Genomic DNA, 72,089 nt, shown 5'->3' with positions numbered 1-72,089 from the left:
AGAAACGAGGATAACTCTTTTTTTTTCAAATTTTAAAAAAACATGGGCTATAACCCATCGTTTTTTTCATTTTTTCATTTTTTTCAAATCCTCAAAAATTATGAAAAACGGCGTGCTATAGTATGCCGTACGATATGGGCTATAGCCCATGGTCCAAAAAGATGAGAAACGAGGATAACTTTTTTTTTCAAATTTTCAAAAAACATGGGCTATAACCCATCGTTTTTTTAATTTTTAAATTTTTTTCAAATCCTCAAAAATGATGAAAAACGGCGTGCTATAGTATGCCGTACGATATGGGCTATAGCCCATGGTCCAAAATCATGAGAAACGAGGATAACTTTTTTTTTCAAAATTTCAAAAACATGGGCTATAACCCATCGTTTTTTTTTCATTTTTTCACTTTTTTTCAAATCCTCAAAAATGATGAAAAACGGCGTGCTATAGTATGCCGTACGGTATGGGCTATAGCCCATGGTCCAAAAAGATGAGAAACAAGGATAACTTTTTTTTTCAGAATTTCAAAAAACATGGGCTATAACCCATCGTTTTTTTCATTTTTTCATTTTTTTCAAATCCTCAAAAATGATGAAAAACGGCGTGCTATAGTATGCCATACGATATGGGCTATAGCCCCTTGTCCAAAAAGATGAGAAACGAGGATAACTTTTTTTTCAATATTTCAAAAAACATGGGCTATAACCCATCGTTTTTTTAATTTTTTCATTTTTTTCAAATCCTCAAAAATGATGAAAAACGGCGTGCTATAGTATGTCGTACGATATGGGCTAAAGCCCATGGTCCAAAATGATGAGAAACGAGGATAACTTTTTTTTTCAAAATTTAAAAAAACATGGGCTATAACCCATCGTTTTTTTTTTCATTTTTTCATTTTTTTTAAATCCTCAAAAATTATGAAAAACGGCGTGCTATAGTATGCCGTACGATATGGGCTATAGCCCCTTGTCCAAAAAGATGAGAAACGAGGATAACTTTTTTTTTCAAAATGTCAAAAAACATGGGCTATAACCCATCGTTTTATTTATTTTTTATTTATTTTCAAATCCTCAAAAATGATGAAAAACGGCGTGCTATAGTATGCCATACGATATGGGCTATAGCCCATGGTCCAAAATGATGAGAAACGAGGATAACTTTTTTTTCAAAATTTCAAAAAACATGGGCTATAACCCATCGTTTTTTTCATTTTTTCATTTTTTTCAAATCCTCAAAAATGATGAAAAACGGCGTGCTATAGTATGCCGTACGGTATGGGCTATAGCCCCTGGTCCAAAAAGATGAGAAGCAAGGATAACTTTTTTTTTCAAAATTTCAAAAAACATGGGCTATAACCCATCGTTTTTTTCATTTTTTCATTTTTTTCAAATCCTCAAAAATGATGAAAAACGGCGTGCTATAGTATGCCGTACGATATGGGCTATAGCCCCTTGTCCAAAAAGATGAGAAACTAGGATAACTTTTTTTTTCAAAATTTCAAAAAACATGGGCTATAACCCATCGTTTTTTTCATTTTTTCATTTTTTTCAAATCCTCAAAAATGATGAAAAACGGCGTGCTATAGTATGCCGTACGATATGGGCTATAGCCCATGGTCCAAAATGATGAGAAACGAGGATAACTTTTTTTTCAAAATTTCAAAAAACATGGGCTATAACCCATCGTTTTTTTTTTTTTTTTTTTCAAATCCTCAAAAATGATGAAAAACGGCGTGCTATAGTATGCCATGATACGATATGGGCTATAGCACATGGTCCAAAAAGATGAGAAACGAGGATAACTTTTTTTTTCAAAATTTAAAAAAACATGGGCTATAACCCATCGTTTTTTTCATTTTTTCATTTTTATCAAATCCTCGAAAATGATGAAAAACGGCGTGCTATAGTATCCCGTACGATATGGGCTATAGCCCATGGTGCAAAATCATGAGAAACGAGGATAACTGTTTTTTTTGAAAATTTCAAAAACATGGGCTATAACCCATCGTTTTTTTCATTTTTTCCCTTTTTTCAAATCCTCAAAAATGATGAAAAACGGCGTGCTATAGTATGCCGTACGGTATGGGCTATAGCCCCTGGTCCAAAAAGATGAGAAACAAGGATAACTTTTTTTTTCAGAATTTCAAAAAACATGGGCTATAACCCATCGTTTTTTTCATTTTTTTCAAATCCTCAAAAATGATGAAAAACGGCGTGCTATAGTATGTCGTACGATATGGGCTAAAGCCCATGGTCCAAAATGATGAGAAACGAGGATAACTTTTTTTTTCAAAATTTAAAAAAACATGGGCTATAACCCATCGTTTTTTTCATTTTTTCATTCTTTTCAAATCCTCAAAAATTATGAAAAACGGCGTGCTATAGTATGCCGTACGATATGGGCTATAGCCCCTTGTCCAAAAAGATGAGAAACGAGGATAACTTTTTTTTTCAAAATTTCAAAAAACATGGGCTATAACCCATCGTTTTTTTTAATTTTTTTAATTTTTTCAAATCCTCAAAAATGATGAAAAACGGCGTGCTATAGTATGCCATACCATATGGGCTATAGCCCATGGTCCAAAATGATGAGAAACGAGGATAACTTTTTTTTCAAAATTTCAAAAAACATGGGCTATAACCCATCGTTTTTTTCATTTTTTCATTTTTTTCAAATCCTCAAAAATGATGAAAAACGGCGTGCTATAGTATGCCGTACAGTATGGGCTATAGCCCCTGGTCCAAAAAGATGAGAAACAAGGATAACTTTTTTTTTCAAAATTTCAAAAAACATGGGCTATAACCCATCGTTTTTTTCATTTTTTCATTTTTTTCAAATCCTCAAAAATGATGAAAAACGGCGTGCTATAGTATGCCATACGATATGGGCTATAGCCCCTTGTCCAAAAAGATGAGAAACTAGGATAACTTTTTTTTTCAAAATTTCAAAAAACATGGGCTATAACCCATCGTTTTTTTCATTTTTTCATTTTTTTCAAATCCTCAAAAATGATGAAAAACAGCGTGCTATAGTATTCCGTACGATATGGGCTATAGCCCATGGTCCAAAATGATGAGAAACGAGGATAACTTTTTTTTCAAAATTTCAAAAAACATGGGCTATAACCAATCGTTTTTTTCATTTTTTCATTTTTTTCAAATCCTCAGAAATTATGAAAAACGACGTGCTATAGTATGCCGTACGATATGGGCTATAGCCCATGGTCCAAAATGATGAGAAACGAGGATAACTTTTTTTTCAAAATTTCAAAAAACATGGGCTATAACCCATCGTTTTTTTTTTTTTTTTTTTTTTTTTTTCAAATCTTTAAAAATGATGAAAAACGGCGTGCTATAGTATGCCATGATACGATATGGGCTATAGCCCATGGTCCAAAAAGATGAGAAACGAGGATAACTTTTTTTTTCAAAATTTAAAAAAACATGGGCTATAACCCATCATTTTTTTCATTTTTTCATTTTTTTCAAATCCTCAAAAATGATGAAAAACGGCGTGCTATAGTATGCCATACCATATGGGCTATAGCCCCTGGTCCAAAAAGATGAGAAACAAGGATAACTTTTTTTTTCAAAATTTCAAAAAACATGGGCTATAACCCATCGTTTTTTTCATTTTTTCATTTTTTTCAAATCCTCAAAAATGATGAAAAACGGCGTGCTATAGTATGCCATACGATATGGGCTATAGCCCCTTGTCCAAAAAGATGAGAAACGAGGATAACTTTTTTTTCAAAATTTCAAAAAACATGGGCTATAACCCATCGTTTTTTTCATTTTTTCATTTTTTTCAAATCCTCAAAAATGATGAAAAACAGCGTGCTATAGTATTCCGTACGATATGGGCTATAGCCCATGGTCCAAAATGATGAGAAACGAGGATAACTTTTTTTTCAAAATTTCAAAAAACATGGGCTATAACCAATCGTTTTTTTCATTTTTTAATTTTTTTCAAATCCTCAGAAATTATGAAAAACGACGTGCTATAGTATGCCGTACGATATGGGCTATAGCCCATGGTCCAAAATGATGAGAAACGAGGATAACTTTTTTTTCAAAATTTCAAAAAACATGGGCTATAACCCATCGTTTTTTTTTTTTTTTTTTTTTTTTTTTTTCAAATCTTTAAAAATGATGAAAAACGGCGTGCTATAGTATGCCATGATACGATATGGGCTATAGCCCATGGTCCAAAAAGATGAGAAACGAGGATAACTTTTTTTTTCAAAATTTAAAAAAACATGGGCTATAACCCATCATTTTTTGAATTTTTTCATTTTGTTCAAATCCTCAAAAATGATGAAAAACGGCGTGCTATAGTATGCCATACCATATGGGCTATAGCCCCTGGTCCAAAAAGATGAGAAACAAGGATAACTTTTTTTTTCAAAATTTCAAAAAACATGGGCTATAACCCATCGTTTTTTTCATTTTTTCATTTTTTTCAAATCCTCAAAAATGATGAAAAACGGCGTGCTATAGTATGCCATACGATATGGGCTATAGCCCCTTGTCCAAAAAGATGAGAAACGAGGATAACTTTTTTTTCAAAATTTCAAAAAACATGGGCTATAACCCATCGTTTTTTTTATTTTTTTATTTTTTTCAAATCCTCAGAAATTATGAAAAACGGCGTGCTATAGTATGCCGTACGATATGGGCTATAGCCCATGGTCCAAAAAGATGAGAAACGAGGATAACCTTTTTTTTCAAAATTTAAAAAAACATGGGCTATAACCCATCATTTTTTCATTTTTCCTTATTCCTCAAAAATGATGAAAAACGGCGTGCTATAGTATGCCGTACGATATGGGCTATAGCCCATGATCCAAAATGATGAGAAACGAGGATAACTTTTTTTTCAAAATTTCAAAAAACATGGGCTATAACCCATCGTTCTTTTCATTTTTTCATTTTTTTCAAATCCTCAAAAATGATGAAAAACGGCGTGCTATAGTATGCCGTACGGTATGGGCTATAGCCCATGGTCCAAAATGATGAGAAACGATGATAACGTTTTTTTTCAAAATTTCAAAAAACATGGGCTATAACCAGTGTTGGGGAGTATTAAGCTACATGTAGCTGAGCTACGTAGCTGAGCTACATTTTGCTGTAGCTTGTGGTATTTTAGCTACATTCATATTTGTGTACCTCGTCAAGTAGCTCAGCTACCTTTTGGGTCATTTTTTGTAGCTTAGCTACTGAAGTTACAAGCTACAATTTTGGGCAATAACATGAAAGAAATATATAAATTTTGACCATTGGTTGCTGTGTTAATTCTTGTACTAGAACCCCCTTTGAAAAATCAAGGACTGTTCCTTTTTCTGATTGCTTTGAGGGCATATCAGCACTTGACAGCTGCCTCTAATTGGCCTCTGATTGGCCCTGGTATCACAGGGTGGGAGGGGTCTCCCAGGGGGGAGCAGGGGTCTCCTAGAGGGGAGGAGGGGTCTCCCAGAGGGGAGCAGGGGGAGGAGGGGTCTCCCAGAGGGGAGCAGGGTGAGGAGGGGTCTCCCAGAGGGGAGCAGGGTGGGGGGGTCTCCCAGAGGGGAGCAGGGTGAGGAGGGGTCTCCCAGAGGGGAGCAGGGTGAGGAGGGGTCTCCCAGAGGGGAGCAGGGTGAGGAGGGGTCTCCCAGAGGGGAGCAGGGTGAGGAGGGGTCTCCCAGAGGGGAGCAGGGTGGGGGGGTCTCCCAGAGGGAGCAGGGTGGGGGGGTCTCCCAGAGGGGAGCAGGGGGAGGAGGGGTCTCCCAGAGGGGAGCAGGGTGGGAGGAGTGGTCTCCCAGAGGGGAGCAGGGGGAGGAGGGGTCTCCCAGAGGGGAGCAGGGTGGGGGGGTCTCCCAGAGGGGAGCAGGGTGAGGAGGGGTCTCCCAGAGGGGAGCAGGGTGGGAGGAGGGGTCTCCCAGAGGGGAGCAGGGGGAGGAGGGGTCTCCCAGAGGGGAGCAGGGTGAGGAGGGGTCTCCCCCTGAAAAATAAAAAGTAGCTGAGCTACTTTGAGCTACTTTTTCCATGTAGCTGTAGCTTTACAAGCTACATCTCTCCGGTGGTAACTATGTAGCTTGATCAAGCTACTGCCATGGTGAGCTACTTGTAGCTTTACAAGCTACGCTTTCAAAGTAACTTGCCCAACACTGGCTATAACCCATCGTTTTTTTCATTTTTTCATTCTTTTTCAAATCCTCAAAAATGATGAAAAACAGCGTGCTATAGTATTCCGTACGATATGGGCTATAGCCCATTGTCCAAAATGATGAGAAACGAGGATAACTTTTTTTTCAAAATTTCAAAAAACATGGGCTATAACCCATCGTTTTTTTTTTGTTTTTTTCAAATCCTCAAAAATGATGAAAAACGGCGTGCTATAGTATGCCATGATACGATATGGGCTATAGCCCATGGTCCAAAAAGATGAGAAACGAGGATAACTTTTTTTTTCAAAATTAAAAAAAACATGGGCTATAACCCATCATTTTTTGAATTTTTTCATTTTTTTCAAATCCTCAAAAATGATGAAAAACGGCGTGCTATAGTATGCCATACGATATGGGCTATAGCCCCTGGTCCAAAAAGATGAGAAACAAGGATAACCTTTTTTTTCAAAATTTCAAAAAACATGGGCTATAACCCATCGTTTTTTACATTTTTTCATTTTTTTCAAATCCTCAAAAATGATGAAAAACGGCGTGCTATAGTATGCCATACGATATGGGCTATAGCCCCTTGTCCAAAAAGATGAGAAACGAGGATAACTTTTTTTTCAAAATTTCAAAAAACATGGGCTATAACCCATCGTTTTTTTCATTTTTTCATTTTTTTCAAATCCTCAGAAATTATGAAAAACGGCGTGCTATAGTATGCCGTACGATATGGGCTATAGCCCATGGTCCAAAAAGATGAGAAACGAGGATAACTTTTTTTTTCAAAATTTAAAAAAACATGGGCTATAACCCATCATTTTTTCATTTTTTCATTTTTTTTAATTCCTCAAAAATGATGAAAAACGGCGTGCTATAGTATGCCGTACGATATGGGCTATAGCCCATGATCCAAAATGATGAGAAACGAGGATAACTTTTTTTTCAAAATTTCAAAAAACATGGAATATAACCCATCGTTTTTTTCATTTTTTCATTTTTTTCAAATCCTCAAAAATGATGAAAAACGGCGTGCTATAGTATGGCGTACGGTATGGGCTATAGCCCATGGTCCAAAATGATGAGAAACGATGATAACGTTTTTTTTCAAAATTTCAAAAAACATGGGCTATAACCCATCGTTTTTTTCATTTTTTATTTTTTTTCAAATCCTCAAAAATGATGAAAAACGGCGTGCTATAGTATGCCATGATACGATATGGGCTATAGCCCATGGTCCAAAAAGATGAGAAACGAGGATAACTTTTTTTTTCAAAATTTCAAAAAACATGGGCTATAACCCATCGTTTTTTCATTTTTTCATTTTTTTCAAATCCTCAAAAATGATGAAAAACGGCGTGCTATAGTTAGTATGCCATACGATATGGGCTATAGCCCCTGGTCCAAAAAGATGAGAAACGAGGATAACTTTTTTTTCAAAATTTCAAAAAACATGGGCTATAACCCATCGTTTTTTTCATTTTTTCATTTTTTTCAAATCCTCAAAAATGATGAAAAACGGCGTGCTATAGTATGCCGTACGGTATGGGCTATAGCCCATGGTCCAAAATGATGAGAAACGATGATAACGTTTTTTTTCAAAATTTCAAAAAACATGGGCTATAACCCATCGTTTTTTTCATTTTTTCATTTTTTTCAAATCCTCAAAAATGATGAAAAACGGCGTGCTATAGTATGCCATGATACGATATGGGCTATAGCCCATGGTCCAAAAAGATGAGAAACGAGGATAACCTTTTTTTTCAAAATTTCAAAAAACATGGGCTATAACCCATCGTTTTTTTCATTTTTTTAAAATCCTCAAAAATGATGAAAAACGGCGTGCTATAGTTAGTATGCCATACGATATGGGCTATAGCCCCTGGTCCAAAAAGATGAGAAACGAGGATAACTTTTTGGGCTATGGGCTATTAGACGAGCGTCTAACAATGGGATAAAAATGTCTAAAAATAGACGTCTAAAAGACGTCTAAAAATAGACGCGTTTTAGACGTCTATTTTTAGACGTTTTTTTATCCCATTTTTGACCATGGGCTATAGCCCATACTGTACGGCATACTATAGCAAACCGTTTTTCATAATTTTTGAGGATTTGAAAAAAAAAAAAAAAAAAAAAACGATGGGCTATAACCCATCGTTTTTTTTTTCTCATTTTTTTCAAATCCTCAAAAATGATGAAAAACGGCGTGCTATAGTATGCCGTACAGTATGGGCTATTAGACGAGCGTCTTCAAATGGGATAAAAATGTCTAAAAATAGACATCTAAAACACGTCTAAAAATAGACGTGTTTTAGACGTCTATTTTTAGACGTTTTTTATCCCATTTTTGACCATGGGCTATAGCCCATACTGTACGGCAGGATCCGGAACCATTGGTTCTGGTGACTGACAAAGTAATTTTTAATACACAAAGGGGCTGTGTTTTTTTCAATTACGTTTTAATTTATTTTATTCTTTTCATTTTCCAAACAAATTAAAAAATATATATATAATAATAATAATAATAATAATAATCTTCCCTTTTGGGGGTCCCCGACAGTGTTTTCAGGAGGGAGTCCGTGGCCAAATACAATTGAGAACCACTGCCTTGACCCACCCAGCATGAACGAACACCAATCACCACTGCACAAGTGAACCCCAAACCCCAGCATGCGTTGCAAACCAGTCGCCACAGTACCAATGGAAGCCGATGGTCTGCCAGGGGCGTTGCCAACAATCCCTGTAGTATAGCCAAAAACAAACATTTTGAACCCGCTGAATCAGTCTGCAGGATATACCACTATACAACAATGTAAAGCCTGATTTAAACCCAATGACGCAGGATCAGAATACCATTTTATTGTCACTGTGTGCATGCAAGCATTCACAGGCGTAATTTCAGAAAGGGGCTGGCAAGAAATAGCTTACCACTTAAGCCCCATTTCTAAAAACAGCGAAAATAGTTGGATCTACAGTACCAGCGGCGCATTGAGAGACCATTTTTGTCATTGTTTGGGGCGAAAAGAGACAACGTTTCAAAATGTTCGCCTAATGACATTCCTAAAGTCGGGATGCTACATTGAAAGTAGTTAAAATGTTGCATACAATAAAACGCTTACCAAGTATCTAAATAAAGAATATGTTCAGTATGGGGCTCTATGGTCGGAATATTGGGTAGTCGGATGAATCCAACACAACGCTACAATGATAGACAAGTCTGGGGGTCCCTGCTTCATCTATCTCAGCTAAGTCTGGGGGTCCCTGCTTCATCTATCTCAGCTAAGAGGTCCAAGTCTGGGGGTCCCTGCTTCATCTATCTCAGCTAAGTCTGGGGGTCCCTGCTTCATCTATCTCAGCTAAGAGGTCCAAGTCTGGGGGTCCCTGCTTCATCTATCTCAGCTAAGTCTGGGGGTCCCTGCTTCATCTATCTCAGCTAAGAGGTCCTTGGCCTGAAAACTATTTGAAGTCCCTCTTGCCATAAATGATAACTTGGTAAAAACTAAAAATGGGGCGACTGTGGCTCAGGAGGTAGAGCAGGTCGTCCAATGATCCATGGGTCGGCGGTTCGAATCCCGGCTCCTCCTGTCTACATGTCGAAGTGTCCTTGAGCAAAGACACTGAACCCCAAATTGCTCCCGATGTGCTGGTTGGTACCTTGCATGGCTTCCGCCGCAATGAATGGGTGAATGTAATGCACAATCTATGTAAAGCGCATTGGATAAAGGCGCTATATAAATGCACCATTTACCATTTACCATTTAAAAATGGTTCATCCTGACCTGCCGACGTGGCCTTCTGGGGAGGTTTGGCAGCGAGAGCAGCCAGTTGGACGGACGCAGCTTCTTCAGGGTTGTGCTCACGGTCCTCGTGGTCGTTGGCGTCAAAGAACTTCTTGAACCACTGGACAAACTCAAAGTTGTCCTGGAACTTCCCTTTGACCAGCTTCTCCACCGGGACACCCTGACAATGTATGAAATAGACAATGAAGTGCTTGCTGAAACAGTAAAATAATCAATTGGATGGGAATAATGTTTTAATATATATCAAATTTGAAAAGAAGACCTTCACAATACAGAGAATATCATTGCTGTCGGTGGAAACCTTGTACGTCCAAATGTAAAGTAAATGTTCAAATGGATCCAGTGTAGTTATTTAGTCAAAGGGATTTACTGCATTTAATTTCAAATTTTCCAAATTAATTAATGAAAAGAAAAGATATAATAAAAATCATGGCTCCCTCATGTATTAGTAGATGATCGATGGAGCCCGCACACCATATTAGGTACAAAACACTTCTGATAACGTTTCGATCATTTGATCTTCATCAGGTCTTTAGCCCAGCACCCAGCCTTTGGCCCGCAAGATGATATTTAATTAGTATTAGAACTGGCCCTCTGGTATATTGCACGGACCACCATAATACTACAAGTCCTGCTTTGTGAGGATCATAGAAAAGGAAACTGAGCTTAATAATAATGCATTTTCAGTTTTAAATGCATTTACTTTTTTGCTATTTGCCAGGGAGGTCCTCCTGACTGCGGTGCGTTGAAACACAGTCCGGCCCTTGACCTCTACCAATTTCTTTATTTTGGCCCACCGTGTATTTGAGTTTGACATTCCTGTATTAGGACAATACCAGTCAGACACTAGAACCAAGGACGGGTGTTTGATTAATCTATCATGGTTTGAAGTTACAATGGGCTTGTACTGTAGGAAGGGGGCGTGTCTGAAAATGAATATCAAATATCCAAATACTGAATCAAGCAACTTAAAATACCTGAAAAGTAAAATATCCCTTTAATATGTTTAATTCTAAAACAAAACCTATACAGATGGACTACTTTCACGCAAAACAAACCGTAATCCAAAATAGCAAAAACTACAAACTGTAAATGCATTGCATCTTGACATGTTGTGAGGATTGTGCTACACCAATTAAGAAATAGGGAATTATATTTTCAGACAGAAAGACATTTGAAATACAAAGTTTCTGCCCAACAGTGACGGTACACCTGTTAGCAACACACACATAATGTCTTTCAGTTATCAACATATACAGTAACTACATTTAAAAAGGATTACTGCGTAAACTAGTCGATTACTATAACCATTATAGCCATGTGATCCTTTTGAATTTCAAGGACAGTTTGATATGCATTAATAGGCCACAGACCCCCCCCCCCCCCCCCCACAGTTTGTCTGAATTTAGTGATTTTGACAGCCTGTTTGAACTTTGACTCATGCCTGAGGAAGGTCTACATGACCTAAGCGTTGCTCCTACAGTGGAGAAGCTTAGAGAGATATAAGCTAATTTTTCTAAAAGCGCCAAAATTTGCACAGATGTACCATGGGCGTCCATGCCGGCGACCTTCGAGGTTGCTGCAGAGGGCAAATCCATATGGCCACCATTAACAATCTATATAAGGCAAATTGTTCACATTTTCATTATGTACTGAGTGCCGCACTACAAGCTTGTAGATCTGCCATTTTTCAAAAGTCGTTAAAATGTGGCAAATCTTTGAATATATGTTTTCACAATGAACGTTTTAACTCATACCTTTGCTTCTGGGCGGTCCCTGAAACTACATATTTTCATATGGGGGTCTGCGGCCGAATTCAGATATATAGATCTGGGGGTCCTTGATATGAAAAAAGGTTGAGCACCACGGACATAGAAACATAGGGATTTAGAAGCCTTTTTTTTTTTTAATCGGCCTCAGGTCTAAATGGGTTAAGTAGCATGACATGACGGGCTGTATTTTGCGTGTCTTAAGTACCAGGTCTTATTCCCTAACTTGAGTAAACTAAAGACCTGGAGGCGTGATCAATGCCATTTGGCTATTCTGAGTGGCCAAAGAGCATTGATCACGCCTCCAGGTCTTTAGTTTTCTCAAGTTAGGGAATAAGACCTGGTACTTAAGACACGCAAAATACAGCCCGACGTGTCAAACGAGGGGGTTTTCATGATTCTGAATCCTTTCCATAGCCACTTGCCCAAATGTGATGCCCTCATCACATTTGTAATGCCGTTTTTTGTGCAAAACTAATGCTTGGAACGGATTCAGAATCATGAAAGTCCCCTAGTTTGACACGTCACATGCTACTTAAAGCATGATGACATTATGCTTTAAGTAGATGTTTAAGTAGGTGTTTGTGTGCAACAGAACAGTGCAGCAGTAGGCTACGGAAAGAGAAGAAGTTAACAGTTACACGACCTCCTCGAATACAAGAAGACTCGCCCCGTTTCTGTTTTCCTCCCAGAATTTTGTGGGTGGGAGAGGCTGAACAGCAGACGGCTGGACTTTGAATTTCTCTAACTATAAACTTTCATGACAGCAGAACAGCCTAAGTACAAATATAATTTATGAAAAGCTACTACAGTGAAGTCTGTTAACAGAAGTTGTTGTAGGATATGTGGGGATTATCTGACGAGGTACCATTTGAGGGGGCAAAACCTTACATATACTAAATAATACTAAATTGTTTATAGGGTCAATATAAGTAATATAATATAGCCTTTCCACAGGAGCATCTTTTTATATTTTTCCAAAAAGAATACAAACAGCCAATAGCATATTACAAAGTTATCCCCCTCACTGGGGAAAATTCCGGGAGGAAAAACGGGCACGCACCGGGGTGAGTCTTCTTGTTACCATCTGGGCACCTAGATGTAAAATTGTCAATTTTGTCTAATGTAAAAAAAAAAAAGATATAAATTGTCATAAGTCATGTAAAGTATGTATGATGTGAACATGTACGGCACATCATTATCAGACTTATGCTTTTTTCTTTTTTGGGGGGAAAAAAAAATCCAATTTAACACAGGTCACAAATGCCCACCCTTCCTTGGTTCCTATCTATCCTGTTACCTTTGCAACCAGCTGGCTTATAAAATATGCAGAGTCTTACATTTCACAATCTCGATTTATTATCAATGAATGAAGGGAAACAAACAGAATCATGTGTAGGGCAGTTAAATAATATGACATTGACAATCTGTTGATTGTACAGTATTGTTGCATGGTCTAACATGTAGAAGAATCAAATATGTTGTAAAAGTGCATTGCTTCTTTTATTCTCATGGAGACAGTATAATAAAATCAGTGAAGTCCATTCCTCAAAGAACCAGGGCTAGATGTTCGACATCATTGCATTCAATTATGTGCTTTTTCACTGAATGAAAAATAGTTTCCATTAGAAACGGCCTCAAACGTTGTAATAAACCCCTTTAAACCAGAACAATCGTTATTTTCTGCATAATTGAAACTGGTATGTCAGAGAGCAGACGGGAGCATTTCTGCTTCTTTAAGTCACTGGAAGTCATCGCAGAATCTAGAGCATTCTAGAATGGAAAAGGGAATCTGGAATATTCTAGAACAAGAAAAGACAGGTCTGTTCTGACTGCTTTAAGGGAGTCCAGCAGTAGGCATGCATATTACCCTGGCTTCTTCTCACCAGTGGAAGAATTGTCTCTGAACTCTCACAGAAGTTACAGGAAGCAATGGGTAGTGAGACTGTATGACACCACAACGGCCAGAAACTAAAACAGACAATATTACTGCAACTGGTCACAGCAAACCATTTTACATCCACTGATTTATAAAGTTCTTAATGCATATATACAGTTTTCATATATAAATAGACATATGGAATGTACTCATTTACATCGACACAAGGCAGGTAAAGGTAGGCATGTCCTCCAATCAACAATTTACAAATTAATTTGCTATACTTTCATCGATTTGACATTGCATTCATTACCCAGCTTCTAACCTAAATGCATCTTTATCTCAACGATCCCTACGCCAAAATATGTCTTCAGTCTCGTGAACCCAAAACATTTGAGAATCATAAACCTTCACAGGCTGTCATTAAAATGACACACTTATAAGCCCTTCAATTATAGGCCTTCAAATCTATATATTATATTTTTTAAGATAACAAACCAAAAAGTTTTCATAAAAGTTCCTTCAGAAATCATAGCCTGTACCATTCATTCAGAGAATACTTGATGGGTTAAAGAAACAATACCACGCTTCCTCTGATCAGTAAAGATCCCTTTCGCTAACCCACAGATCATAGGCATTGACCACCACGTTCAACATCTAAGTCAATGGGAAAATATAGGACAATGAAGAACATAAGAAAAAAATATATCCTCACTGTCAAACTCCATGAAAACCGATAGTGTAGTAGAAAGTTAATTGGGATCGTCTAGGATTGATTGATTGGTTTTCAACATAATGTATGATGATAACGGGTGTGGCCAATATATCCATTGTATGCGTGTGTGTGTGTGTGTGTGTGTGTGTGTGTGTGTGTGTGTGTGTGTGTGTGTGTGTGGGGGGGGGGGTCTTATGTGAAATTCCAATGGACTGAACATATACATTTACCTTCCCATAAGGACCAATTCCCATAAGGACCTTCCCATAAGGACCTTCCCATAAGGACCTTCCCATAAGGACCTTCCCATAAGGACCATTGTGAAGCAATCCAGGGTAAACCCATAAGATCAAGACGACAACATTCTTAATCTAAATCCATTATAGTCATTAAATTGTCTTAAAACAGCATCCTTTTAAAATAAAAAGAAAATTATTGTTTGAATGGTTTGAACATTATTGTCCGAATGGTTACTCTTCAAGGTAAGTAAAACCTTTTCTGCTTCCACCGTACATAAAGCAATATCATTACAAAAACAAACGCATTATAAATAAGTGCCACTAAAGCCCCCCTCAGTCCTTTTCCTCAAAAGAATGAGTTACATAGGAAACCGTGTCTGGTTAAAGCTTGGATGGAGTCCTTGTTTGGGCACTGGCAGCACAACGACGGAGAGGTTCAGGAAGGACACATTGTACTTGGAAACAAGTACATATAATATCTCCCTGTCCATTGATCCCCGTCATCACCTAAACAGCCCACGCGTGCGTTCCTCCTCAGCTCCAGTGTGCCGTTCCTGAGATCGAAGGCCGAATAATGCCCTTAGGAGAAGGCTTGGATCCAAACCACGACATCTAAATGGAAAAAGAGAAAAACAAAAATCATTATTTGATCCAATTACAAGTCTATTGTGACAGCTTATTTAGCATGGGTGGCTTTGGCTACGGGAGAAGTATGTATAGAACCGCCTATACATACACATAGTACAACCTTTGGTATTAGTAAATGTATCGAAAACCTGTTTTCCCCTCTTACAATTAGAACAAAATATTTCTTGAGTAAAAGATTTCAGCTTTATTTCAGCACATATTTCTCAGAACTTTAACTACAATTACTTTTCTGCTTTTTCTCAATATAGACAGTAAGAGACAGGAAAAGGCGGACAACAGAGAGCAGGGAAATGACAAAAGGCAAAAAGACTCTCCGGCCGGGAGTTGAAACAGGCCTGGGGACACACTGAAGGAGCCACTTTACACCCATGTGGCACTGATTTAACAACAACACTGTTCCAACACTCACCTTATATTCAATAGTTTGCTTCAGCATGTCCTCTTCTTCACGAGTGAAGTTCAACAACACAGACACTGCTCGCACTAGTTGATATGCCTGAGAAAGTAAGAAATATACACACAGTAAATTCGTAATGCTGCATCTAATGTTCAACATCTATGGATAAACCGCGCACACATGTTGACCTCTTTCTTCTTTACCTCGGCCTCTTTGGACGACATGAACTTGAGGACCACGTGTTTGAGATATTCAAAGTTGATCTCTCTGGAGTCGTTGAGGTCTGAGGTGTTGGTGACCAAGGTGTTGGACGTGGGAGGGCGGGGGACAGCCGAGGTGGGCAGAGGAGGGGCAGAGGCCGGTGGTGGGTCGGGACTGAGTCTCTCCTGCTTATCTGCTCTGACTTCTGGTGCCTTCTCCTTGCCCTCGGCTTCCGTTTCTGGCTTTAGCTTCTGCAAGCGCACGCATTCACAGACGTCATGTTATTATGCTTTTCATTCTTTCTAGGAACATTCCAGGTTTACTGTAATTAACCCATTCTGAACGGGCACCCATTTTGGTGTCGGCATCATGTTATGCTTTAGCTATTTAAAAATAGCAGATCTACAAGCTCGTATCGCGCCACCGAGTGGCGCGATACGAGCTTGTAGGTCTGCTATTTTTTTGAAAAATCGAAGAGCGACTGACATTTTTTTAATCTGATCTCAGGTCAGAATGGGTTCATCAGACCAGCGTGTGTCCGGTGGAAACCTCGTTATGAATCTGATCTCAGGTCAGAATGGGTTAACATTACGCTACATAACTCACCAGCTCCTTCTGAAGAGTTCTCTTGAGCTCTGCTAGCCTCTGCTGCAGCTGCTTTATGGTCTGGCAAGCAAGACAAGAAAACATTTGTTTGCGAGAACATAAACATTTTATCTAACAATATTAGATATTTACAATTTACAATTTAGGCATTTAGCAGACGCTCTTAATCCAGAGCGACTTACATTTAAGCAAGAACAAAAGCATGGGAATACATCACATAAAAGCATTTATCATGAAACATGCGTAAGCTAAGAAGGTAACAGTGGAATATCTATATGATGAAACTATACATACACTATACATATAAACTATACATATTCACTACTATGCTATACATATGTACTATGGCGTGCTATGACTATATACACAATACAATTATAGTGCTGTCTACATAACATGCTATAAGTCTGTGTCAAATGCTATCTAAGCCAACAGAAATGCTATCTAAGGGGTTAGGGTAAGTGCTATGGGCCATGATGGAGTCTGAAAAGGTGGGTTTTCAGGCTACGGCGGAAGATTGGGAGTGATGCTGCAGTTCTGACTGCAATGGGAAGTGCATTCCACAGTTTTGGAGCCAGAAGGGAGAAGAGTTTGGGACGTGTGGAGCGTTGTCCCGGCGTTTTTAGTGAGGGTACTTCCAGCTTCCCTGCGTTGGCTGATCTGAGTGCGCGGGAGGGTTTGTAGGGTTCAATCATACTTGTAAGATATGGGGGAGCCATACCTTTGGTTGCTTTGAATGCCAGCATCAGAGTTTTGTATTCTGTGCGGGATATTAATAGATGCACAAAACATCAAGTAGTCTCACCTTGTTCTTCTCACTCAGCTGTTGCTCCAGTTCTCGGTTGACCTTCTGAATGTGATCAAGGTCATCTACAGTTACACTGCCATTCTGTTCCTGCTCTGGACGGGTCTCTGCCTCCACTTCCAGGTCCGATATCTGGAATAAACACACACACACACACCCACAATTAAACTGCCGTTTGTTTTATTTTATTTTATTAATTCATTTATTTTCAAGCCTTTATTTGACAGAGTCGAGAGACCGGAAATGCAGAGACAGAAAACGCATTTTCAAGTCGGGTTACCATTATTATATATATTTTTTTTACAGGAGAGGAGAGAGAACTCTTTTACAGGACAAACATGTACAATTGGGAAGTGATGACACAAATAAATGAGCAAATTTTGCAAAATAATTGCAACACTATAAAATGTAGTCTGATGGCAACCCACCTGAAAATGCAGTAAACAATATTAGTTACATTAAATTAGACATGTGGTGTGGTGTTATGTGTTAAACTTATCTACCAGGGTGTCCCCACTACTGTAGTCTGTTTTTTTCATATTGGGCATATCATTTTGGAATAAAACAGTTATTATGTATGCATGTATAAATAAGTGTGCATGTGTGCAACAAACCATGTACAACCCAGATTCGGCACAAACAAGGGACTAAATTCTTTTCGCTCCTATGCCACCAAAATGTGGAACGCCCTACCAACAGTCATTAAGACATGTGAATCCCTTGACTCCTTCAAAACCGCTCTCAAAGGGCACCTACGGACGGCTGCATTTCGAAACTGGCCTCTGTAAAATCTGAATCCCCCCACCCCCCCCCCCCATTTTCCCTCACTGTATATTGTATCTTTTCCCTTTTTTTGCTTCCCATATGATGAATTCCTGTTCTGTTCTTTACCTACAGAGAAATGTCTATTTGTATGTCTCTAAATGTTTGTATGTCTTTAAATGTTTTGATGAATTGAACAATGTGGACCCTGTTGTAAACAAGTGTAATGCTTAATTGGGTCGTCCACTCACAGTTGACAGTCTTTGTATTGAGTTCGTGCTTAAAATGTACTGTAAATTCTACAAACTGTTAATAAAGATTTCAATCAATCAATCAAAGTGTGTAGGACTGTGACTGTATGTGTGACCATAATGCATTGCTTTTCTATGTGCCTACTCAAAGCGCTGTACAATGGTCCGTTCATTCATACATTGAAGCCAACGTAGCCAGCGTCCTCACTTCCCACATTTACACATCAATAGTGGCAAACCACTGGAGGTAATGTGGTGTTCAGTGTCTTGCCCAAGGACACTTCGACATGTAGACAGGATTCGAACCGCCGACCCACAGATCATAGGACGACCTGCTCTACCTCCTGAGCCACAGCCGCCCCTGTGTGTGTGTGTGTGTGTGTGTGTGTGTGTGTGTGTGTGTCCCAACCCGTGAATGGCAGGTGTCCAGCTGTTGTGTCTGTGTGAGGACCTCCTCCCTCAGCCTGTCCAGCTGCCGGTCTTTGTCTCGCTCACCGTCCTCCACCTGGAGCTGCAGTCTGTCGTTGTCCTCCTGCACAGCCTGCAGCTCTGCACAACACAAGACAGCAGGAACACTACCAAAATGAGAGCACCATTTAACCCATTCTGACCTGGGATCAGATTCTAAAAACGTCTTCTACATCCTGACAGTTTTCTGAAAAAGCTATGTTTCTATGTCAGTGGTTCTTCGATTTTTCAAAAATAGCAGACCTACAAGCTCGTATCGCGCCACTCGGTGGCGCGATATGAGCTTGTAGATCTGCTATTTTTCAATAGCTAAAGCATAACATGATGCTGACACCAAAATGGGTGCCCGGTCAGAATGGGTTAAAAACTAAACTAAAAGGCCTGAGGTCCATTCCACAAATGCCTTCTGAATCAATAGTTCTCAGGTAAGATTTTTCTAACATGGTAAAAAAAAAAAAAAAAAAAAAAAATAGCAGTTGTACAAGCTCACAGCGAGGCACAAAGTGTCGTGCTGCGAGTGTGTACAGGTTATTTAATAGTCAATGCTAAAATCTGAAATGACACTGCTTTCCTGGTTTTAATGTGTTAAATGAATAAAACATTGGTATGGTAGATTATGTTGATACAATTTCAAATAGCACATCTGGAGCTTCCATTTAGAAACAAACCCTGGTGTCTAGTAGGACATGAACAGGTTTACAATATCAATAAAGTCATTTGAAGCAAACTAAACACTGAATTGGATACTAGATGAACCACCATATATTTGCACTGTACAGACATCGTTGCAATTACCTCTCTCTGCCAGGAGAGGGAGACATTATACATAAGCTTAAGGAGGACAGCTTTAAAGGTATATTCAGTGATTTCACTCAAAAAACCTTAGGTTTCGTTTTTGGCTGTGGGACCCAGCTTTTCGTCCAATCAGGATAGAGAGTCAAAAACGAAACCTAAGGTTTTTTGACCCCCAGGGGTTAACTGGGGACAGGGAGGAACTCCTTATATGGTCAGCACACTCTATAGTAGGGAGGATTATCACAACAAAACAAAAGAATAAGTGATATTTGAATTAAGTGAAATCACTGAATATACCTTTAATATAATATTCTGCAATTCTGTGGATTCAAATAGCTTACATTTTTGTAAGCTTAGCTCGAAAACAGACTGAATTTCAACTAATGAAGAGCTTATAAAATAGAAATGAAATGAAAGCCTACTGCCTTTAACCATTATCATCGGCATTGTAAATAATAAAAATAGCAGATAATGTGCTGTATGTTGTGCATATATATATATATATATAGTGTATTTGCATAGTTTTTTATTTAAATAGGGCTTACTGTAAGTGTTTAACCCATTCTGACCGGGCACCCATTTTGGTGTCAGCATCATGTTATGCTTTAGCTATTGAAAAATAGCAGATCTACAAGCTCATATCGCGCCACCGAGTGGCGCGATACGAGCTTGTAGGTCTGCTATTTTTGAAAAAAATCGAAGAACGACTGACATTTTTAGAATCTGATCTCAGGTCAGAATGGGTTCATCAGACCAGTGTGTGTCCTAGTGGAAACCTCGTATGAATCTGATCTCAGGTCAGAATGGGTTAAGGTGTGTGTGTGTGTGTCCTTGCGTGTGACTGTAAGTGTGTAAGGCTGCGTATACCATTGTGTCGTGTTTTCAGGTCTTCCTCTTTCAGTCTCAGCTGCTCTGTGACATTGGCCAGTTCCTTCTCTATGTTTTGAAGAGACGTCGTCAGCTCTCCAACCTGTGAAATGAAAAAGTGAATACAAAAAAGTATATATATATATATATGTATATCATGAAAGGGTCATTTATGATTTGTTGAACGATCGCCGAAAATGTAGAACATCGTCTGCATACTTTTAAAACGGTGACAAACCTCCTCTGTATGCCTAATGACCTGGAGTTGGAGTTCCTCCTTCTGTCGTCTGGTGTCCTCCAGTGCTTTGGCTATCTCCACACTCACAGTCTGCCGGCTGCTCAGCTCCGCCTGAGGGGACACACACACACACACACACACACACACACACACACACACACACACACACAGGGGACCAGGGAAGTGCACACAGACATCAAAGGGGGCTTCAGCCCCTGCCCTTTTACCCGTCTGTAAAAACAACAACACCATGAATGCAGCGTTTACTGTACGGTAAAATTAATGCAAATGCCTCTCCTTTCCATGCCGGAAGGCAGCATACTGGAGAATTGCGTTTATTTCCGAAGTCTCCTGAACTTGAACAGCATTTGCAAACAACTAATTTGTTTAGGAATCTAGCTAGAAATGTAGAAATGTTTAGGAAACTACAGAGTGCTGGGCTGAAACTAGCTACAGAGTGCTGGGCTGAGCCCAAAGCTACAGAGTGCTGGGCTGAGCCCAAAGCTACAGAGTGCTGGGCTGAGCCCAAAGCTACAGAGTGCTGGGCTGAGCCCAAAGCTACAGAGTGCTGGGCTGAGCCCAAAGCTACAGAGTGCTGGGCTGAGCCCCGAAAATAAAAATAGCTGATCTACAGATATCTGATATTTTTGTGCCCTCTTACGGGATTTCAGCCCCTGCCCCTCTAACCCTCTCTGCACGTCCCTGTTGGAGACCTCAGACAGACAGACAGACAGACAGACACGTCCCTGTTGGGGACCTCAGACAGACAGACACGTCCCTGTTGGGGACCTCAGACAGACAGACAGACAGACAGACAGACACGTCCCTGTTGGGGACCTCAGACAGACAGACAGACAGACAGACAGACACGTCCCTGTTGGGGACCTCAGACAGACAGACAGACAGACAGACACGTCCCTGTTGGAGACCTCAGACAGACAGACAGACAGACAGACAGACAGACACGTCCCTGTTGGGGACCTCAGACAGACAGACAGACAGACAGACAGACAGACACGCTCTATTGCTCCCCATGGTTTTTTTATGCATTGGATCCACTTTTTCAGGACAACACGGTTACAGATCTGCTTCACAAAACCGATGTGGCCTCTGACGCTGTAGATGTGCACAGGTAACACAGATTAGATGTGCACAGCTAACACAGATTCACACCTCTGACGCTGTAATGTGCACAGGTAACACAGATTAGATGTAGATGTGCACAGGTAACACAGATTAGATGTAGATGTGCACAGGTAACACAGATTCTGGCTCATGTCATCTAATTCCTCTCCCCAATTTCTATATACGGCCACGGCTGTCTCATAATGAGGACAACCAAAGCTCTCATCTGTCTCATAATGAGGACAACCAGAGCTCTCATCTGTCTCATAATGAGGACAACCAAAGCTCTCATCTGTCTCATAATGAGGACAACCAAAGCTCTCATCTGTCTCATAATGAGGACAACCAAAGCTCTCATCCGTCTCATAATGAGGACAACCAAAGCTCTCATCTGTCTCATAATGAGGACAACCAGAGCTCTCATCTGTCTCATAATGAGGACAACCAAAGCTCTCATCTGTCTCATAATGAGGACAACCAAAGCTCTCATCTGTCTCATAATGAGGACAACCAAAGCTCTCATCTGTCTCATAATGAGGACAACCAAAGCTCTCATCTGTCTCATAATGAGGACAACCAAAGCTCTCATCCGTCTCATAATGAGGACAACCAAAGCTCTCATCTGTCTCATAATGAGGACAACCAGAGCTCTCATCTGTCTCATGAGGACAACCAGAGCTCTCATCCGTCTCATAATGAGGACAACCAAAGCTCTCATCTGTCTCATAATGAGGACAACCAAAGCTCTCATCTGTCTCATAATGAGGACAACCAAAGCTCTCATCTGTCTCATAATGAGGACAACCAGAGCTCTCATCTGTCTCATAATGAGGACAACCAAAGCTCTCATCTGTCTCATAATGAGGACAACCAGAGCTCTCATCTGTCTCATAATGAGGACAACCAAAGCTCTCATGTGTCTCATAATGAGGACAACCAAAGCTCTCATCTGTCTCATAATGAGGACAACCAAAGCTCTCATCTGTCTCATAATGAGGACAACCAGAGCTCTCATCTGTCTCATAATGAGGACAACCAAAGCTCTCATCTGTCTCATAATGAGGACAACCAAAGCTCTCATCTGTCTCATAATGAGGACAACCAAAGCTCTCATCTGTCTCATAATGAGGACAACCAAAGCTCTCATCTGTCTCATAATGAGGACAACCAAAGCTCTCATCTGTCTCATAATGAGGACAACCAAAGCTCTCATCTGTCTCATAATGAGGACAACCAGAGCTCTCATCTGTCTCATAATGAGGACAACCAAAGCTCTCATCTGTCTCATAATGAGGACAACCAAAGCTCTCATCTGTCTCATAATGAGGACAACCAGAGCTCTCATCTGTCTCATAATGAGGACAACCAAAGCTCTCATCTGTCTCATAATGAGGACAACCAGAGCTCTCATCTGTCTCATAATGAGGACAACCAAAGCTCTCATCTGTCTCATAATGAGGACAACCAAAGCTCTCATCTGTCTCATAATGAGGACAACCAAAGCTCTCATCTGTCTCATAATGAGGACAACCAAAGCTCTCATCTGTCTCATAATGAGGACAACCAGAGCTCTCATCTGTCTCATAATGAGGACAACCAAAGCTCTCATCTGTCTCATAATGAGGACAACCAAAGCTCTCATCTGTCTCATAATGAGGACAACCAAAGCTCTCATCTGTCTCATAATGAGGACAACCAAAGCTCTCATCTGTCTCATAATGAGGACAACCAGAGCTCTCATCTGTCTCATAATGAGGACAACCAAAGCTCTCATCTGTCTCATAATGAGGACAACCAAAGCTCTCATCTGTCTCATAATGAGGACAACCAGAGCTCTCATCTGTCTCATAATGAGGACAACCAAAGCTCTCATCTGTCTCATAATGAGGACAACCAAAGCTCTCATCTGTCTCATAATGAGGACAACCAGAGCTCTCATCTGTCTCATAATGAGGACAACCAAAGCTCTCACGGATGTTGGAGAAAAATCCAATAAGCAATAAAGCAACGCAAGAATTTGTGGAGGGAGCTGAATGTTATTTCCTGAAACAAAACGATGTCTGAACTCTGAACGTGTACGTTCTTTAACCACTTTAAGCCTAGCATGTTATTCTGGAGCGAACATTAGACAAAAATGGAAGGCCATTTTGGGGGCGCAGAGATTTGGTGTACACAGAAGAAAGGGCCAGCCCAGATCCAGTTAACCCATTCTGAACGGGCACCCATTTTGGTGTTGGCATCATGTCGTGCTTTAGCTATTGAAAAATAGCAGATCTACAAGCTCATATCGCGCCACCGAGTGGCGCGATACGAGCTTGTAGGTCTGCTATTTTTTAAAAATCGAAGAGCGACTGACATTTTTTAGAATCTGATCTCAGGTCAGAATGGGTTCGTCAGACCAGTGTGTGTCCGGCGGAAACCTCGTATGAATCTGATCTCAGGTCAGAATGGGTTAACTAAATCCAGACCGTGTCTTGTACCTTAGCCCCCTCAAGGTCCTCTGTTCTTCGTCTCAGAGCCTCCTCTGCCTCGTCCCTCCCGTGGAGCAGGGATGACCTCTCCTGCTCCAGCTCACTCTAAAAACACACACAGAGACATTGTTAAACCATTCTGACCTGAGATCAGATTCATACGAGGTTTCCACTGGGACACACACTGGTCTGATTAACCCATTCTGACCTGAGATCATATTCTAAAAATGTCAGTCGCTCTTCGATTTTTTTTTCAAAAATAGCAGACCTACACGCTCGTAGCGCGCCACTCGGTGGCGCGATATGAGCTTGTAGATCTGCTATTTTTCAATAGCTAAAGCACAACATGATGCCGACACCAAAATGGGTGCCCGGTCAGAATGGGTTAAAGGCCAAATGCATAATTAATTAAGACATAGTCTAGGACTTTGAACAATGTTTCATCGTGCAAAGACTGACAGTACATGTTGTACTGCTGCTGTAGTTAACCTGAATAAGTAACTTGAATAAGTGGGGGGAAATGGAAAAGAAGGCATAGCGTGCAGACAGGGTTAATACAGTGTATAAGTACAGGTTGCGGGCATAGTACACTGTGTGCGTCGTCGTTTGCCTTTACATAGTCCAGTTGTGATGCGACTTTCAACATGGTCTTGATACATTTCCAACACTTAGCCATTTGTAAAAGCACTGCTTTCCATAGCTTGTCTCAAAAGAAAAGGAAGTAAAAGACAGCACGTGGGAAACAGCTCCAAGGGCCTTTCAAACGCGAAGCGATATAAACGTGCCTATACTGTAGTTCATTATATAAACGTGCCTATACTGTAGTTCATTATATAAACGTGCCTATACTGTAGTTCATTATATAAACGTGCCTATACTGTAGTTCATTATATAAACGTGCCTATACTGTAGTTCATTATATAAACGTGCCTATACTGTAGTTCATTATATAAACATGCCTATACTGTAGTTCATTTTAACGTGAAGCGATATAAACGTGCCTATACTGTAGTTCATTATATAAACGTGCCTATACTGTAGTTCATTTTAACGTGAAGCGATATAAACGTGCCTATACTGTAGTTCATTATATAAACGTGCCTATACTGTAGTTCATTATATAAACGTGCCTATACTGTAGTTCATTATATAAACGTGCCTATACTGTAGTTCATTATACAAACGTGCCTATACTGTAGTTCATTTTAACGTGAAGCGATATAAACATGCCTATACTGTAGTTCATTTTAACGTGAAGCGATATAAACATGCCTATACTGTAGTTCATTTTAACGTGAAGCGATATAAACATGCCTATACTGTAGTTCATTATACAAACGTGCCTATACTGTAGTTAATTGTAACGTGAAGCGATATAAACGTGCCTATACTGTAGTTAATTTTAACGTGAAGCGATATAAACGTGCCTATACTGTAGTTCATTATATAAACGTGCCTATACTGTAGTTCATTATATAAACATGCCTATACTGTAGTTCATTATACAAACGTGCCTATACTGTAGTTAATTGTAACGTGAAGCGATATAAACATGCCTATACTGTAGTTCATTTTAACGTGAAGCGATATAAACGTGCCTATACTGTAGTTCATTTTAACGTGAAGCGATATAAACGTGCCTATACTGTAGTTCATTTTAACGTGAAGCGATATAAACGTGCCTATACTGTAGTTCATTTTAACGTGAAGCGATATAAACGTGCCTATACTGTAGTTCATTTTAACGTGAAGCGATATAAACGTGCCTATACTGTAGTTCATTTTCAATGAGACCTACGTTTCTGCGTGGAGCAGATCAGATTCATACGAGGTTTTCCACTGGACACACACTGGTCTGATTTAACCCATTCTGACCTGAGATCAGATTCTAAAAAAATGTCAGTCATTCTCTTCGATTTAAAAAAAATAGCAGACCTACAAGCTCGTAGCGCGCCACTCGGTGGCGCGCTACGAGCTTGTAGGTCTGCTATTTTTCAATAGCTAAAGCATAACATGATGCCGACACCAAAATGGGTGCCCGTTCAGAATGGGTTAAAATATCATTAGGTGAAAATATAACTTCATTTGAGCCCTGAGGCCGATATCAAATTTGCGTGGAAGGTCCTAAATCAGCTATATGGTGCAACGAATGGACTGAAATGGACAGATAAGACGTCACTATAATTATAATAAATAGTCATTATTATAATAATAAATATAAAACATCAGAACTGAAGATGAGAAGCAGGACTCACAATCCTGACGTTAAGAGTCGTCTGTTGCTCATGGGTTTCCTTTCGTAGAGACGTAAGCTCCTCCTGAAGGCGTCCTGCCCGGTCCTGGCCGTGCTGCTGTGCTAAAGACACCTTCTCCTCTAGACTGCTCTTCTCCACGGCCCACTCTGCTTTCTGGAGGAACACACACACACACACACACACACACACACACACACACACACACACACACACACTCATCAGTTACTCAGCTCTCTCAGACGTTCTCGCGGATCACAGGCTTTTGTGTGTATATTTTTAATTAACCCCATTCTGACCTGAGATCAGATTCATACGAGGTTTCCACTGGACACACACTGGTCTGATGAACCCATTCTGACCTGAGATCAGATTCATAGGAGGTTTCCACTGGACACACACTGGTCTGATGAACCCATTCTGACCCGAGATCAGATTCTAAAATAATGTCAGTCGTTCTTAGATTTTTTTCAAAAACTAGCAGACCTACAAGCTCGTAGCGCGCCACTCGGTGGCGCGCTACGAGCTTGTAGATCTGCTATTTTTCCAATAGCTAAAGCATAACATGATGCAGACACCAAAATGGGTTCCCGTTCAGAATGAGTTAAATAAAAAAAACTAAATCTAACATACATTTTAGATTCATCATTCATTATGAAATTCCCATACTATAAATGTAATAAATCCATTCCATACTCACCAGTTTATGCATATGTTCCTGTTGTTCTATGACCTGCTGCTCTGAACTCCCGAGTCCCTTATTAGCTTCTTGCACTTGCTGTTCCAGACCAGCTATCTGTGAAAGACAACGATGAAATGTGCAGCACTAACTGTCCAACTACATGCTACCAGGGTTAACCGATTCAGTGGTGTCCTAACTAAACCATGGGCCACGGCACAACTGGTCCACATTGCAATATACTGTATATAAAACTACACAAGCAGTTATGGATATATGTTTTAACTAGGGCCGGGACTAATTGCGATTAATTTAGATTAATTAACTACAGAAACATTAATCGCGATTAACTACAGATAAATTAATCGCACCTTTTTTTTCACCGGGGAACGTTTCTCACTGGGCGCTTTTCTATAGTACTGAAAACTGGAAATAATAAAAAGTCACCCCATTTTGTGTTGCCTAGAACTGGAGGTCTGACAAAAAACAGCAACAATATGAAGTAAGTACAGCTTTGTGATGTCACTGAGATGTACTTGTTACTGTTACTATTTTTTTTTTCAGACCTCCAGTTCGAGGCAACACAGAATGGGGTGACTTTTTATTATTATTTCCACAACAGGTATATTAATGACAGTAAAATGTTGAAAATGAGTGGTATCCTGTAGTCACTATTCGTTGATTCACTGGGATACCAAAAAACATTAAAAAAAAAGGTTTCTCGCTGTTCTCGGGTTGAATATTGATATGCGATTAAAATGCGATTAATCTAGATTAATTAATCGCAAAGCCTCTGATTAATTAGATTAAATTTTTTAATCGAGTCCCAGCTCTAGTTTTAACCCATTCTGACCTGAGATCAGATTCATACGAGGTTTCCACTGGACACACACTGGTCTGATGAACCCATTCTGACCTGAGATCAGATTCTAAAAATGTCAGTCGTTCTTCGATTTTTCAAAAAATAGCAGACCTACAAGCGCCACCGAGTTGCGCGATATGAGCTTGTAGATCTGCTATTTTTCAATAGCTAAAGCATAACATGATGCTGACACCAAAATGGGTGCCCGGTCAGAATAACATAAAATTCATCTTTTTTAATTTCTTGTGTGTTTTTGGGGCTCCCATATGTGTTTTCTATCCCCACAAATAACCAATTTTGAACAATCAGGCTTTCATATCATATCAGGTGTTTTAATGGAAATTGCTCTCAGGAACAGCTCAACTGATTTTGGCCTCATCGTGATGTCATCAATGTCACCCTACTTATATAATTCCTCCTCTTCTTCAGTCTTCAGTTCCAAATTTGCATTTCCACTTTGTTTACAATGTCCACCATTGTTGATTTTCCAAGCTGGCATGGAATGGAAACAAGCCTGGGTTTATCTAGCATCAGTATTATAATGACTCAAATATTAAATAATCTGCATATCAGCACACCTCAGGACAGTGTGGTACTGCAGCTAAAACTGCTTTCAAAGTCCAGAAAGAAATGACAAGGCCTGGTTATATCAGAGTGGTGACTGAGGCTCAAACCATTAGAAATAACTTTGAGGGACATAGACAATATGATATTAAATATTAAAAGCAGTTTTAAAATGCATGTTATTTGCGCTTTAATGTACTGCATCAGCAATATTGTCCTTACTTACTTGTGCGTCTGTTCGCTCTCTGTAGGCTTTGGACGACTCGTCCTTGTGCCGTAGAAGTGTTTGTAGCTCAGTGACACTACAGTTGGTTCTGAATATCTGTGGTGCAAGAAGATGTGTTAACAATTTACAATTTAGGCATTTAGCAGACGCTCTTAATCCAGAGCGACTTACATTTAAGCAAGAACAAAAGCATGGGAATACATCACATAAAAGCATTTATCATGAAACATGCGTAAGCTAAGAAGGTAACAGTGGAATATCTATATGATGAAACTATACATACACTATACATAATAAACTATACATATTCACTACTATGCTATACATATGTACTATGGCGTGCTATGACTATATACAATACAATTATAGTGCTGTCTACATAACATGCTATAAGTCTGTGTCAAATGCTATCTAAGCCAACAGAAATGCTATCTAATAGGGGATTCACACTGAGACGGACTGAATCCGTTTAATTGGAACCGTTTCCGAATACGGTTGCCTGGTCCCCGATGGCCATGATTCACATTGCCCGAGATTCAACAGCGCACCCGGGTACACTTGCATAACACACTTTAATCCTCCTGATGACGGTGTGCTTGATGGCTGGCGCGCACGGACACTGACCATCAACTCTGCGACATTGTCTCAAATGAATCCAGACACACTGAATTGCATTGCCTCTTTGGCTTTTTGCCGTTATACTACTTGTCAGCCTGCCTGCTATTCACTGTGTCAGTTCTGTGCTCCAGTGTATTAGTTTGCTATGGATTCTACTTTAGCATTATTATTATTATTTTGTTTTACTTTGGAAACTGTGCCAAGCAAAGCCCAAGAGCCACGTGTAGTCCGCAGAATAAGATCAGCGCGGTGCTGCGCGTATAAGCAGATTCAACAGGAGAAGGGCGGCGTTGAGAAATGCGCTGGTGTTACGCATCGTGCAGAGGCTGTGTTTTTTTTTGTTGACGCTTGGCTCGTCGACTGCATGCATTCACATTGGAACGATCCGTATCTGAATACACTTCAACGGTCCAGAGACCCTCCCCCCATGCGGTCCCGGGGACGGTTGGGCGATCCGCTCCCGGGAACGGTACGCATCATTCACACTACCACAACATCTGCCAAGTGGTCCCGAGTGCGCACCCGGGACCATAGTGTGAATCCCCTATAAGGGGTTAGGGTAAGTGCTATGGGCCATGATGGAGTCTGAAAAGGTGGGTTTTCAGGCTACGGCGGAAGATTGGGAGTGATGCTGCAGTTCTGAAGAGTCCACTGGGCAGTGTATGATTGATACAGACCATGGGTGGAATGTCATTATATGATTATACTCTTTGCGCATGGATTCATTTATTATACATGGGGAACACATTTACGATAAGCATTGTGTCATTTTTCTTTTAGTGTTAAACCTTAGTCTTAGTTGATTCCCTCTGTGTTTCGTAGTTAGACAAAAAGAGAACTTGAAATCCCCCGATTCTCTTCTAGAGGCTGTGACTAACCTGTGCCTGTAGAGGCTGTGACTAACCTGTGTCTGTAGAGGCTGTGACTAACCTGTGTCTGTAGAGGCTGTGACTAACCTGTGTCTGTAGAGGCTGTGACTAACCTGTGTCTGTAGAGGCTGTGACTAACCTGTGTCTGTAGAGACTGTGACTAACCTGTGCCTGTAGAGGCTGTGACTAACCTGTGTCTGTAGAGGCTGTGACTAACCTGTGCCTGTAGAGGCTGTGACTAACCTGTGTCTGTAGAGGCTGTGACTAACCTGTGCCTGTAGAGGCTGTGACTAACCTGTGTCTGTAGAGGCTGTGACTAACCTGTGCCTGTGGAGGCTGTGACTAACCTGTGCCTGTAGAGGCTGTAACTAACCTGTGTCTGTAGAGGCTGTGACTAACCTGTGCCTGTAGAGGCTGTAACTAACCTGTGTCTGTAGAGGTTGTGACTAACCTGTGTCTGTAGAGGCTGTGACTAACCTGTGTCTGTAGAGGCTGTGACTAACCTGTGTCTGTAGAGGCTGTGACTAACCTGTGCCTGTAGAGGCTGTAACTAACCTGTGTCTGTAGAGGCTGTGACTAACCTGTGTCTGTAGAGGCTGTGACTAACCTGTGTCTGTAGAGGCTGTGACTAACCTGTGTCTGTAGAGGCTGTGACTAACCTGTGCCTGTAGAGGCTGTGACTAACCTGTGTCTGTAGAGGCTGTGACTAACCTGTGCCTGTAGAGGCTGTGACTAACCTGTGTCTGTAGAGGCTGTGACTAACCTGTGTCTGTAGAGGCTGTGACTAACCTGTGTCTGTAGAGAGCTGTGACTAACCTGTGTCTGTAGAGGCTGTAACTAACCTGTGTCTGTAGAGGTTGTGACTAACCTGTGCCTGTAGAGGCTGTGACTAACCTGTGTCTGTAGAGGCTGTGACTAACCTGTGTCTGTAGAGGCTGTGACTAACCTGTGTCTGTAGAGGCTGTGACTAACCTGTGCCTGTAGAGGCTGTGACTAACCTGTGTCTGTAGAGGCTGTGACTAACCTGTGTCTGTAGAGGCTGTGACTAACCTGTGTCTGTAGAGGCTGTGACTAACCTGTGCCTGTAGAGGCTGTGACTAACCTGTGTCTGTAGAGGCTGTGACTAACCTGTGTCTGTAGAGGCTGTGACTAACCTGTGCCTGTAGAGAGCTGTGACTAACCTGTGTCTGTAGAGGCTGTGACTAACCTGTGTCTGTAGAGGCTGTGACTAACCTGTGTCTGTAGAGGCTGTGACTAACCTGTGTCTGTAGAGGCTGTGACTAACCTGTGTCTGTAGAGGCTGTGACTAACCTGTGCCTGTAGAGGCTGTGACTAACCTGTGCCTGTAGAGGCTGTGACTAACCTGTGCCTGTAGAGGCTGTGACTAACCTGTGTCTGTAGAGGCTGTGACTAACCTGTGTCTGTAGAGACTGTGACTAACCTGTGTCTGTAGAGGCTGTGACTAACCTGTGTCTGTAGAGGCTGTGACTAACCTGTGTCTGTAGAGGCTGTGACTAACCTGTGTCTGTAGAGACTGTGACTAACCTGTGTCTGTGGAGGCTGTGACTAACCTGTGTCTGTAGAGGCTGTGACTAACCTGTGTCTGTGGAGGCTGTGACTAACCTGTGTCTGTAGAGGCTGTGACTAACCTGTGCCTGTAGAGGCTGTAACTAACCTGTGTCTGTAGAGGCTGTGACTAACCTGTGTCTGTAGAGGCTGTGACTAACCTGTGTCTGTAGAGGCTGTGACTAACCTGTGTCTGTAGAGGCTGTGACTAACCTGTGTCTGTAGAGGCTGTGACTAACCTGTGCCTCTAGAGGCTGTGACTAACCTGTGTCTGTAGAGGCTGTGACTAACCTGTGTCTGTAGAGGCTGTGACTAACCTGTGTCTGTAGAGGCTGTGACTAACCTGTGTCTGTAGAGGCTGTGACTAACCTGTGTCTGTAGAGGCTGTGACTAACCTGTGTCTGTAGAGGCTGTGACTAACCTGTGCCTGTAGAGGCTGTGACTAACCTGTGTCTGTAGAGGCTGTGACTAACCTGTGTCTGTAGAGACTGTGACTAACCTGTGTCTGTAGAGGCTGTGACTAACCTGTGTCTGTAGAGGCTGTGACTAACCTGTGCCTCTAGAGGCTGTGACTAACCTGTGTCTGTAGAGGCTGTGACTAACCTGTGTCTGTAGAGGCTGTGACTAACCTGTGTCTGTAGAGGCTGTGACTAACCTGTGTCTGTGGAGGCTGTGACTAACCTGTGTCTGTAGAGGCTGTGACTAACCTGTGTCTGTAGAGAGCTGGTGTTGTCTGCGTGGTTTGTCCGTGCCTGCACAAGTTCCATCCTGGCCTCATCTAGTCTCTGCGCCAACGTGGACTTCTGTAAAAGCCAAGAACAAAACGAAGAAATACAACAGTCAGAAGCACATTAAATTCATCATTACTAGAGCTGGGACTCGATTAAAAAAATTAATCTAATTAATCAGAGGCTTTGCGATTAATTAATCTAGATTAATCGCATTTTAATCGCATATCAATATTCAACCCGACAACAGCGAGAAACCTTTTTTTTATTTTTTTAATGGTATCCCAGTGAATCAACGAATAGTGACTACAGGATACCACTCATTTTCAAAATTTTACTGTCATTAATATACCTGTTAATACTAAACTAAAAATACTAAACTAAAAAACAAAAGTTAGTAACAGTAACAAGTACATCTCAGTGACATCACAAAGCTGTACTTACTTCATATTGTTACTGTTTTGTCAAACCTCCAGTTCTAGGCAACACAAAATGGGGTGACTTTTTATTTCCAGTTTTCAGTACTATAGAAAAGCGCCCAGTGAGAAACGTTCCGCGGTGAAAAAAAAGGTGCGATTAATTTATCTGTAGTTAATTAATCTAAATTAATCGCAATTAGTCCGGGCCCTAATCATTACAGTACCTTTACAAGGAATTCCACATAAAGCACCTCCCGACCGGATCTCACAGCGATGTAGTAACACAGACCAGTGTTACTACATGGCTGTGTGATCCGGTTGGGAGCGGATGGTAACTTACGTCATGTTGTAGTCACTGATTTGTTGTCATCAGGCAGGAAAGAGGAAACCACAACCGGAATAAGAACTACCCAAAATAATTCCCCGCGATCATAATTTTAGGGCCTACAAAATAAAATGGAATTTTCCCATGGGATAACAAAAGGTATACAGACACCAAGTACACTCACATTCATGTATTTTGTATTTAAAAAGAAATCAGCTAAACTACGTTGCATGGAGAATTGAACTGGGTAGGCCCTAAAATCATGATCGCGGGGAATCATTTTGTGTAGTTCTAATTCCGGTTGTGGTTTCCTGCATGATGACTACATATCAGTGACTACAACATGACGTCACTATACGCTCCCGACCAGATCATGAACCCGAAAAGGAATGCTTCCCAGGCACCTCCTGATTGACAAGCGGCTGCCATGTCACATGACATGCCACATGACATGCCACATGACATGCCATGTCACATGGCATGCCGAGGAGACAAAGCAACCATCAGGCCAACACGCTTCCTTCTTTACCTCCTTCAGAAGCTCCTGCAGGTGTTCATCCTCACTCAGGTTGCCCTCCAGTCGTCTCTCCAGCGAGGCCGCCTTCTCCTGAAGATCAAGCAACATACGCTCCCTCTCCGCGTCTGTCACAGCAGCCTGGGCATTGGAATGACACAGATTATAGGGGGGGTGGTTGGCAACAGCAGTGGTTCCCAAACCTTTGGAACCTGTGACCCCAAAAGAGACATGTTATGTCTCCCGGGGGACCCGAACTAGTGAAAATAGCAGATCTACAAGCCCAGATCTGGCTTTGCACCACGTTGTGGGCTTGTAGATCAGCCGTTTTCACTAGTACTTAAACATTTGTTTGGAATATCTTTGCGTTTTCTTTGATTTCTTCATGAAATTACTCATTGAACATCATTGAATTTAGTTTTTAATTCATGCTTTAATTGGGAATTATTTTTGAAAATGTTTCAAAGATAATAATTAAAAATAAATGAACAAATAAATAAATAAATAAAAGGGATCCATAAAAATGGGTCCCGGCCCAGTGTTTTGGGAACCAGGGGGCTACAGTATCTATCAGATCCTGTGTATTGTTTTCTTTTTTTTTTTAAGATATTTTTTTGCGGCTTACGCCTTTATTGATTTTTTTAAGGGATAGAAAGTAGGCTGACAGGAAACGGGAGAGAGATGGGGGGATGACATGCGGTAAAGGCCGTGTCGGGTCCGGGAGTCGAACCCGCGGCACACCGCGACTGGATCACCAGTCCGGTGCCCAGACCGTTACGCTACGGCCTGGGCCCTGTGTATTGTTAAAGTTCCTGCCAGACTGGAGCAGGAGAAGAGGAGAAGTTATGTATGCACTAGTACTGACTGACCTTTTGCTGTTGCAACTTCAGGGCATCGTGGTCAGTCTGCAACGCCAGGAGGGACCTCTCCAAGGACGCCACCCTACTCTGTGACTGAAAACCATACTGCCGTCAAAAAAGGGCTGCACAGATAGAACTAAAAGGATAAGCACTGTTATCCCATTCTGACCCGAGATCAGATTCATACGAGGTTTCCACTGGACACACACTGGGTCTGATTAACCCATTCTGACCTGAGATCAGATTATAAAAATGTCAGTCGTTCTTCGATTTTTCAAAAATGGCAGACCTACAAGCTCGTAGCGCGCCACTCGGTGGCGCGCTATGAGCTTGTAGATCTGCTATTTTTCCAATAGCTAAAGCATAACATGATGCTGACACCAAAATGGGTTCCCGGTCAGAATGGGTTATTTGAGACGTGATTAAATCACAATTATACGTTTGGATAAATAAAAATTAACGATGCATAATTCAAATGAACAGTTGTTGGCGTTAATAAAATTACTACACTTTAACCACGCTTGTATGCTTTGGCTATTCAGAAAGAGCAGATATACAAGCTCATCATCATCAAAGGTTTGAGTGTCATGAAATGTGTGCAAATGTTGAATATATATGTTGAGTTAACATTGGGTCCATGCTCCCGGGAACAACATGTTTTTGCCATGGGCGTGCGCATTCAAATACATTTGTGGAGGTCCTCGACATGAAAAGGTTTGAGCACCACTGATATAGAAACATACCGGTAGGTCTTTCAGAAAACTGTTAGAACAGTAGAATCCACCTCAGGTCTTAACCCATTCTGACCGGGCAACCAATTTTGGTGTCAGCATCACGTTATGCTTTAGCTATTTAAAAATAGCAGATCTACAAGCTCATATCGCTCCACCGAGTGGCGCGATACGAGCTTGTAGGTCTGCTATTTTTGACGACTGACATTTTTAGAATCTGATCTCAGGTCAGAATGGGTTAATCAGACCAGTGTGTGTCCAGTGGAAAACCTCGTATGAATCTGATCTCAGGTCAGAATGGGTTAATGAATTCATTATGCTGCACCCTACATTAAAAAGTAGTAGTTCACAGAAAAAAAAACACATCCCAATGAAGCCTTGAATTCAGAGATTCTTTCCGTTTTTAATCACATTCCTAAGCCAATACTCGAGTCGAGTCTTCTACCGAGTCTCCTGGTGGAGGACAAAAAGAAAATGATGAATTCAAGGTTTCATGGGGTGTGTAATTGATAGACAATAGGTTATTTTTGGGGGGAATGAACTACCCCTTTATCCGTCATCTCCAGGTTGTGGTCCTGGACTGACCTTCTGGAAGTCTTCAGAGACCTGTTGAATGACCTTCTGCAGCTCCTGGCCTTTCCCTTCCAGCTCTCTGATGTTCTTCTCTGCCTCCTCTCTGGCCACCAGCAGCTCCTCTCTGCACAAAGTCACAGCAGAGTTTCTGACACCTTCCGTCATTTTTATACCACCTCCTTTTTTTGACAGGAGGAAACATTGATTTGATGTATGTATGTGGCCATAGTGAAAGGCAGCATCTGTTGTTCAGTGATGGACAAACAAGCCGTCCCCGTAACCCGTTAGCCACTGTGGGTCCCAAAGAGGAAGGGACTCTTCTTGCCGTTTTGGCCGCGGTGCATTCAGTGTTTATGTTTGGATGAAACAAGCATCATGTTATGCTTTAGCCATTTAAAAATAGCAGATCTACAAGCTCATATCGCGCCACCGAGTGGCGCGATACGAGCTTGTAGGTCTGCTATTTTTGAAAAATCGAAGAGCGACTGACATTTTTAGAATCTGATCTCAGGTCAGAATGGGTTCATCAGACCAGTGTGTGTCCGGCGGAAACCTCGTATGAATCTGATAAAAAAGGGGGTACTTTTGGGGGGTCTGGGGGAATTGATGGCAAATGTTTTTTTCTTATTTTTTTTTCTCCTGGCGAGTCGTGGAAGAAAGGGAAGTTCTATATTTTTCAGAGCGATCACTTCTATGAATTATAATATTTTCATGAGTGACAAGTAAAGGGCCTTTTTAGTCAGCCTGTGCCCAGCTAAAAACCCTCAGCAGGCGTCAGTACTGCTCCCGTTTTTGGCAGCATGGGGAAAACATGGCACAGACTCACACTTTCATTACCTCAACAAAAAAATAAAATCAAACATCTGAGAACAAGGGGGACCAGTGACCACCTTTTACTTTTTGGATGCACGATTGGACGTCAACTCGGAGCTATCGTGGAGGGTGAGGTTCCAATCTCAATCCAAATCACAGCATTCCCGGTGCAAATTGTTGAATGCACCACGAACAGTGGCCTCTGATGAGAGAGACTTGTCTCGACTCAAAGTAAACTCATTAACCCATTCTGACCTGAGATCAGATTCATACGAGGTTTTCCACTGGACACACACTGGTCTGATGAACCCATTCTGACCTGAGATCAGATTCTAAAAATGTCAGTCGCTCTTCGATTTTTCAAAAATAGCAGACCTACAAGCTCATATCGCGCCACTCGGTGGCGCGATATGAGCTTGTAGATCTGCTATTTTTAAATAGCTAAAGCACGACATGATGCCGACACCAAAATGGGTGCCCGTTCAGAATGGGTTAAAAGACTCTCTCAATGGACTGGCCGAAATTCCAATTGAGGACCAAATATCTAGCAAATTGGATTACTCCAAAATGACTGAAGGGGTTTCTGTATAAGCCAAATCAAGAAATGTCCACTTACAGCATAGCGTGGAATCAACCTACTTTATTATTCGATAATGCCTGGGATAGGCACAGCCCTAAGTGCATGGGTGCTTGTTACAGCGTTATGCTGCATCCATTTCAATGTCGAAATGAATACGAAATGTTGGTCAGTAAGTTACAACATACATTTATGTTGGTGTCAATAGTGTATTGGTTTTAATTGCCGATAACATGACGGAGTTTTGCCTACTTTTCACCTGACCTTGAGGAGTTTAACCAGGAGTGCGAAGTATGCACAGAGGGTGACACTTCTCTCTCAGAACTCCCGGTCAAACAGTAGAAGTGCAGCAACAATGTTTGCATCCTGCTTCACCTTTCAATCTCCAGCTCTGTGTTGAGTCTGCAGCTCTCTGCATGCTCCTGTCTCAGAGCCTGAAGCTTGCCCAAGGTCTCCGCTCCTCCTTCCTTAGCCGTGTGCAGCTCTGCCTCTTTCTTCTGGAGCTCTCTGTCCCGCTTGCTAAGCAGCTCCTCCTTCCTCAGCAGCTAAACGCAGACAAACAAAGTATCCTGGTGGTTAGCTGCCAAATTGGCAGGCAGAGGAGATTAACTTAAGGGCCGAGTGATGTATAATGCACTCTGCTCTCTGTGAAATCTTTATATTTTTTAATATTTATTGAATCAATGGTGCTTTAGTTTGGAGTGCCATTTGATTATTTTATTTTTTTATATCGTAGATTTTTCAGGTTTTATAAGACAAAACAACACAGGCAATTCACATTCTGCTTCATACAATAGACAATAGATGCATGTGCATGGAATAAATCAAAGCCACCTCAAGACGGTGAGACCTAAGTGCATTTCAGTCAGTCACACTGGTATAAACCAACAGCAAAGAACCTGGTCTAAGGGGTACGATGAGACACAGGCATTGATATTAATTATGAAATTATAACCCATTATATGCAGGGTCATATCTGCCCATTAGGCCGATTAGGACCGATTAATATTGGGCCTATGACACAGTGTGGCTTTCCCCCCAGTAGGCCTCCTTCACATTCAGTAGATCCTGGGATCTTCTGTGGCCAGATGTAATTTCCTGAGGTCTATTAGGACTATAGTAAATAATAATAAAAATAAATCACCATAATATATATTTTTTTAAATACATATTTAGCCCCATGCTTGAATGCCCCCGCCCCCCTGTCAAAGACCGCTAAAATCCCTAAAACGAAAGAAAGCAGCAAATGAAGAAAAATTAACACACAATTAACACTTAAAGACAGAAGACACATACTGCACAAAAATACTAACTCCTCACCAAATGGACCCACCCATCAGCCCGCCACCGTAGTGTGTGTGTGTGTGTGTGTGTGTGTGTGTGTGTGTGTGTACCATGTGTTTCACTTTAGCCAGCTCCTGCTGCTGGAAGCCTTCAAGCTCATCCCGGTCGTCTCTCTTCTGGAACAGAGCGAGGCTCTGCTCCATCATCTCCTCCAGCCGTGCTGACAGAGCTTCCTTCTCCTGAAGGACACACACAAAAATAAACTGACTGGCAATGTCCAATAATGACATTCAGGATGCTTACCATATCTCCTCCCAAAACAATATAGCAGATCTACAAGCTCAAGAACGACTGACATAGAAACATAGCTTTTTCAGAAAACTGTCAGGATGTAGAAGACATTTTTTAGAATCTGATCTCAGGTCAAAATGGGTTAATTAAAACAGCACTGTGCAAAGCAGTAACAAAGTGCACATGAACACTGAACAGGTTCATTAAAATGGGAATAAATAATGTCTGCAAATGGGATGCAACGTCAGATTTGTGTATTGGAAAGTTAATAGCCCTTTACCTTTTCCAGAACAGACATCTTCTCCATCCATTCCTGCAGCCAAAAGAGGGAAAGATTTTCAGCCATCAATTTTAAAAGCAAAACTACAAAACTATTAAGTAATAATAGAACTCCTCACTGAGTACCTGATCCTTCTTTTCCAAGGCTAGAGTCATCCCCTCGGCCATCTTTGCTCTGCTGGCTTGCTGGGACTCATTCTGTTCCTGGAGTTTCCTCATGGAAGCTGGGCAGCAAAACAGGAGCAAGAGAGACGGAAAAGCAAAAGACAGAAAACTAAAAGCGTGATGTGTGCAGCACAAAACGATACGGAGCCAACGATTACGCAGACTTGGGTTAGTAGCTGTGAAAAGTTGAGTGTTCCATTTTAGAAAGCTTTACAGCCGAGTGCGTGTATCGAGGAAGCACAGGCAAGCAGTGCATGACAACCCACAAACAAAAACACCTAAATCCAGTGTGCCAACTTGAATATTGCACTATGAAAAGCATTGCCCACAAGCCCCAACAAGGCAAAACCTTTAAGAAGCCCATACTGTGATTTGGAACATGTGATTGTTATGACGGAAACGTATGGCTGTGGCACTGAATGCCACAGCCGGCAGGGCAAATGAGAGGAAAGGAAGCAAAAGATGGGAGGAGAGTAAAGGAACAAGTACGTACAATCCTGATGCTTTTCTAACGCAATTTCAAGCTTCTCCTTGGTCTTCTGCATAAGCCGTAGCTGCTCTGCGTAGTCTAGTGGCGGGAGGAGGAGGGTGATGGGATATGGGAGTACCGACAGTACACACACACACATACACAAAAATGTAAATAAAACAGGTAGAGGGCCAGGCCGATGTTGGGGAAGGAGAGGTAGAGGTGAACGAAACATGATGACGGTAGGAAAATGAAAAAGGGACAAACATGTTTGAGAAATAATGGAAGGGGGAAAAAAACATGGTTTTCTTTAGATGAGAAAACCATCCCAGTTAAAAGGCTGCATGTGGATATGCAGCAGTTAACCGTTAAGGAACACAGTCGTCTCATACGCCACCTAAAGGGACAAACAGTGACACCAGTCGACTATGCTGGAGAATAAACTGCTCGCTATAAGCAATTTGCATTGTTCTCAAATTCGTCACCAACAGAATAAGGAAATAGTCAAAAATAACTTTGATATAAAATAAAATAACTCGTTGAGGCCCAGACAAAAGCCCAGTCCACACTAACGATTTGGAACCCAACAAGTCGTCATTACAACAACCACTCGCAAACGGAATCCTAAAACTGCACCGACCTGCAACAGATCAATTCAGACACCGCTGCAAATGGCTCCAAGTTGTAACGAGTTGCCAATCAGTGATGTGGACTGGGCTGGGCCTGAGACTTTATTTTGATATATTATGTGCTTTAATGATGGTTTTATTTGATCGTTCCCCAACCGTGCTCTCTGAGCAAGATGCTCAGGGTTCCCTCGAATAAGAGATCACGGAATCAATGGGACTCACCACCTCACCTGGTTAAACAAAGGTGTAATAACTCGGGAAACGTGTTAGTGTTAGTGCTGCAGATCAAAACAAACAATTTATGCTTCCTGGCGCATACATTAAACAGTAAATTACCTGATAGTTTGGCCTCAAGCTTCCGAATTTGATCGTTCCTTCTGAGGATCTGGGAGGAGAGATCATCTCTTGAGCTGCTACCGTCAGAGGCCTGGATGAAGACAGACAGAGAGAGGACATGCATTAACCCATTTTGGGCGGGCACCCCTTTTGGTGTTAGCATCATGTTATGCTTTAGCTATTGAAAAATAGCAGATCTACAAGCGCTACGTGCTTGTAGGTCTGCTATTTTTGAAAAATCGAAGAACGACTGACATAGAAACATAGCTTTTTCAGAAAACTGTCAGGATGTAGAAGACATTTTTAGAATCTGATCTCAGGTCAGAATGGGTTAAAGGAATACTCCAAGTCTGTCAATCCTCTCTGTATCACAGATGAAGCAACTCCAACACACCCCTAGGGACTTATTCACTTGGGCATCGAAAACGCTACCGCAGTCTCCCCTCTGTCATCAGGCTCAGGACAAAAGGGGAAAACAAAAGGGAAGCCTGACGTATGCTTCGCCGTACGACGTGTCGTATGTTAAACAAATAGCTGATCTGCAAGCTCACAACGTGTCGCCTCCGCAACACGTTGTGAGCTAGTAGATCGGTTATTAAAAATAAAATAAAAGTATCTAAATATTGCTTTGATGCTCATATTATCCTCAGGAAGTATTAAGAAGTTTGCATTAGAATATGCATATAGGGCTGGAATACACATGGACCTATAGCTGCAATTTGCAATACTCTCCATTGACTCCCCAGTCCCCACTTATCCAATAAATATCTGCATTTCCTCAACAAAATGAAGACAATTGTTGCAAAAAACATGTTTATATTACTCCTAAACATTTTGCCAAACATCTCACACAGTCCTATCCTCCTGGTGGAGACCTGTGCCCATTTTAAATTCTAAAATTGAGTCAGAATTGTAAATGGATAGCAGAAGGATTTTGGCGTACCATCATCGTACATAATATTGTTGAGAATATGATGAAATATCTATTTCTACAAGGATATTATATATAAGCAAAATTGTAATAGTAAAAAGGCCTATATGCTAACTATATTATTAGTTTTAGAAAACCGTTTGGTCATTTCTCAAATCAGTTTAACTTAAAATTAAATTGCTTGTGACTTGGGTTAACAATGTCAGTCACCCAGAATTGCTTGTGACTTGGGTTAACAATGTCAGTCACCCAGAATTGCTTGTGACTTGGGTTAACAATGTCAGTCACCCAGAATTGCTTGTGACTTGGGTTAACAATGTCAGTCACCCAGAATTGCTTGTGACTTGGGTTAACAATGTCAGTCACCCAGAATTGCTTGTGACTTGGGTTAACAATGTCAGTCACCCAGAATTGCTTGTGACTTGGGTTAACAATGTCAGTCACCCAGAATTGCTTGTGACTTGGGTTAACAATGTCAGTCACCCAGAATTGCTTGTGACTTGGGTTAACAATGTCAGTCACCCAGAATTACTTGTGACTTGGGTTAACAATGTCAGTCACCCAGAATTGCTTGTGACTTGGGTTAACAATGTCAGTCACCCAGAATTGCTTGTGACTTGGGTTAGACTAAATAATTAACCAAGTGCCACTGAGAAGATAAATCCAATAGCATCAGAGGAGTCTGGGTTGGTTCCACTCTGTAAGGTGACACTAATCAAAGTAACAGACGCTAACACTTTTCTTTTTTTGCCAAAAAGATAGATGATGATACTGTGTACATTCATCATTACAAGCCTCATGGAGGAATCATTAAACTTTCAAAACTCCACGCGATCCAATGGATTATCAAGCTCACTCACGGACTGGAACATGGAGAGAACCGGTCAGAAGGGTGTATGTGTGCACTGGTGCTTGCGTGTAAATAGCCAACTGAGAAGTGGGGCAGGTCTGACATTAGAGCAGGGCTTCAGGTTACACTGGTTTGCCTTCACGACACTGAGCAACACATTATCCTCATCCTGCCGGCACGGCATGCTCTCAAACGAAACAATGAATCGGTCCCCTCCTGCCCCTTATGGCATCTACTGTACTTTAACCCATTCTGGTGTCAGCATCATGTTATGCTTTAGCTATTTAAAAATAGCAGATCTACAAGCTCATATCGCGCCACCGAGTGGCGCGATACGAGCTTGTAGGTCTGCTATTTTTGAAAAAATCGAAGAACGACTGACATTTTTTAGAATCTGATCTCGGGTCAGAATGGGTTCATCAGACCCAGTGTGTGTCCGGCGGAAACCTGGTATGAATCTGATCTCAGGTCAGAATGGGTTAAAGGTCTCCATCAAGCTGACACACCCAGGCAGAGATAACTACTACAAGGCAATTCCATAGTAAAAATATCTACATCATTCAAATCCCTAGGGGCTATGATTCAGTCTTCATGGAAAAAAGGTGCGTCTGGCTAGCTAATATAAATTAATAAAAGATGAGTGGCATCTTCTAAATCACTTCTTATAATACATTTCCACTGATAGGTTGTTGTTTTTTTTTTAGATCCATTTTTATTCCTCCTGGATTGCTTTTAATAACATTTTAATTGTAAATTCATGTCTAGATGTTACTTATTATGGTCTGAGCACCACCACTATGAGGAGAGTGATGCATTATGCACATGTATAGAGCTGGCAGTGATGGTGACTGTCCTGAGGGCTGCATTATATGAGAGAGGCGGCCAAAAGCTTTTATCCCGCTAGTACAGAGGGGGATTACTAATGGTAGGGCAGGGCCAATAGGCCCCAGCAGAAACACTTAGAAAACTGGCCTTAACATAGATATCATTGTGAAAGGCAGTCCTGTTACATGGCAAGGTGAAAGAATACAGACATGGCGGGACGTCTGTGTGGGGGGAAAAACAACAACAAACAACAGTGGCTGGCCATTTCCCAAAGTTGACCAAGCCTGTGAGTATTACTGTAACCCTGGCATGCCTATTTCAGGCTCACAACCGAGCTTGTAGGTCCATTTTCGGTGTGCGACACGTTGTATGACTAAGCCCAGTGTCACAATTATTACATAATCTGTTCCATGTTTAAAATACATTATAGCAGATCTACAAGCTTACAGACATCTGTAAGCTTGTAGATAAACTATTTCCACTTTTTTGTAAAAAGAAAATTGGAAAGAAATAAATTATGAAAAATTGTCAGTGAGTAATTGTCAGTTTTTGTATATTTAAGTTATTTGTCACATCTGCCCTGTGCAATTTGTGATTACGAAGCCTAAAGGACAAAACAGAAATACAAATTCTAAGTAACACTCCAATATTCAATGCAAAAAGCACAATCAAATCGTTAATCACAATTATTTGTGTGACAATAAAATCAGCTTAAATTTGCAATCATGACTCGTGTACGACCAAGTACAAATCAGGCTGAATGGTAACTCATTTCACAGTGACACCCTGCCGGAGATACTTACAAAGTCATCCCCAGAGTCTGCCCCCATTGAAGTGATGGACTCCTTGCTAATCGAACGGGGGATCCGGCCACCGGTCCTGGGAGCAGTGGCCGCCTCCTCTGCAATCTTCTTCTTCAGTTTGGCAAACATTTCTCTCGCTCTCGTTTGTGCCAGTTTCTTTTTTCCTCAGTGTATTATACCACAGAACACCCTCCTCGCTGGACATCCGCTCCCCAAAAATGGTAGTGGCAGCAGTAGTAGCTCAGGGCTCCTCGTTTTGGTGGTGCGAGAAGTACAGCCGTGTGCCGGTGTGGTGTTGTCCGAAAAAGGAAGGCAGGGCTCTCACTGCCATTCTGCTACATCTGAAAAAGATGACGGGTTCTTTTATTTTAAAATACACAATAATGACTGCATCAAATAACATTTAACCCATTCTGAACGGGCACCCATTTTGGTGTCAGCATCATGTTATGCTTTAGCTATTGAAAAATAGCAGATCTACAAGCTCGTATCGCGCCACCGAGTGGCGCGATACGAGCTTGTAGGTCTGCTATTTTTGAAAAATCGAAGAACGACTGACATTTTTAGAATCTGATCTCAGGTCAGAATGGGTTCATCAGACCAGTGTGTGTCCGGCGGAAACCTCGTATGAATCTGATCTCAGGTCAGAATGGGTTAAGAGCAAGCGTCACAGTGTTGAAAATGGGAAAGTAGGAAAGATGCTGGATCACCACCCAGCATTTTTCTGCTGACATTTCTAGCCCTAAACGTGCCAAGTGTCAGAGACATCAGACTCTCTGACAAAGCCACACTGTGGGTGCAAAATCCGGACCATGCCATGCAACCGCTGTGAACCACAGTACGTCTCTCCTCCACTATTTGTCTTTCTTCAGGATGCAGTGTCCATGCTGTAAATCAGCTGCATGCTTGAGCAAAGACTCAATAAATGCTGGTAGCATTTACATACAGGGGCGGCGTTACATACAATCATACATGAACCCTTGATTGCTCCTGATGTGCTGGTTGGCCAAGTTGCATGGATTCCCCCACCATCGGTGTATGAATGGGTGAATGTAATGCACAATCCATGTAAAGCGCCTTGGATAAAAGGTGCAATATGCACCATTTACCATTCAGATCGTCTGGAATAGTAGGGTCATGGTTGCCAGAAGTTTAGCAATAGGAATATCATCACTAATGCACTCTTTTCCAAGACAATGTGAAAGAGCAAGGGAGAGATGCATGTGTCATCTTGTTGTTGACAGTCTTTGTATTGAGTTTGTGCTTAAAATGTACTGTAAATTCTACAAACTGTTAATAAAGATTTCAATCAATCATCTTTATGGCTTACAAATGCTAAGAGCGAGACGTGGCACTGGCTACAGCCCACAATCTGAAATAAACAGCATGCAACATGAAATCACTGTTTCAACAAGTTGAAGAATTTCTTCAATATTTATTGAAAGTCCAGTGTTCTGCTTGACATTAACAGAGACGCTCAATGAATGGAGTCCAAATAACACGTGTAACGTGTTTATCAGGTCTGAACAGCAATAATGACTTATCCGCCACCATTTAGATTGCTGTAGCTCTCAATCTTGTTCTCAAATAAATGTATCATGTAGTCGATAAACCTTTTAAATGTTCTGGTCTGGATCTGCATCTAAAGCATCGTTAAAACACACGGTAAACATCAGGGAACAACTGGAACACAACCCCAAAAAGCTGCCTGTGTTGAATGAACCATGAGCAGCGCTATGGAACGGTTTCTTTCAGCATTGTCCCTCAGAACTGTAATCTACGGAAAGGAGCTTCACAGTTCACACACAGAACCGTCTATGAAACTAGATGGTCTGTTCATTGAATGCTGATGTTATTATCGTTGACGGCTTTAAACTGTCCAAACCGTAGGAGTCTGCTTTCTCGTTGCATTCCATAACAACACCACTATACGCTCTGCCGCATGCATGTGGCCCATATGATGAGTTACAGTCTGCATAAACACAACATACATCATGTGGCCCATATGATGAGTTACAGTCTGCATAAACACAACATACATGTGGCCCATATGAGTTACAGTCTGCATAAACACAACATACAACATGTCCAGCTGGGATACAGAGCTAGCTTCGTGGTCACAACAATGAGAGGCACCACTGTGAAAAGCTATCGCTAGCTCGTTAGCTTGCTCGCTCACACACAATTCTCTTACCATTGTGAAAGCCTATCCGAAGAGTTGACGACGCCGTGCGTGTACGTGGTCTGCTTTTCCATATCCTCATTGATATTGAATGTCTGTCTGTGTGCACAATATCCCAGTTAAAGAGCTGCTATATTCACTGAGGAGGTGGTGAAAGCCAGCCAGCTTCAGCCTCCTGTCCTGTTAGCTCTATGGCTACTAGCTAATGAACACGTCATCAACTGACCACTGACGTCACTCCTATGTCTGCGTTCATTGGACAGTTCTATAGGAGATATACCGGTATATTTTATGTTCTTTTTTTTAAATAATTCCATCCAAGACATAATAGGCCTATAATATAGTTCTAGTATATTTTCTGTTCATTTACATTTGTCCTCCATTCCACTCCGTAGATGTATTTATCGATTCTGACGTGATGACGTCAGAATCGATAAATACATCTACGAGTCTAAATATTAGGCTATACCATGTATAACTTATCTTCTGACGTATTACAAGTATATCACACACACAATATAAAAGCCAAATATACAGCTACAGTGTAAAACATAAATCATTCAAAAAGCGTATATACACAAATGTCAGAATAGAAGAAAAGAAAACAGTCTTGAATCTTGATCTAAGGCTTACTAGAAGTTATTCCACAGTATAACCCTTGCATAATAATTAGCTAGCCTAATAATTGACAGTGCGAACAAATATTAGTGGATATAAGGAGTTGATCTCTGCATCATTTTCAATCGTTACAGCTTTATTTATAAGATACTATTACAGAACTAAGTGTTTAATTCAAATGAAACAATAGGACTATAATGATAAAAGCAATTTTTGCTTTTGTGCAGTGCTTCATCGTTAATTATCTTACATACATTTCCATAGCAAAAATAAGATAAAACATTGTAAATAACAGTAATACACCTGGTACTTCACCACAGAGAAATTCAACCTAAAACTTATTTGCTCTTCAGAGTGAATTGATTTTTATTGTAAACTACAGAGGAGACCTAAAAAAATATGCATTTTATTTAAGGGTCAGATGACTGGGAAATTTTAGGCCTTATTCAATATAGCATTTACACAGCATTAGCAATAATGCTGTGTGCATGGACAACCAAGATCTCCTCCTTTATGTTTTTAGTTTAGAATAATGGCATTAAATATATGGTGTAGAAAATAGCTGTTGACAGTTGGCACCGAGAGCAGAAATTAGGTGGAAAAGAATACGAACTATCATACAAAATCAACATGGACTCATTAACTGCTGATGCCACTGTCACAGACACTTTCAGTCCTTTGTCTGTGACACAGAACAAATGTGACAGCTATGTTGATGTTTGTCAACTCTGATTACAAGAAATATGGGGTTGTTGTTCGGGGAGGAATAACCCTCTCAGAGTCAGGCACTGCTCTGAAGAGCTTAGGCTCTCTTGTGTTCGCATCTTTGAAGACCATAATGGAGGCGATATTGCCACAGCGGTAGCAATAATTAGGAGCGGACCACACCGTAACCAGCTTCTCATCAAACATGAATTTGTAGCCTTCGTGGACAAGCTGATGTGCCCGGCAGATCAGCTTCAGATTGTTGATGTGCACAAACTACACAATTTGGAAGAAAGTGAAAAAAGGGAGGGGAGAGACACAAAAAGAGACTGATTAGTGGGTACAAACTAACAATTGTAACAACTATCCCTACTTTTCCCTATAAATAGCATTTCCCTACAACCCAGTCCTCTCTTTTTTATTATTCTTTATTTTATTATCTAGCTCCAGTTCAACACCTCATCTACACAGGCAAGGAGCGAGCGTTCCGATGGCGATATCATGCGAAAAACGGTCCTGATATAAATAAAATAAATATAATGTAAAGTGCCTTTATCCAAGGCGCTTTACAGAGATAGTGCATTACATTCACACACACATTCACACACTGATGCCGGAGGAAACCATGCTAGGCAACAAACTGCACATCGGGAGCAATTAGGGGTTCAGAGTCTTGCTCAAGGACACTTCGACACTAACGAACTGGGAACCTTGCGGTTCCCATCCGGTCACTCTACCCCTGAGCCACCGTCTCCCCATATGGACCGCTGGAGATTGCGTTGCGACGTAGCCTGGACCAATCAAGTAACCAATAAAATTGTTTGGGGCCACGAAACCTCGCTCAGAGACCCTGCGAGCGAGTATAGAGAGGTGGACAACGTTGCTGCACGCTCACAGTACATCAGGACAGTCTCATTGAAAAACATGTATTCTAATACATGACTTCATTGTTCGCTCGCAACGCTGGCAGTGTAGATGAGGTGTAAGTTGCAAAAAAGAAATGGCATTTCGTTCTTATCATACATTATATATTATTTATTTACCAACATCTTCAGTATTACAAATAAACATAAAAGTGGCTCCAAAATCATATTTACAACATGTGCTGTTAGAGCAGCCTTTATTTATTGCTTTTTAAAGAAAATTAAATGGGTATTGAAATTTAACTTAGTTTATTGTAAGCATTTTATTGGACAATACTCAGGCTGAACTTCCATTTGTATAGTTCAAAGCTTCATTATTAATGTACCTTCAAGCCCCGAAGCTTTGCTTTTATAAAACATTTTCATCTTTTATGAAAGCAAAGCTTTGGGGCTTAAAATACATTTTAATAAAATTGGGGTCCATGAAGGTACATGCATGTTTATTGCAAAGAAAAAAAGAAAAAGAAACTTGAAAATGTTGTAATGAATAAAAGCAAGCAAGCTCTACAAATTTGAATGAAGTTACCAATCCAAGCTTTTATTTGGAGCTCTGTTGAAGCATTACCACATCTAACACTTATTTTGCCAGGCAATGTTTCAGAATAAAGGCGCTAAAAGTGCCAAGCAAATGAGACAGATTTTACTCTGAAAAGCCCCACCACCTTCCATTTCCCCTCAAAACCGTGAGGTATAATCTTCCATTACTACCTCGGGCTGTCAAGTCTCATCTCTCTCTAGAAGCGTTTATATTCCAAACAAGTTAAGTCAGAAATGAGGACAGAACAGTTCTGATCAAAAATGGACAGCGACGTAGATTCAGTTTTGTCGGGCCGTAAACAAGGAAGTCAACGGCTGTGCGCAAACTGCACATGCGCGAAACATGACGCTGATCACTTTTGGACTGGAGCCTGACAGATTTAACCTACAGGCTACACTCTGGACAATGGAGTCAGACAATTACATGACATATTGTTGACAGTTAAAGCAATTTATGACGTCTAGTGACATGATATCTCACCTCATTTGTGACCTTTGCACCAAATAGCCACCCAGCCCCCCTGGGACTTATAGCCCAGGTGTCTACATCTTCAGGGTCCGACCAGACCAGGTCACAGAACGCTCCTTTGTGGGGGATTTCCTGGTTCCGCTCGATAGTTCGAATCTGATCTAGGGTTTTTATGTCTGGTGAGAGGCCTCCATGAACACACAGAATCTGTTCATCCATCAACTGAAAATGTTACACACACATATTTTAATGTTAAGGTAAGGTTTACAAACTCACTTTAAATGTAGGTCTCCAAAAGTATGTCTAAAATTCTAATATTAGTTAGATACTGTTAGTTTAATATTGCCAATATGCTAACAATTGTAGAAAATAAATGTAATGTGGAAGACTTATTCATGATGTGGTTCCCAAGTCAAGACTTAAACAATAATAATTGTCAATCTCTAATACTCACTGCTGCAACTGTTAGCATGTCAAACACTTTGGTACAATAACGCCAGGCATTTGCATTCCCATATTTGGTTTGGCATTCATCTGAAAGATGAAAAATAGAGCTGTTAACTTAAAACAGGCATAATGGCATCTACTCAGACTCAGGAGTCAGGGAGTGAAAATGGGTTTCATTCAATATCACTATAAAAATAACTTGTTGACAGCCAATATTTTTTTAAATGTCTCACCGTAAAAGCCATAGACTTGGGTGATCTGTCTACTTTCATGGTTTCCGCGGAGGAGTGTAATGCGGTCAGGCCATTTTGCCTTCAACACCAGCAGGTATGTGAATGTCTCCAAGCTATAATATCCTCTGTCAACAAAGTCACCCTTAAAAGAGAACAAGTAAAACAGACTTTGTTGTGGTTATTTTGTTAGAAAATTCAAGATCTAGCAGAGGAATGACTTCAAGGTGTGAATTAATGTGTAATAATACCTACCATAAATATGTAATTTGTGTCTGGGACCTGTCCACCAGTTCTGAAGAGTTCGCAAAGATCATAAAACTGAAAGAAAATAAGGAAAGACATTTAAACTGAGACCACTTTTTTCCCACAGGCATGGGATCTATGGACCTCGGCTAGAAAAAAACAAAACAATTACAGGGCATAATACTGGTTGATTTTTGCATTAGTGTTGCTGTAATAACATAGATTTTGACATCTAATATTTAGGTTCTTCAATCAACAACGAATGACAGAATGTAAATAATATTATAAAATACAACATTGTGTGAACAGCAACCCACTTTACTTTGTAATAAATTATTTAAAAACATGCAGCAGTCGCTAAAGGACAGGTTGCATGAACACGTAGGGCAATATTACTTACAATAGAAATACCATTTCCCACCCACAGAAATTGTGTTTTTACCTGTCCGTGTATGTCACCACACACTGTCACAGGAGTAGACACAGGCTGCACGTTTGATTCCTCCAGGAGAAGGTCGCACACATAGTCACATAACCTCTGTAGAGATTGAAAACAAACACACACTCAGTCAGTCACATAAACATCTGTTGAGATTAAAAACAAACGCACACATACATGTGTGTGTCATAATTATGTAACCTAGTAACCTCTGTAGAGATTGAAAACAATTAAACAAACCAAAGGTTCCTGTTTTAGACAAAACTGAACAACCCAACGATTGTGGCAGGCTATCTGCAAATTGCAGACCTGACACCGAGGTAGTAACACCGAGGGGAATCGGTCTAAAGAAGATCATAAAACAATACAAAAACGTGCCATTAATGCCAACTAACGGCAGATCAGTCAGATCTGCTGTTAACGTTAGTTAGCTAGCTGACAGACACATTCAGCCACCATTAGCCATAATCGACAGCTCAGACAGCAGTCAAATAAGAACCCGTTCAAACTGTGACTTTAACGTTATGCGTTAGCGGTTAACCTTCAGATATGATAGATAATGATATTAAAAGGCATTACAATTTTACTTCCTAAACCGATGGGGGTGACGTTAGCAAGCTAACGAACGTTAGCTAGCTACCTAAGCTAACGTTAGCTATGCTACACTAAAGAACAGACAAATGGGGCTAACGCTTTTTGGATTTGGTATTACGATATGTGACTTACTCAAAGACACTACGACAAACGCATAGTTACCTTGAGGTCGTTTTCTGGTAGATATTTACACTGCTTTGCGATCTCAGCATATTTATCGAGATCTAGAGGCGCCATTGTAGCCACCACCAAAATGTTATGCGCATGCAACTTCCTTACTACTCTCCCCCAGTCAGTCCCACTGTCACAGCACAGATGAATACAAGAAGACTCACCCCGTTTCTGTTTTCCTCCCAGAATTTCCCCCAGTGAGGGGTGGGAGAGGCTGGACAGCAGACGGCTGGACTTTGAGTTTCTCTAACTGTAAACTTTCATGACAGCATTATAAATATTAATATAATTTATGAAAAGCTACTACAGTGAAGTCTGCTCACAGAAGTTGTTGTAGGGTATGTGGGGATTATCTGACGAGGTACCATTTGAGGGGGAAAAAACCTTACATAATATACTAAATAATACTAAATAGTTTATAGGGTCAATATAAGTAATATAATATAGCCTTTCCACTGGAGTATCTTTTTATATTTTTCCAAAAAGAATACAAACAGCCAATAGCACATTACAAAGTTATCCCCCTCACTGGGGAAATTCCGGGAGGAAAACGGGCAGGCACCGGGGCGAGTCTTCTTGTTACCCTAAAGACAGGTACTGTGTTTCTTGACCTCACAGCAGCCTATGATACTGTCTGGCACAAAGGCCTCATACTAAAGCTCACAAAGGTGCTCCCTTCTTGGGCAACAGCAATTATCCAAACTCTGCTGACCAACCGGAGGTTCAGAGTCCACCTCGGACAGAACACAAGTGCATGGAGAACACAGCGAAATGGACTCCCGCAAGGCTCAGTTCTAGCTCCAACCCTGTTCAACATCTACACAAATGACCTACCAACCACCAAATCCCGCAAATTCATCTATGCTGACGACATCTGTCTGGCATTTCAAGCACCAGACTTTGACCCACTGGAACAAGTGCTCACCAAAGACCTCTCCAAACTGGACCAGTTCTGCAAAACATGGCGCCTAATACCGAGCCCAGCAAAAACTGTCTCCAGTGTATTCCATCTCCACAACGCTAAAGCTGCCAGAGAACTAGACATCTACCTGAGTGGACTCAAACTGAAGCATGCACCCTATCCAACCTACCTTGGTGTGACCCTCGACAGAACTCTGTCCTTCAAGGAACACCTAAAAGGGACGGCAGCTAAGGTGAAGTCCAGAAACAATCTGCTCTGCAAACTTGCTGGTGCAAAATGGGGGGCGGCAGCCTCCACACTGCGCACCTCAGCACTGGCCCTGTCATACTCTGCAGCAGAATATTGCGCCCCTGTCTGGTCTAGGTCATCACACACACACACACACCAAGTGGACAGCCAGCTCAATACCACCATGAGAACCATAACCGGGACTATTCGCGCGAGCAGCAGTCTCTCAAAGGATGCTTCAAAAGGTCAAAGTCTCTCCCCATCTACCAATCCATGCAGACATATTCAACCCACCCACTGCTCGACTCCCATCGAGACGACCAATTTGGAGGAACCCCCCATCAGCTGACTTCACCATCAAATCAGCTTGGAAAAGGGAATGGGAGTCCAATGAGGTCCCAAACAAACACCTGGTGTCAGACCCCAACCAACAGGGCCCTGGTACCACCCTCCCAAGGAGACAGTGGTCTACGCTCAATAGATTCAGGACTGGACATGGCCCCTGCTTGGCCAGCCTCCACAAATGGGTTATGGGGCAGTAGCCCAAGCCCACTGTGTGCGTGTGGTGAGGAGCAAACTATGAAGCACATCATAGAAGTTTGTCCTCTCCAAAGACTGGAAGGAGGATTAATTACCGCAGACCAGGAGGCAACCGTTTGGCTTAAGGACTTTGCATTCGCTAAATACTAGTGCCATAGGCGGAGCTTGAACTTGACGCCTGGGGGTGCGACTGCTTGGCCAACGACACCCGACACACTCGATTTCTTTGACCTTTATTTATTATTTTAGCGTTTTTACAATGCCCTAACCCCTAAAAATGAGTTATTTAGGTAGTACAGCAGCTCACACACATACACACATGCACTACAGCCATATAGCGAGTCACCATATCATGATAAGAGAGATGATTACAAACTACAGTCAGAAGTTAAGTTAAAAAAAAAATAAAAAAAAATGAAAACTTTTTTTTTTTTTTTTTGCCAGGGGGTGCAGTGCACCCCCTGAACCCCCTCAAGCTCCGACCATGACTAGTGCCCATCTACCCTGTATCCTTTCCAAATCTGGTGTTATACTAGTAGTCATGCAACGGGTGGCGCTGATTGCATTTGGTCAGAGGGAGCACTAAAACGGGAGGCGAAGAAGAATGCCTCGGAAGCAGTGTTGCCATGTCCGCTTATTATAAGAGACTGGGCTTATTTTTCTATAAAGTTGCTTGTTAATAATTCTTAGTAGTTCGTAGTTGCGACAGTGTTGGGCTAAAGTGTAATTGCTTATTTGGGCTTGTTTCCTAATGTTTAAACCATTGATTCTCATAGAGTGCATACAGTGACATTTTCATGCCCCCAGATGAATGCATTTGTCCAGCTAAAGCAGTAGTCTAATAAGCACCCTACTCCCTACATATAGAAATATGTTTGACAGGGTCCAGACAAGCTATGAAGGCAGGGAACCGGATATAAAATTGGTGTTAAAACATTGTGTTTGTCATTCCCCCCCCCCCCCCAAATAGCCCAGTCGCCTCTTTTTGGGCTTGTTTTTCGTAGAGCTGGTTGGCTTGTTTCTCTCACACAATCTGGCAACACTGTCCGGAAGCTACTTTTTGTGAGCACGCGCTCCGTCCGGCCTTTCCAACGGGGCAGCGTCAAGCAACATGGTGAGAGAGAAGCGCAGCTTGTCATCAAATCATAAAAATATCCTATTTATCGATCAGCAAACGACCACAACTGCACATATTACTCTACATGAACACCTTATGCGAGCATTGATGTGTGTACGGAGTAACAACGGCGCATACATTTTGACAAAGCCGTTAAATTGTCTGACGCTGTAAAACAGCCACTGTTTGCTATCGCGCATGCTATGCTAGCACGCTAGCTGATGTCGGGGATCTGTGAAACGGGTTCCCGTCGCAACATTCCATGCTGCTTTTTGATATTAATTTCTTACCAATATAATTATAACCACCAGGGAACGTAAACTAAATGACTAATCTATACTGCGTATCGTTGACATAGTGTAGGATTCTAGTAAATAACGTTGCGGCCTATTAACGCCAACGCTTCGAGTTAGTGCTTAAAGCCTCTATTCCGTAGTACTGTGCTGTACTGTGGCGTCAGTTTGTCGAGATTTCTTAATTTCTTTAGACCAATATATATATTTTTTTGATCATTACAACGTCTGAATATTTAGTTAATGGAACTTTTTTTTAGCAACCGTCCGACGTCTTTAGGAATGAGGCCACGATATGTCCGTTTTAAGTGGTTCACTTTTGTTCGTACTAGTTTTGCGCATTGTGAAAAACGGTTCTTAATTAACGCGCACTTTCCATCGTGGCAGATGGAAAATTGTTTCCCATTTTCTGGTGCATGGCATCCAAAGTCTAAGATGATTATTGTTGAGCTGATGTTTTGCTGATGCATTTTCAACAACTGCTTACCAAAAGACTGAGACCTGAGATTGCCTTGAATGTCACTGATAATGGGTTTTTGTTTTTTGAGGTTTGGGTTGTGTAGTTACTTTGCCATGATGCAACTCCAAATGTGGACAAGAAATAAAAAATAACTGCTCCAGTGATTAGAAATTGATAATTCAAAATATGCTCCTCATTGACTTACATTGTAGCTAAAACAGCTCTCAAAGTCACTCTTTTAGTACGTAAACAAACACAAACAATGTTGATTCAGACACTATAGAGCATCACTAAAACTCACATGGTTTTATTTTTTCATAAAAATGTTATCTTCCTATTGATTTGTCCATTTTATTGGGAAGAAAACCCGGACTGGATCCGTGGATCCGGATCCAGATCTTCAAATAGTAAAATCAACAGGAATTTTAACATTTTTATGAAAAGTTTTGGTGATGCTCTATATTGTCTGAATCAACATTGTTTGTTTGTTTACGTACTAAAAGAGTGACTTTGAGAGCTGTTTTAGCTACAATGTAAGTCAATGAGGAGCATATTTTGAATTATCAATTTCTAATCACTGGAGCAGTTATTTTTTATTTCTTGTCCACATTTGGAGTTGCATCATGGCAAAGTAACTACACAACCCAAACCTCAAAAGTGTTCTTACCCTTTAACAATTGCCTACCCAGAAGTTTTGAAGCAATAAACATCAAGGGTGAGGTTTCAACATTTAATTTTACAATCTTTTTTTTTAAGGCTAAGATTAAGGCGAGAGATCTGAGGGGCAAGAAGAAGGAAGAGCTGTTGAAACAGTTGGACGACCTGAAGAATGAGTTGTCCCAGCTTCGTGTTGCCAAAGTGACAGGCGGAGCTGCCTCCAAACTCTCCAAGATGTGAGTATTTCATGTATCCCCAATGATCAGTGCTTAGCTTTGCTGGTAACTTAACCTCACACACACAACTGTCGATTCATCCACAACCTCATTGGTGCATGGCGTCTATGATGATATTTGTTGAGCTGATGTTTTGCTGAAGCATTTTCAACAACTGCTTACCAAAAGACTGAGACATGACATAAGCCTGCATATATAACTATGTCAAGAAAATGACATTCGTACACATTTCAGTAAATCGTTTGTCTTGAACACTATCAATTTAACCTCACTGTCTGCCTTTCATCATTCTGTTCAAAATTAAGTTTGAAGTTGAACTATGTAAAAACTGGACGATGTAGGTCTACTCTAGGCATGTTGATGTTGTAAAGCTGACATTTATCTGCATAAGGATTTAAAGTATTGGGCTTACAACACATGCATTTCTCTGTCAAGGATTAATTTGTTCGAGCTTTTGAGTTGGTAATAAAACTACTTTCAAACCTAGTTTGAACGTGGTAGTTCGAGCGGCATGACTACACAAAGTCAATGCAAAGACGAGACGCTGTGCGCACTGACTGACTGTAGTTTTATTCATCCAAAAGCTATATTCAAGCCCTTTGCACATGCATAGGAATGAATTTGGCTGCTCATAAATATTTCAGTAACAGGAATTATGTATTGTCTTTGGTGTTCTCTAGCTCGGCCGTACGTGATTTTCTTTATTTTTTGTAACGAACGCTGGCCTGCACGACAAGTAAAGCGACTGTTAATCGTGTAGCTTGTTCATAAAATGTAAAAAAAAAAAAAAAAAATCAACAATTTGGCAACCACTGATTGAAGTGAAAATCTGCCACTTTATAATGGTGGTCGTCCGATAAGTATGTTAGGAGATGGAATTGGTTATGAGAGTGGTCGAAACATTTTCATTTTTGTTTGGTAAGACTGTCGTAAAATGACTCCCAATGGTGTTCACAAAGAATGTTGATTTCTTAAACATGAATATTAATGTCATATGGCCTCCTGTTAATGAAACCTTACTCTTCCTCCTCAGCTGTGTCGTCCGCAAATCTATTGCCAGGGTCCTGACTGTCATCAACCAGACACAGAAAGAGAACCTCAGGAAGTTCTACAAGGTGAGAGTGGTGTTACCCGTTGAACCATATTCACATGGAATCATGGCAAACTGACCACTAACTATGGTCCATACTAATGTTTTGGACACACAGCTACCACTTGTAGGACATTGTTTTCCTCTTCATTGGTGCATGGCGTCTTTATTCAAAGATGATATCTGTTGAGCTGATGTTTTGCTGATGCATTTTCAACAACTGCTTACCAAAAGACTGAGACTTGAGATTGCCGTCATCTCCTTGATAGTGGGGTTTTGTTAATATTTCATTGCTTCAAATGCACAGAAAATTACATATGAGATGTAAACAAAAGTGCTTTTTAGGCTGTTAAAAAAATAAAAGAAGAAATTGTCCACTTCAGATCAACGTACATGACATGTTTGGTTTGTCTTAACCCATTCTGAACGGGAACCCATTTTGGTGTTGGCATCATGTTATGCTTTAGCTATTGAAAAATAGCAGATCTACAAGCTCATATCGCGCCACAGAGTGGCGCGATACGAGCTTGTAGGTCTGCTATTTTTGAAAAATCGAAGAGCGACTGACATTTTTAGAATCTGATCTCAGGTCAGAATGGGTTCATCAGACCAGTGTGTGTCCGGCGGAAACCTCGTATGAATCTGATCTCAGGTCAGAATGGGTTAATAGTATTGACCTATTCCTTTGCTCTAATTGGTGTCCCTGATGTTAAATACTTTGATTATCCTTTTCCTTTCAGGGCAAGAAGTACAAGCCCCTGGACCTGAGGCCCAAGAAGACCAGAGCTATCCGCCGCGAGCTCACCAAACATGAGTCCAGCCTCAAGACCAGGAAGCAGCAGAAGAAGGACCTCCTTTACTCTATGCGCAAATTTGCAGTCAAAGCTTAAAATGCTTTTTGTGTCATGGTTAACATTTTTTGGTTTAAAAAATTAAAATAAAACCATAAAAAAAAGACACGTTTTGGGTTTGTTTTATTAAGTAATATAATAATCACTAGTCTGGAACTTTGGGTAGTAATGGCTGAAATGGTTGTCCTGATCCGTTATAGAGGGTATGTGTGTGATGCCATCAGTGTCAAACTACTTTTCTGGCCATGATACTAGCCCTAAACCCATACATCCAAACAAAAGTCTGATTGCATTAAACTACATTAAGCTCACTTTGCCACTATTACCCATTCACTTTATGCATGCGCATACCCTCTATTGCCATATCAGTGAGTTTTTGGCAATGAAATGTTTTTGAAAAGATGAAATGTATAATTGTTTTCTGTCTGCATGATAGCTTGAAATACTATTCTACCAGATTAACTTTACAGTTCAGATCTCCATTGCCTTCATTATTTCACATTGAAATAAGTTGTGCATTATGTTTGCCAAATTGTTTGGCTGAGAAATGTTTATTGAACTATGCACTGTAATACTTCAGTGTGACCATATTTTACTTGATGTATAATTGGAGAATATTGGGTAATGAGAGGAGGTGCATAATTGAGAATTCAGGGTTCCTGGAAGGAAAAAAAATCATTTTATAATCTTGTTCTACATGGATGAAATGTAACTGAGCACCAACTTAAGTAGGCCTATATAAATTGACTCCATAATGTCTAGTCATAATACAAATCACAAATGTATACAAAGTGGAACTTTACAATTATGTCTAATTCGTCTATCTATGCCCTTATGTGCCTACTAGTCTTAATAGAAATCGCACATGTGTTGTAATCGCTGTGCACAAGGGGGTGCCATAGAGCCACATTTGGATGCATCAAAACTGCATGTCGCCCCAAAACAAATGGTCATCTTGAGGTCATTTAAATATCGAGTCCAGACCAGGTATAAAAAATCTTTGTTTTGTCCAATGATGTACTAACTTGACAATAAGAATAAGCAGCCATATGTTTTATTTTGTGATATTTTCAGTAGTGTTAAGTTAAGTATTTCAGGGTGGACATTTTATGGACCGATCATCATCTGTATTCAACATTAGGTCAAGAGGCTGCAGTGAAAGCCATGACAATAAGGGGTTATATTTTTAAAGCACAACTAATCTGACTAATTAGGGGTACGGTTGTACAAAACAAAGATTACACAGAATATCTGCTGTTGGGCAGAAACCAACTATGTCCAAAATATTAACTTTTTAGGAAATGTCGTCAAAGTTGGTCTGTTGGTATGGTGACTTTAAGATATTCCTTGAATGTATTAACATTCAATCATTTCAATGTTAATATTAACATGATGTAAAGTGATGTATATTAACATCACTTTACCAAAATCCAGCTCAAGTGGAGTTGGGAGGTTTTTGACCATTACGGAGATGTTGTTTTGTCCATCATTGATTTGAGAATGACGAAGCACTTGCTAATACTTTTCATTGGTTCAATGTTTGTAAAGAAACCCACACAGAAAGGGTGTTCAATAGCAGTAATTTATATAAAATAAAAGGGAAACATGGTGATAGTTTCGTTTCTGCCCAACAGCGAAGATGTGTACCTGTGATGTAGCCTAGTATTTATTTTAGACTCGTATATGTATTTAATCGATTTTGACATTTTTCAATCTACGAATTTTAAGTGTTCAATTCCCTGAGTTGGGAGGGCCCCTTAGTGCTCCGAAAATATACAAATAGCTAATATAAGGTGCTTACCCTGAAGCCCCAAATGTTAGAGAGGCCTACGGGGTGCTTGTGCAATGTATTAGTTCGTAGTTTTCAAAATATGTTTCAATCCCGTCTGTGGCCGATTCTATCGGAAATTCCCAATGGCCATAGGATGGCGGTAGTGAGGGGGCGCATCCGGTGAAAACCGGGATTACGCTCAACGTAAACAGGAAGTAAACGGGATTAAAACACGTCTTTATTGAAAACTACGGACTAATACATTGCACAAGCACCCCGTAGGCCTCTCTAACATTTGGCGCATCAGGGTAAGCACCTCACATTATGCATTTGTTGTACATGTTCGGAGCTCTTAGACTAAGATCTATTGGTGCCGTTCTCTCCTCCCTCAGTCAAACGCTTAGACTCTCGTAGATTCTATCTAGTAGATAGAAATGTCAAAATTGATAAATATCTACGACAAGAGTCTAAATCTTAGGCTGCCTTTGATGCTCTGTCACATCATGCATCATACCATACAGTAGCCTATGCAGTTGTAAGTGTTTCAAATTCTCGCATTTACTGAGAATTATTCTCTGCTGCACCCTGTCCATGCTTTGTTTTCGTTTTCCATGGCATGCGTAGGCCTAAGTATTTTTTCAAACTCTCCTGCTTCCTATCAGCATTCTCTGCACCATTAGCAATGTTATTCCAATTGTCTGAAGGGATCTGGATAATTACAGACGAAGTGAACACAATGGCCATCTGCTTATGATTGTTTGTGTGTGTCAGAAGTGTGACCTTTTTGGGATAACAGAAGGTTGATTGTCTGTGATGTGTGTGTTTACACATGCTTTATCATTAGGGTGCCCTATATCCTCTTCCCACTCAAAGAGAGTGACCAATGCAAATATTTGCCTTTTCTAAAAGTGGAAATAAGATCACAATATCCTCTTTAGCCTCTGGCAATTGCTCGGATCTGGGCTGGAGGGAGTGAAGCGCATACAATAGCCAATCTATTAGTTTATACAGTAGGCCTACATTCTGTCATGTTTGCTATTTTCTGACATGCCCAAACTAGTAACACCAGGTTGAAAGGTTAACATCTCTATACAGTACATTAGGATGTACGCATTAAGCTGATGCAGTTCTCCAGACTAAGAACGTAACGAGATAGACTTTCTTGAATGCATATAATGCATAACCTCTGTGTTGGCCCTGGTCTGTTGTGTTTCTGATAGTCTTGTAGAATGTAGATTATTAATGTTATCGCATTATACTGCTGTAATGCCTCCATTTCCCTAGGGAAATCACATTAAGCCTAAAGCCCTAACCTAACCACACCAAAGGGTCAAGACGGTTTTAGCGTTGTCCCTGCGGTGTGATATGTCTTGTATCTTGTTGCACGTTGACACACGTTGACCCTATAGTGATTCAACGCATGGAATTCAATGGCCCAAACCACACCAAAGGGTCAAGACAGTTTTACCGTTGACTCCTTCCTTGCAACCGTTTGGACCCAAGGAGTTGCATGGTGACCCTTTGGTGTGGTTAGGGCATTAGAGGGAGCAGGTAATGCATTCCACCTCTCACTTTGTGAACACTAGTCACATGGAAAATGTTGTTGGACATCCATGTACGGCTGTGGGAATCAAACTGACCACTCAGTCCGAGAGGCCAGTCTCTGTAGACGTTAGGCCACACCCTACAACTGACCTCTCTAGAGGTCACAGCTGTCCAACTATGAGGTAAGGCATCGTATCATCCTAAAGATACATCAGTCACTGCTATGGTATCAAATATAAGCAGCATGATTGGGTCGTTCTTGTGTTCGAGTGGCCCTGTAGCACATATTTAGCTTTAACCTCCTGCGGCCCATGGGGTCCCCACACTAGGGTCTTGGTGGTTTTTATTATGGGGAGCCTTCCCCGGCCGTCCATGTGGGACCCATGTTTCTTAGCAGATGTAAGGGGCCTCCTTTTCTGGACAGCTGCAGGCACTAGTAGGAGAGGGTTGCATTTCCTCCCCTTTTCCCCGGCCTGCCCGTGCGGAGGCTGTTTAGGGGCGCAGGGGCCAACTCTGTTATCCATGATCTGCCCTGAGCTGCGGTTTTCACCACGGGTCACAGAGCTGCCGTTCCCACCGGAGCCTTGTTGCATGATGTCACCGTCATCATCAGACGGTCCCTGTACCTTGGAGGGGGACAGGGGCTCCTGCTTTCGTTCAGGTTTAGTGCCATCCTGCTGACTTGTGTAATTCGAAGAGGGGTCCCGAAACACGGAGCTCTCCAGGATGCTTTGTTTCGTGTTTACCTCGGTGGTCTCCAGGAGGCTGGAGCCCTCCTCCTCCTCCTCCTCCGCAGGCCTGTGTCAAAGACATAGTACATCTGCACGTTATAAATGGACAAAGGGACCGGGATCGGCGTCTCAACGCCGAAAATGAGCCGCTTGACGTTCCACAGGATGTTTTTTCACAAAACATGCCGTAATTGGATCATCACCGCCTCTGTTTTGTTCCAGAAAAATATTCCTGGGGAATAACAGATCATACCAAGATGCTGTGGGTATATTTCTACATGTGGCGTTGTACATGCTACAATGTTTTCGTCTCCCCCCCCCCCCCCCCCCCCCACCCACCCACCCAACCAATGACATCACTTATGAGACCTGGCTTTAGAGCTCAGATACGATTTCTGGGAGTAGGGCAAAACCAAAGATATTATGGAAATAACAGCAGATGGCTAAATGTTATACCTGCTACGCCCTAACGCCTATAATAATACCTTGTATCCCCTTTCTCCATGTCCTGTTCCTCATCCTGAAAGCATGACGACGGCAGATAGAGATGTAGTTTTGAAATTTTGGAAAAACATCTCCCCTCTCCTGCACCAGCATCCTGCTGTACATCATAACTGTCGTCCGCCCCTGACAAAGAAATGTGTTTTGAGAGTGAGTAAGGGTGAAAGAAGGGGTTTTCAAAGTGTCTCTACAATCTACATACAGCCACACGGAACACAGTGCAGATGTTATCCATAGTTTGCCAATCTTCGCAAATGCAACATCTTGAAATTAGCAGGGTCAGTGTGTGACACATTGAGCATGACCACATCAGAGATAGAAGCATTACTTATCGTCAGAAGATTTCCAAATACAATTACTGAAACTGCAGCACAAACAATCACTACTCATAACACAAGACGAGAGAGAGGGAGAGAGACACACAGAGAATGACATTCACACTAATCATGGGCAATAACATTTGTTTTCTGTTTTCATGAGCCACCACAAACAGTTCCAGCTGTTTTTGCCCACAGACAGAGAAGAGAATGATGCATCTGTGTTGTTAGGAGGATACATTTATGGGGGATTAGCAGTCAAATTGGACCTGGTGTGCAACTGTGCACGCATGTGGGCTCATGCGCGCGTAGTATTGTAACTGAGTGCATGTGTGCATGTGCGTGTAGTTTCAGCATTGGCTCCTGGGAGAAGCCTTGATCAAAACGGGCTTTTAAGTAAACAGTTCTGTCCCCAATGAGTAGCTCCACATTAGCACCAGATGCCATATGTACTTAGGTTATCCATAGGCTCTGATTTGATTCGTTATACCGTGAAATTGATATGACATCCAAGTGTTGTCGTCTGTTTAACCCATTCTGGGCGGGCACCCATTTTGGTGTCGGCATCATGTTATGCTTTAGCTATTGAAAAATAGCAGATCTACAAGCTCATAGCGCGCCACCGAGTGGCGCGCTACGAGCTTGTAGGTCTGCTATTTTTGTAAAAATCGAAGAACGACTGACATTTTTAGAATCTGATCTCAGGTCAGAACGGGTTAATCGGACCAGTGTGTGTGTCCAGTGGAAACCTCGTATGAATCTGATCTCGGGTCAGAAATGGGTTAATGAGTAGATGAGTAATTAACGGTAATTGAGTATGAAATGATTAATCAGTGATCATCATGATCACAGTCAGATGGCGTGTGACATCACCTCGTGTCCACGTTGATTCTCCTCGTGTCCAGGCAGTGGACGGTCTGATCGCGGCCCTTAGAATAGGCCGCGGTCCCCTTCTGTCCTCCAGCCTTCCCTGAGCACTGTTCACATGCCTGCCTCCTTCTCCGTCCACACCACACTGAGTCAGAGCACTGGGTGGCAGCCTGGCACCGGTGGGCCTCTGTTGCAGGGCACAACGGAGCCCTTGCACTACACAGTAAAATCCTCATAATTAATGTTACTCTTGAGCGTGTACAAAGGGTCCATACACTCTGTATGGGTAAATTGGTAAAAATAACACAAATGATTTTACTTGGAAGGCAAGACTCAAGGCAGAGGTGAATACTACCACCACCATTACTACTACTGCTGCTGCTGCTGCTGCTTCTGCTGCTGCTGCTACTACTACTGTGTTTGATTGATTGATTGAAATCTTTATTAACAGTTTGTAGAATTTACAGTACATTTTAAGCACAAACTCAATACAAAGACTGTCAACTGTGAGTGGACGACCCAATTAAGCATTACACTTGTTTACAACAGGGTCCACATTGTTCAATTCATCAAAACATTTAGAGACATACAAACATTTAGAGACATACAAATAGACATTTCTCTGTAGGTAAAGAACAGAACAGGAATTCATCATATGGGAAGCAAAAAAAGGGAAAAGATACAATATACAGTGAGGGGAAAATGGGGGGGGGGGGGGGGGGGGGGATTCAGATTTTACAGAGGCCAGTTTCGAAATGCAGCCATCCGTAGGTGCCCTTTGAGAGCGGTTTTGAAGGAGTCAAGGGATTCACATGTCTTAATGACTGTTGGTAGGGCGTTCCACATTTTGGTGGCATAGGAGCGAAAATAATTTAGTCCCTTGTTTGTGCCGAATCTGGGTTGTACATGGTTTGTTGCACTCCCTCTGGTGTTGTGGGTGTGGACTTCGTTTACATTAAGGAAGTATCTAGACAGGTACATGTCGTGACGTGACGTGACATGACGTGTTAGAACTCCTGCCATTGTAATCAGCATTAATGTCATTTAAATGAGTTGTTTTTGGTCTTATCTAAAGCGGCCCACAGTAACCAAAGTGCCCGGCTAGTACCATGTCAGTGCATGGAAATCTTGTCTGTCATGGCCAGGCCTCAGCCTGAGTCACTCACCAATGACAGGCATTGGTAGTGCTATGATCTGAGCTACTAGAATATCCATTATTAGATGAAGATGATGGACAGTATATTAAATGTGAAAAGGTGCAAATTGAGAAAGTGACCAAAGTGGAGAGAGATAATCACCATTAAGTCCAATGGGTTTGCGTGGGTGTAAAGGATGCTCTGTGGTTTTGAAGCAGGAGGCACGTCTCTCAGTAAAGGATACGGGTCTTGGCATGAACCCTGGGTAGTCTCTGCTTATTGGCAAGGGCTCGCACTGAAACAGCTTCCTCTGGTGACCGTGGAGAAACATGCTTTGGTGTCTCTGGAGGAGATCCAGCTCCATACGTCAGTGTTTCACTGCGTATACTATAGCGTTGCTCTGGAGAGAGAATGTGCAAAGGCTTAGCAGCGGGTGTCTCGCCCATGCGTGATGCACGCACACAAACCTAGACAAATATGTTGTTTGTTGAACAATTGGGAAAAGATTGATACCATACCATAGTGTTTTGTCCTTGGTACGTCAAAATGTATCAAAGATCTTCAGATGTTTTAATTACTAACAGATCATTAATCAGAACAAATGCATTCTTTATCATTTTTTATGAGAATTTGGTCTTTGGTCACAATTCAATGTAAAATCTGATGGCATGTACAACAATCCAGCATTAAAAAAACACTAAATAAAATACCCAACCCTATTGATTTGACTGCTCTAAATTGAGTCATAATTTCCATTAGATTCAATATATTACAGATGTTTAACATGGCTTAAAGCCATTACAGGATACAAGAAAATAAACAAACCTTCCTGCCACATGGTTGAGCTATAATAGAATGTCACCATTAGTTTGACCCAACCTCGTGTCAGCTATAAGCTTGCGGCAAAAAGCTGTGTATGCAAAAAGTGTATGAACCTCTTGCAAAAAGTATGAACATGCCCAACACTGCAAATAGCCCACCCCCCCGCACACATACGTTGCTTTTTACAAACATTGCATGATTGCATCCATATCCCCTTACCGTAGTAGCACTAACCCTAACCCCATCACTCTATGAAACTTAAGTAAAATGTAATTGGGAACTCCAATTTTGCCCCCAATTTGAGCTGACCCGAATCAAACAGTTTTGTATTATGTTCATCACGGGGAGTTTTTCGTTGCCACTGTCGCAAATTCGCAATATTGCTTGCTCTGGGTGGATCTTTGTTGGTTGTAAAGTGTCTTGAGACAACTCGTTGTGATTTGACACTATAATAAAATTGAATTGAATTGAAATTTTGGTCTCATGTGTCTGGGTGTCTGGGTAGCTTGGTCGGTAGAGCAGTTGTATTTTAGACCACAAGGATCATCTGATTTATCCCAAGCAGGTATTAGCTATAGGTAAAAATGTCAGCACGCAGAGAAAACCGTGTTCAAATACGGGATAGGAGATGAAAGTTGCATACTGTAGCAGCAATGAATCAACAAATATTTATAGTGCAGCATTACGGCATGTTGGCAGTGGTACTGTGATAGCACAACCAGTCGGCATACCTGTTCAAAACCTTGTTACAGCTGTATCACAGTGTAACAATTATAAGATTTAAGCAAGGTCCATACATAGTGATTATTTGAAAGAACTTAGACAATAAATAAAGAACAAGATAGCATACTGTATATCTGTGACTGTATATAGTACATACTGTATAACATACAGTTATGTTATGTTTGTTCGTTCGTTCTCAGATTCAATTATAGGTCTGAGGGAAATGTTTGTGTACTGTGGCTGAGAGATGATAGACTGCACTGAGTTAAGTTTACACAGCATTGTTACTGATTAGGGGATGGCTGGCAGAGGATTTAAGAGCATTGTGCACTGTCATTGCTGTTATTACAGGTCCTGTGTGGTCTGAATCTCATTCCTATGTCAATATACTGTATACAGTATGGGTTACCACAAGATTGTCGGTATAACCTGCTGAATGTCTTTGTGCACTTTGTGTCACCGCCAAGGCAAAGTTTCAAAGTTCTCCTGCCCCATGAATAACGCGAATTTGATTGTGATTCTTATTTTAGCAGATTAATCTCTTATGTACTAAAATGACAGTGTCACCACCTGTTACATTTTCATTCCTATGTGCCCAGAAGCACAACAGGTTTGTTTTATTTTAAATAGAATGCATGCAGCTCTGGAATAGTTTCTGTGGCACTGGTAATATTTTGTACTAGTGCAAAATGGGAAAGAAGGATTATCGACAGCATTGTAAAAGAAACCATGTGTGCACGTTGCTCACAAGCCTTTGGGGACAATCTTTTAACACGGCCTCTCAGCGGCTCCGCCACAACAGTAAAGTAAACCAAAACGTTTCTTACCTGCTCTCAATTAGATGTTCGAGGCTTTGACCAACTTCCCCCCCCCCCCCCCCCCCACCACCCCCCCGGGGTACCATATCACATAGAGTTGAATGACAACAGGCTGTTTGGTAATGTTTCTGAACACAAATCCACACCCAAACATTATTCCGCTGGCTTGGCTGCTGTTAGGCCATGCCTGGCTGTTGCCAAGGACCTATGATCTCAGTCTTGGGGGATTTGTTTGCGGTCGGTGAGGGGTAGGTAGGGGGTGGAAGTGTCAGCATTGTCATGGTTACAAATAACTCTGCCGTTGGGTTTGTATGACACACACAGGGCATTATCGTGGTTCATATTTAACCCATTCTGACCTGAGATCAGATTCTATAAACGTCTTCTACATCCTGACAGTTTTCTGATAAAGCTATGTTTCTATGTCAGTCGTTCTTCGATTTTTCAAAAATAGCAGACCTACAAGCTCGTATCGCGCCACTCGGTGGCGCGATATGAGCTTGTAGATCTGCTATTTTTAATAGCTAAAGCATAACATGATGCTAACACCAAAATGGGTGCCCGCTCAGAATGGGTTAACAGGCACATAATATAATCTGAAATTGGCTTCACCCTCAGCAAGAACACATTTTATATATATATACACATTATAATCCGAACTTGGCTTCACCCTCGGGCAAGAACACTTTCGGTCGGCTCTTTAAGTCAGCGAAAATCATGAAATCATGGTTGTCACCACGCCTGGGGTAATAAATTCAAAAAGTGATTGGGGATAACGATAACGGCTCATGCGTGAGAGACTTCTGCACTAGAGTGAGGGCTCAACATTTCTCTGTGGATTTGGAGGCCCAGCTCTGCTGTGATGCTTTCTATCACCGCGCCGTACGTAATTCGCTTTAAAGGGAGGACAGGTGGAGAAGGAATTCATATTATCTGGATTGCTTCTGTCTTCAATAGCCCCCCTTTCCTTCCCCAGGTTGGACTTATAGTTCCAGAAGTTTGTGGCTCTCAGCCGCCGTTCTCTGTTTTCACTTACACACCTGTCGCCATCGTGGCCACTTGACGGTTGCCAGGTGACTGTCTGCTGCTGTTGGACAGAACAGAAGCAGAGGCCTGAGTGAACAATGAGCATCATTTAAAATAATCAATATATATATATAAAATAATTAATATAATGTGATCAATATGCCCCTCCCCTGCAAGCACAAATACACACACACACACACACACACACACACACACACACACACACACACACACACACACACACACACACACACACACACACACACACACACACACACAAACAGATTAAACTAATTGACAAACCGTTTATGTGCTATATCACTGGCTTAAAAGCTGTATCATTAGTTGTTAGGTTTGGTGCCTTTTTGTGTAAATAATTTACAAGAAGACAGCCATAAGCTTTCGCTCATTTCCTGTACAAGAAGCACCCATCCTGTTTGGATGCACAACCGTTCCAGAAGGTGGCCTGCTCAATGATTACTGAAACATGAATCCTCTGGGGAAGAGGTTCCCAAACTGTTTCACGTCAAGGACCCCCAATGTGACACTAATTAGTCCACAGACCCCCATTTGAAAAGATATGCCAGGGACCCCCCCATGAGGCTCTAGCAGTGATTCTCAACCATTTTTATTTAAAGGACCCTAAGTTAGACATGCAATGGGCTACGGACAGGCAGTTCCAGGGGGTCCCCGGACCCCACTTTGGTATCCACTGTGCTCCGGGGTATACTTTTCTATGCATGTTTCCCTATAGCTTCTCCTCAAACAACTGGCCATCCAGTCTGAAGCTTAATTCTCTCTTAACACCTAGCTAGGTGTCACCACAAGTGTTAATGTGTCCTCCATGGTGACGTATAACCATCAGTGACTGTTCATATGGACGAATAGCAGGTGAACCATTGTCACTAAAATGACGACAAACATGTCTTTGGAAAGAAGCACGACCCCAGTTCCTCTGGGTGCTGGAGTTGGACTGAAACCCCATCTCTCCACACTCTGTTATCCTGATTGTGTGTCCTATCCTCCATTGTAAAAGTGACAACGAAACGGGCCTGCTGAGATCATGAGAAGAACATTTTCAGTTGAAAAACCTGGATGCCTTTTTTTTTTTTGTTCCTGTCGCACACACAGCTCCCCAAAGTACACTTTGTGGGTCTTTGGATGACTTGTTCGCCAGCCGCCATCGTTCTCAGTTAGTAAGTGGAGCGTCATCAAAGCTGGCTTCTCCCTGGAGCTATTCAGAAAAGTAACCAAAGTGTTCTCTGGCTTTGTGGCCAGTTCAAGGACATGTGATCAAACTTTATGATGAATTCCTGTTCTGTTCTTTGGCTATATAGAAGTGTCTATTTGTACTGTACGTCTCTAAATGTTTTGATGAATTGAACAAGGTGTACCCTCTTGTAAACAAGTCTAATGCTTTATTGGGTCGTCCACTCACAGTTAACAGTCTTTGTATTGAGTTTGTGCTTGAAATGTACTGTCAATTCTACAAACTGTTAATAAATATTTCAATCAATCAAAAATGACAGTTAGGAACCAAAAGGACCCTTTATGGGTCTGTAACTGAATTAACTTTGATTTTACAATTTAATTGGGGTCCCAGAGATAGAAATGCCATTAAATAGGAGACCGTAGCCTAATCCAGGTCAAACGGGGGGCCCTTGAAATGAAAATGGTTGAAAATCACTAGCCTGGCGCAGCCACACTTCAGCCGCCCCTAATGCAGAGCCCTAAACATCTTCTCTTATGCGGGTCCTTCTTGGCCTACCACTGACTTGGAGTACTATTGCAAATTCCTTGTCAAGTACAATTCCAGAGCGATGTTCACGAGAGGAGACGGACTCTGCCGATCTTGATTGTGACGTTCATTGAAGTGGACGCGTGTTTTATTGGAAGTTGTCACAGTTCCTGTTAGTGAGCTGTTTATTATCAGGCGTTTCTGGGCTATCCCCTTCCACTCTCTGCTCCAATAAGCCAATAACGTCGTGAGTTCGTGACCACAGGAATTGATTATGTCACTGAAATCCCAGCCCAATAAAAACTCATGTTACCTCATCTGTAACTTTGGCCCCCAACCATTGTGTGACTGAGCTCTCTCCAATTCTCCCCCCATATATTGTGAGGAGTCCCCCCCTCTTTCATGAAAGCCGCTGTAAATGCGCGTTGATGGCGCGTGTTAATGTGGAAATGGTTCATGGTCATTTGGAGGCCCGCGGACATGAACATCACACTACCGGCCTTGTCTTTGGGAACGTATCGCGGTGTTTTTCCAGAAGACTTCATTGTTCGTCTCGGTGGTGTCCAAAGACCGGTGGTTCCCCTGCTCAAACCATGACATCACCCGTGGACTCAGCATTTTGGATCTGTTGTTCTTTTGGTCCATTTGTATTTGAGTGTGTGCACATGTGAATATTTGAGTGTGTGCACATGTGAATATTTGAGTGTGTGCACATGTGAATATTTGAGTGTGTGCACATGTGAATATTTGAGTGTGTGCACATGTGAATATTTGTAAGTGTATGTAATCATGTATGCACATTTGTGCATGCATGCACACATTACCCCACCCCCTTAGATATCATTTCTCTAGACTTGGATAGCATTTGATACAGACTTATATCATGTTACATTATGTAGACAGCACTATAATTGCATTGTATGTAGTCATAGCACGCCATAGTACATATGTATAGCATAGTATAGTATACAGTTTATATGTATAGTTTCATTATATAGATATTCCACTGTTACGTTCTTTAGCTTACGCATGTTTCATGATAAATGCTTTTTATGTGATGTATTCCCATGCTTTTTTGTTCTTGCTTAAAGGACAACTTTAGTTTTTTTCAACCAAGGTTCATGTTTTAGGTTGTTATTAGAGAAACTAAAAGGTGAGTGTTCATTTTCTTTCATTTGCTGCTTTCTTCCGTTTTAGGGATTTTAGCAGTTTTTGACAGGGGGGCGGGGGCATTCGAGCATGGGGCTAAATATGTATTTTTTAACACAATGTTATGGTGATTTTTTTTTTTATGGTTTACTATAGTCCTAATAAACGCCAGGAAATTACATCTGGCCACAAAAGATCACAGGATCTACTGAATGTGACAAACTGACATATTGAGCCTATACACACAGTATAAGCCTTCCCCCAGTAGGCTACCTTCACATTCAGTAGATCATGTGATCTTCTGTGGTCAGAACTTCCTGACGTTTATTAGGACTATAGTAAACCATAAAAAAATAAATCACCATAAAATTGTGTTAAAAAATACATATTTAGACCCATGCTCGAATGCCCCCGCCCCCCTGTCAAAAAGAGCTAAATTCCCTAAAACGAAAGAAAGCAGCAAATGAAAAAAGATTAACACTCATCTTTTACTTTATCTAATAACAAACTAAAACATGAACCTTGGTTGAAAAAAACTAAAGTTGTCCTTTAATGTAAATCGCTCTGGATTAAGAGCGTCTGCTAAATGCCTAAATTGTAAATTGCATGCAGGTTTTTTGTATATGTGAATGTGTCTACATATTTTATTTAACATTTATGTAACCAGTAGAAAACTATTTTTCTTGGGAGACCTCGGTGAATAAACACAATACATATCGGCTACACACTGGTGGGCCCTATTGTAAAGTGTAATGCCTTACTTATGGT

General features: G+C 41.3%; 3 protein-coding genes across 4 annotated transcripts; 1 reads left to right on the top strand and 2 right to left on the bottom strand.

Annotated features, from left to right (window-relative positions):
• Nucleotides 1-13,063: 13,063 nt before the first annotated feature.
• golga1 (golgin A1) lies at nucleotides 13,064-46,587 on the bottom strand. Of its 2 annotated transcripts, XM_083784328.1 has the most exons (25): nucleotides 46,414-46,587; nucleotides 44,220-44,560; nucleotides 40,811-40,901; nucleotides 39,870-39,944; nucleotides 39,338-39,435; nucleotides 39,213-39,245; nucleotides 38,752-38,880; nucleotides 37,733-37,902; nucleotides 35,980-36,091; nucleotides 34,673-34,756; nucleotides 33,819-33,944; nucleotides 32,525-32,620; nucleotides 28,765-28,860; nucleotides 27,134-27,229; nucleotides 26,437-26,589; nucleotides 24,191-24,286; nucleotides 20,586-20,696; nucleotides 20,348-20,450; nucleotides 18,627-18,766; nucleotides 17,205-17,336; nucleotides 16,400-16,459; nucleotides 15,796-16,044; nucleotides 15,605-15,691; nucleotides 14,611-15,159; nucleotides 13,064-14,538 (listed from the first exon to the last, which is right to left on the bottom strand). In XM_083784328.1, the coding sequence occupies exons 2-24, from the start codon at nucleotides 44,346-44,348 to the stop codon at nucleotides 15,082-15,084; spliced, it is 2,544 nt and encodes an 847-aa protein (XP_083640454.1). In that variant the 5' UTR covers nucleotides 44,349-44,560; nucleotides 46,414-46,587; the 3' UTR covers nucleotides 13,064-14,538; nucleotides 14,611-15,081. The 2 variants fall into 2 exon arrangements, with proteins under 2 accessions (XP_083640454.1, XP_083640455.1); XM_083784329.1 differs by lacking the exon at nucleotides 39,870-39,944.
• An 836-nt stretch (nucleotides 46,588-47,423) lies between these two features.
• Nucleotides 47,424-51,903, bottom strand: ppp6c (protein phosphatase 6, catalytic subunit). The gene is made up of 7 exons (XM_083783824.1): nucleotides 51,772-51,903; nucleotides 51,019-51,114; nucleotides 50,586-50,651; nucleotides 50,334-50,475; nucleotides 50,108-50,187; nucleotides 49,666-49,875; nucleotides 47,424-48,000 (listed from the first exon to the last, which is right to left on the bottom strand). Exons 1-7 carry the CDS (start codon nucleotides 51,844-51,846, stop codon nucleotides 47,752-47,754), a joined length of 918 nt encoding a protein of 305 aa, XP_083639950.1. The 5' UTR covers nucleotides 51,847-51,903; the 3' UTR covers nucleotides 47,424-47,751.
• Nucleotides 51,904-54,484: 2,581 nt separating this feature from the next.
• Nucleotides 54,485-58,278, top strand: rpl35 (ribosomal protein L35). The gene is made up of 4 exons (XM_083784699.1): nucleotides 54,485-54,584; nucleotides 56,097-56,233; nucleotides 57,267-57,348; nucleotides 58,064-58,278. Exons 1-4 carry the CDS (start codon nucleotides 54,582-54,584, stop codon nucleotides 58,211-58,213), a joined length of 372 nt encoding a protein of 123 aa, XP_083640825.1. The 5' UTR covers nucleotides 54,485-54,581; the 3' UTR covers nucleotides 58,214-58,278.
• Nucleotides 58,279-72,089: the final 13,811 nt, after the last annotated feature.

The sequence above is a fragment of the Protomyctophum parallelum genome (genome assembly GCF_964188405.1).
Source record: "Protomyctophum parallelum genome assembly, chromosome: 15".
NCBI classification, from domain to species: Eukaryota; Metazoa; Chordata; class Actinopteri; order Myctophiformes; family Myctophidae; genus Protomyctophum; species Protomyctophum parallelum.
The sequence above is the reverse complement of the archived record's forward strand: the minus strand, read 5'-3'. Positions and strand labels throughout refer to the sequence as shown.

Coding starts and splice junctions, on each gene's coding strand:
- golga1 (XM_083784328.1), bottom strand. CDS start 44,348: ATGTTTGCCAAACTGAAGAAGAAGATTGCAGAGGAGGCGGCCACTGCT. Junction 32,621..33,818: donor TGCAGGAGCTTCTGAAGGAG/GTAAAGAAGGAA, acceptor TGGCTTTTACAG/AAGTCCACGTTGGCGCAGAG. Junction 16,460..17,204: donor AGCTGAGTGAGAAGAACAAG/GTGAGACTACTT, acceptor CTTGCTTGCCAG/ACCATAAAGCAGCTGCAGCA.
- ppp6c (XM_083783824.1), bottom strand. CDS start 51,846: ATGGCGCCTCTAGATCTCGATAAATATGCTGAGATCGCAAAGCAGTGT. Junction 50,476..50,585: donor ACACAAATTACATATTTATG/GTAGGTATTATT, acceptor TTCTCTTTTAAG/GGTGACTTTGTTGACAGAGG. Junction 50,188..50,333: donor CCAAGTCTATGGCTTTTACG/GTGAGACATTTA, acceptor TTCATCTTTCAG/ATGAATGCCAAACCAAATAT.
- rpl35 (XM_083784699.1), top strand. Junction 56,234..57,266: donor GCCTCCAAACTCTCCAAGAT/GTGAGTATTTCA, acceptor CTTCCTCCTCAG/CTGTGTCGTCCGCAAATCTA. Junction 57,349..58,063: donor ACCTCAGGAAGTTCTACAAG/GTGAGAGTGGTG, acceptor TTTTCCTTTCAG/GGCAAGAAGTACAAGCCCCT.